Here is a 72,089-nt window from a genome sequence, read left to right as displayed (position 1 = left end):
CTTTCAAATAAGTAAGTTTCTCTGGCGCATCTTGTATAATATACACAAGGTTAAACCACACAATAAAAAACCCTTTATTTCATGCAACACTACTAGTTTCAACTCTTCAAGAGCCACTATAAGGTGTATATAAAATAAATGAAAACATTGAATTAATGCTAGTTTATGTCTATATCATCATATCATGAACATAAACTACTATTATTATATTACCATAAACTAGCATTATTTCAAATGGCTCTTGAAGTGTTGGAACTAGTAATGTTGCAATGAAATAAAGGGCACTTGATAGTTTTTCCTTGTGTTTTAAATAACAGTGAATATACAGAAAGTTTGGATACAGTATAGCTATGGGATTCTAAAGTTGTATCAATCATTTATTTAGAGCATAATTTGCAACGAATAGTCACCATGATCGCTGTGATTGTTTTTCCATGACTAGCATTCTCCTGTGACGTCACTAAATCATCAATATCCTTGTCTTTATCCTGGTCCATATACTTGTCTTCAACGCCAGTCAGCAATTTCTTCATTGTCACTTTCCTATTGATATTGGCGCAACCAACTGAAAAAATGAATTCTTGTTGAAATTGTTGCTTAACAAATACTGTAAGATCACAAATATCCATCAACAAACATTATATAAATTACAGTTTGTTTTTTTTTTTCAAAGACCTTACAACTTTCATGATTGATAAGAAATTATTCAAAAAAGATATAGAGCTGTATTTGGTGTTGTTACAAAGGCAGCTGCCTCCACTAGGCCCAACAGTGCTACAATAGCCATCCTTGTCCAATACAAAAATCACAGGATTAGTTTATCCGGATATGTTGCAACTTTTTTCGATAATAATGACTAACAAAGAAATGTCTACTCAATGCAAGATGGTACACTACAACACTGACTGACGTTCATGCACACTTGGATTCAGTGGAGGAAACCTTTTTCAATTTGACTATCACTAGCGATTGTACAATTCTGTACTATCAGACTATTCTACTAAACACTTGAGTTCTTTTCCTTTGAAACAACGCGAAACACAGCAATAAATCATTGAATATTTCTAATGAATTACCGAAGTTGTAAAGTCTTCTTGGAAGTTCCTAATTACTCACCTTTGGATGCGGTTTAATTATCATTGAATGCCTTGTTCATAAAATTCACACAAATTTGATACTGCATTGTTATAGTACTTTTTCAGAATTGGAGACTACTCCCATTATAATTGTTTCATAACTATTACTTGAAGATTATAATAATAAGGTTGAGACCACTCACCTCCAGCATCTGTTGCGACGAGCACTTCTCAGCGACGAACTCTGCTCAGCAACGAACGTTCTCAGCGACGAACACTTCTCAGCAACGAGCACTTCTCAGCGACGAACACTTCTCAGCAACGAGCACTTCTCAGCGACGAACACTTCTCAGCAACGAACGTTCTCAGCGACGAACACTTCTCAGCAACGAGCACTTCTCAGCGACGAACACTTCTCAGCAACGAGCACTTCTCAGCGACGAACTCTGCTCAGCAACGAACACTTCTCAGCAACGAACGTTTCTCAGCGACGAACACTGCTCAGCAACGAACGTTTCTCAGCGACGAACACTGCTCAGCAACGAACGTTTCTCAGCGACGAACACTGCTCAGCAACGAACGTTTCTCAGCGACGAACACTTCTCAGCAGTACCTCCTTCACTTCCATCTGAAATGATTCAGTCATTGAGTCACTGGTTCAACTTCAACCTATTAAATTACACCAAATATAACGTATTATTACACTGAATAGTTTCAATTTTGACCAATTTCATCTTGAATTAAAGCACTGAAACATTGATTGCAATTCAATTGACATGAAAGTCTCGAACTTTAAGGCCTGGTTGCACAAAAGCTGGTTAAATTTTAACCGTGATTAATTTCGAGAGAACCAATCAGAGAAGGCTTTTTTGATAAGACAGCTTCTCTGATTGGTTCTCGTGGAGTTGATCACGATTAAGATTTAACCGGCTATTGTGCAACTGGCACTAAATCTGTATGTTTAAGCTATCAATCAATCAATCAATCAATCATAGTCTTTATTCATTAAATAATGTACATGTACATATGAATAGTGTCAAAGATTTTACAACTCTAGGGCTAGGCTATCTCTAGACTACAAAGAAATTTATAATTTATTTAAAAATTAGCGTCAAACTCATATAACGAATACAACGATAAGTTCACCAGATATTCCTTCAAGTTCTTTCTAAATATTTGAGAATCTTCTAATACTCTTAACTAGTTGGTAGCTTCAGAAAATATTTCTCTCCTCTGTAAATTGTTTTTTCTCAAAGATATGTAATCTGTGTCTTTCTGTAATTCGACCGAAACGCGTATTATAATTGTGTGTATTATTCCTTAAGTTTGTACCAGCAATGTTCTTGAAGAAGATAATAACATCAAAAATGTATTGGCCATAAACTGTCAAGATTCCAAGTTGTGTGAACGCTACTTTTACTGAGTCAATTCTATCGAGGTTGAGCATGATTCTTATAGCTGTTTTCTGCTGTTTGAGGATTTTATCAAGATTATTCTTACTAGTACTGCCATAAATACATAGACCGTAAGCTAGATGCGCATGTATTACGGAGTGGTATATTGATTTCAGTGTCTGTATACTACATAAATTAGACATTCTACGCAAAGCATACAGACCTGGGGATATTTTTTTTATAACTTGGCAAACATGATTATCCCATGAAAGATTGCTATCTATTAACAAGCCTAGAAATTTTGTTCTCTCTTCTGACTCTAGAAGCTCGTTATTCACTGCTATGCTTGGGCATAATTCATTCCTACTTTGCCTAGTCATAAAAGGGACAACAATAGATTTACTTGAGTTCAATAATAGATTCCGGCTATTCAAATATTCATTAATCGAGGACAGGCCTATAGCAGATGAGAGCTCCACATCTTCCGTCGATTTTCCAGTAAAGATTATATTGGCATCATCCGCATATAGGCATACAGAGGCTTGCGGTGGAACCACATTGGGCATACCCCTGATATAGCACAGGAATAATAGCGGACCCAAAATTGACCCTTGGGGTACTCCATACTTTAAACTTTTCAGGTCAGAGCGACAGCTTCTCTTACATATATGGTTACTGTTCTCTTGAGTATGCTCTATTTCTACAAATTGCTGTCTACCAATTAAATAAGATGAGAACCAAGTAAGCTCCTTTCCATGTACTCCTAAATCCTCTAGCGAGACAGTACACTGTCAAATGCACGAGTCATGTCCAGAAATGTGCCAACAACTTTCTCTCCTTTATCTATACTATTAATTATTGTATTTATGAAATCCACTCCTGCTGTAATTGTTGATTTTTTTGAACGAAAGCCATGTTGTTCTGTGTCCAATAAATTATTTATTTCTAAGTACTCCATCAATTGAATATAAACCACTCGTTCAATAATTTTTGAAAATACTGACAATAATGCTATTGGCCTATAACAACCAGGATCTGTGATACTACCTTTTTTAAATATTGGAAAGACTCTAGCTATCTTCAGTTTGTTAGGAAAATGGCCTGATATTAGGGAGGAATTTACAATATGTGCTAGTGGTTTGATTATTGCTGGTAAAACTTTTTTGACAACTGTTATTGGAATGTCATCCGGACCAGAAGAGTGTTTGACCTATCAAAATACATAGTTTCTAATTATTGTATGAACATAAATATTGTACGGGATGATGTAAATTGTTGACAAACTTCACAGAGAATTTACTAAATCTGTAATCAGTATGACATAACTTGGAATCCCTTGCCTGGACCGTAAATAATTTGAAAACAAATCTGTTGGGCAAATAACCTAAATGAATAACATTTGGTTTTCAATTGCCTTTGAATTGATCAATTCAAAGACTATTGATCAATTATTCAAAGACTATTGATCAATTCAAAGACTATTGATCAATTATTCAAAGACTATTGATCAATTCAAAGACTATTGATCAATTCAAATACTATTGATCAATTCAAATACTATTGATCAATTCAAAGACTATTGATCAATTTATCTTTAAATTGCCAACTACTGCAGTAATTCTGTACATGATCATTGAGAATTGACAGCAAATATTCAATAATCAATCAGGTATTTTGATGGGGCTGATAGAATGTTTAGTTACAGGAAATCACTAACGCCTTTATTATATTTTTCAAGTATATAAAATTGGTTCCGTCGGTAATGCTATTATCAAGTTTAGCTTCAGAATGAATTGATAAAAACAAAAAAATTAATTGATGAAAATTAATTTGAAAACAAAAGGACACTAGATGATCGCATTATCGCCGAAACTAGTCGTGTTTAATATAGAATATAATAAAAGTACTAGTGATTTTCTGTAACTATTCAATAATCAATATTCAGTTACTTGGTGTGATTAGAATAAATTATAGGAATTATTGGCAAAGCAAAAACAGACCAAAATATTTTCATTCATCAATTTTAATATTTTTTTTTAAATAAGGTAATGTTTTCACTTTATTGATTTGGGTAGAATTTTCAATCCAAAGATATAATATTACCTGAACTTGAAATTTTAATATGAATTAAATACGGAATCAAATAGAAATATTTGACTCAATAGTTACCAAAGACCTGAGAATATTTGGATATCTAAACTTTCTTCCATAAGAGGGCATACACTTAATCTTAATCACAGCATACTGTATCAATTAACACACGAATGAACTGTTAAACTAAAAGGTTAACAACTGTTAAAAAAAGAACTGTTACTATTAAAATATGTCGAATTTACTCAGCTAATCAACCATTGTCCAACTTGGAGTTGATCAACTCCTTCTAGTTTAACAGTTAATAATATATTATGATAAAACATCTACTAAAAAATTAATCCATTCACTTGGATTAAACTGCCAAAACACAACGCAATATTCTAGGCATTGATCCACTAACTTTACATCATCACCATCTTCGTCACATAGAATATATTATAGATATTATAGATGCACCAGGGTCAGAAGTCATGTTATTGCAAACTGTACAGAAGTTTGAATTCAGCATCAAGTCAGCAAGGTAAGTATTTGCATTCAAATAATGATCGTACGATAATAATCAGCTCCAAGGTTTACAAGTATCAATGTACATGGAGGACTTTACATTCAGATCTTACCCAAATGTTGGCTTACACATGACCATTTGCAAGCCAGGCTGTTGTAGTGGTCTAAGGCGTTAATATACTACTACCTTCAGTCTACTAGCACTGTCTGGTCGTGAGTTCGAATCACGCTTGTAGGCAGGGACGTTTCATCAAACACCCACGACAAACAGAGCGTTTATGTGGGTATTATCCAAAAAAATAAACACCTCATTCTTTAAATCTGACGAGAGAAGATTATAATTAAAAAAGTAAATTCATCAGAATATTCAAAGACACTTTATAAAACTAGTAAAACACATTGTAATGATCAATAACATACCGATGAGAGGTCAATGATTTGCGTAATAACATTTCTTCTCAGGCTTGAGAATAATCCAGTGGGCAGTAATTAAGATGATTTTAATCGTTTGTGATTATTATCTCCTCCATGGGATTTGTTGACCATAGCATCAGAAGGCTCTTCTCTGACCCTTGAATATCAGACGATTTTTAGGTCCTCCAGCTTGGGTCATCCGAGTTTGGCAAAGTTTCTGAGCCATCATTTCAAACTCCAACAATGAGCAAGATGTAAGTAATTAGAACTGTATTCTTTGCCTGAAAACAAAATTATTCAAGTTAGGCTAGATGGTTTAAAAGCAATACTACTGAGGCTAGTCGCACATTGAGACGCGACGCAACGTGATAAAATTCTGCTAGATGAGTTAGGCTCAACTCAAGTCGAGAAGAGACTCGACTCTATTCGAGAGCATGTGTTTCCAAATGGTGACACTCAGACTAGTCGATTCTAGTGTCCGCGACGTCACCATTTGAAAACACATGCTCTCGACTAGAGTCGAGTCTCTTCTCTACCTGAGTCGCGTAAGTGTTAGTTGAGTCTTAAAATTATATTATAATGTTCACATTGAGACGAAGCTAGTACTTGTAAGATTTAAACATTATAATATGATAATGTCACGGCACGACAAGTCACGACGCGTCTCAATATGCGACTAGCCTTACCACCAAACAAATCAGTACACTCTTGTTATGATGTTAATTTAGTAAAAAATGAATGAATTGATAATGAAAATCTAGATTGAAAAGATTATCAAGTTGCATTTTACATTCTGAAACACACACACAGCAAATATTGATTTACATAACTGAACTCACAAGTTGAAGAAGAACTAGCAACTAGGCAACCCATTTCAATTTATGGAGAAAGATCATCGACATTCTACACATGGAAATAAATTGAAAGTTGCATTTGTTCAAATGCTAATATTAATGAATAATTATTATTGAACGAAAATCCAATTAAATGCTGTAAATAATAATAATATATTTATTACCATTTGGTTTACAATAAACATTGGTCATCGTCACAAGTATACAAAATAATTAACAATACAAAAGTCTACACAGCTAAAACACAATTACATCTAAAATTTACTTATTAAACAAGATTACAAACTAAGTATACACAGCCTAAACATACACAATAGTAACAGATTTACATAGACTGTGAAATTTTATAAAATTCAGGTACCTTGTAAAGTCCACCTCTTATTAGGCCTTTCCTAACTCTATCTTTATATTGGGTGGCATCTAGGTCTCTTACCAATGACGGAAGGGCATTATAAAATCTGAGAGATTGGGCCCTGAAGCTTCTCAATGATGCGCTGGAAGAGCACCATTCGACACCTATATTACTTGCCCTTCTTGTATTGTATGTATGCCTATCAGAGTTGAGGCTAAATTTATCCAGGTTCTTTTTGACATAACACAGACATTCCAGGACATACATAGAAGGAAGAGTCAGAATTCTATTCTCAATAAACAATGGTCTACAATGACTACGTGGCTCTTCATTGTTACACAAATCACCCCGAAGACTTCTGCTACTGCAAATATTGACAACAGGGTAAACAGCTAGATGGAAATTCAACCCCGGGTTGGGTTCGATTCCCTGGCTGACAAATGATTTTTGATTAGTAGCACTCATCAAATTTCCATCTAGACCGGGGATACCTACCCTGTTGTCAATAATATCTAATATCTACCCTGTTGTCAATATTTGCAGAAGCAGAAGTCTTCGGGGTGATTTACAGCATTTAATAGGATTTTCATTTAATAATATTATTACGACATTCAATAAAAATTCAACTTACACTTTCGAGGGAAGCTCGGTTCCCCCGTTATTTATCGATTGCATGTAATAAATTATCAACTCAATGCTACATGAACTATTTCTCTTATGCTTCCGCTGCTTTCAAATACAACAGCAAACAGAATATCAGAGGCATTTTGAGCGGGGGGGGCTTAATAATAAATGAAACAAATAGATAACCTTACATTGCTCCTCAACTCCTGAGCTATAGCTGGAGCGATGGTCGTTCTTCCCGGTCCCGGTGGGCCCACCATTAGAATTGCTCTACCCGGCATTTTCTTACACTATAACATGTTGACAACAATGCATGCTATCTGTCAAACACAAAACAAGTCACAACTTAAATTCAAATATCTTCATTGACAGACAATTACTTTACAATTTTAGTCAAGTCAAAATACAAAGCATTATAGTCAACATTAATTATCAACAATCACAAATAACATATCACAATACAATATCAACAATTCAAGTCTAAACTACAATTATTGAAAATTAATTCTAAACTTTAACTATTCTAAATTCAAAACAACTCAAACAAGCTTTTCAGTTGAGCAGAGCAAATCAAACATTTATCTTACAAATAATTATTATCAAACGAAAATCCCAATTAAATTATGTAAATCACCCCGAAGATTTCTGCTACTGCAAATATTGACAACAGGGTAAACTACTAGATAGAGATTCGATGAGCGCTACTATACAAAAATTATTTGTCAGTCCGGGAATCGAACCCAGTACCTCCTAACTGCCAGGTTGGCAAATAATTTTTGTATAGTAGCACTCATCGAATTTCCATCTAGCTGTTTATCCTGTTGCCAATATTTGCAGTAGCAGAAGTCTTCGGGGTGATTTACAGAATTTAATAGGGATTTTCGTTTAATAATAATTATTTATTAATTGACATTTGAACAAATGCAACTTCCAATTCATTTCCATCTATTTATCTAACAGTTTCATAGCCTAAGTAAGGTTAATATTGTTCAAGTTTACTTGAGTCAAGTTTTTTTTTATCATTTGAGTTGAATGGGCGATTTAGGAGAAAAAACATTTCAACTTTCCGCCATGCTAATCCTTCAGATAATCCTTCGAAATCGACAAGAATGTAGCCTAATAGGACATTGTTGAACGCGTTTTGATTTAGAGTGTTCATTTCAATTATTTATTTTTACAAAGCTTACCACGAGACCAAGAGTCTTAAGCGTAGTAACAAAAGGTAGAACCATAAGTAAAGATACCGTTAAAGTTTCATTTCTAGGTACCTATTGTTTTAATCAATTTATGCTTACGAGTACAGAAGGTGAGGCAAAACCACCGGCAAAAGGAAGATTCCTTGTGCGCCAGTGTGAGTCGTAAAATCAGCTTAATCAGGGTAATATTTAAACTTGAATTTAGCGTATGTAGTGTTCAAAAACATGTGATTTATATTGTATCTTTTCTGTATAGGGCTACTTGTAATATAAATAGAAATAAAAATAAAAATCGCAGAACCCTTTTTTGAATTATTTTATCACAACATGTTTCAACATTGATGCCATTTTCAAGTAATTTGTGTTTTCAATTATTTATGTAATTTATAATATGAAATTGATTATTATATAGCCTAAAAGTCAACAATTGGAACTATTTGTTTTTGGTAGAACGTACCTATATTGGCCTAGTCATCGCCTTGTGATAGGCCTTGTCATGGCCTATCATTCGCTATTTCACAGCCATATCATCTATGGCCTGCTCCTGTGGGGTCATGCACCAGCTGTCCACGATGTGCTGCTACTGCAAAAGAAGACTGAGGTTAGTGACATTTTCCAGCTTCAGGGATCACTGCAGGCCACTATTTAGGGATCTGGGGATACTCATGGTGTACAGTCTCAATGTGTTGTGCTCGCAGATGTATATCAAGAGGAATCTGGAGTAAGTACAAAAAAGGTGTGATATACACAGCCACAATACCAAACATGCCACTAGACTGGATGTGCCCTGGAGCCGATTGGTAGGAAACTACAATAGCTTTCGTTTAATAATAATTATTAATTAGCATTTGAACAAAGGCAACTCCCAATTCATTTCCATCTACAATAGCTTGAGTTGACAGGCAATAAGATTTTTCAACAGCCTTCCTAGACAAATTAAGGAAACACGGGACTCTTGATTCCATACCACAGTGAAAAATAAACTCTTGGAAAAGCCACTCAACTCACTGCAGGATTTTTACGATTTAAACCTCTTTTAAGAAGACAAGCACCTCCGCAGCTTGAATGACCATGTATTTTATTTTACTGTGATCAGAGAATTCCGACACTGCCTATCTGGAAACCCCAGTTCTTGGCAACGACCTCAAGTATTAAGTATAAAGCCGGTTATGTACTGTACCTAGTCCTTGGCAACGACCACAAGTATTAAGTACAAATAATAATTATTAAAGCCGGGTGTTAATTATTTTATTTATTAATTATTAAGTATAAAGCCGGAGGTTATGTACTGTACCAAGTTCAACTACTAACAGTTCTTCTCAAATCGAAAGTTCCGCAGCGCCATGTTAATTATGTTTCTTTAATAATTCACACAATATAATTTTTGAGAGTATTTATTAATATTAGAATAATTACATTTCTAATAATAATAACTTGATGAGGTAATACGGTACACATTTCCCAGTTCCATGACTTCCATCTCGGTTCCAACACAGTTACGTTGGCTAGCCAATGTTCCCATCCTACCAATGTGCTTTTAAAATCATCATCATGATTTATTTTGAGATGGGAATTAATTAAAATTATTAAATAACATACACTGATAGATTGATTCTTACCTCAGTCCTCAGTTGTTGCTTTTTCTTGACAAAATGACCAAACACGCCGGAGCCATTTGAATAACAATTCCATTTCAATCACAAGACCTAATCCTATTATATTGGATGATATTCTCTAAGTTTTGACAGTACATTTCATCTCTCCAATCGATTTTTTTTTCAATTGATCTAATTCATAACATTAAATAATCAAGAAACTGCAAAAATTTAATTTATAGAACCATGTTACATGCCGATGACCGACGAAACGAAACGTTAACGAACGAACAACAACAGGAGTTACCAACCTTACCTTACCATGACACTGATTACTCAAAGCTAAAACTCATTTGAACGGAGAGTTATTTTTATTAATTTGAATTTGCTTCAGGTTGTGATAGAAAAAAAATTAATAACTATGTAATAACATATATAAGATTCTACTTACAAAAAAACTAATTTTGGCATCACTTTGAGCTCTCAGCCATCACAGAAAAGTTATTTGATTACTTCTACGTCATAAAGTTTGATCGTTTTTGGTGTTCCTGAAAATATTTCTACAAATTGTGAGGTCCACGTTATAATGGTAGAGTTTGATTAGCAATGGTATTGCTATCCTTGTCTATCAATGTATCCTTGTCTATCCTGTTCAATGTAAGTGAGAATGACGTTATAAGGGCTGTGACCGCATTATCAAATTCCAAAAGTACTGATGTTTATGGTGTCTCCAATTCTTTTCTCAAAAAAGTAATTCATTCAATTGTTGAACCACTTACAACATTATTTAACCAATGTTTAAATGAAGGTCAATACCCAGATTGTCTAAAAATATCAAAAACAATTCCAGTACACAAAAAAGGTGATAAATTCTCAGTTGAGAACTTTAGACCTATCAGTAAAGTTCCTATATTTTCAAAACTTTTCGAGTGCATTTTGTTTCTTCAGCTGGCTGTCTATTTTGAGTCTAATAACTTGTTGTCTCATAGTCAATATGGATTTCGAAGAGGAAGATCAACAGCTATGGCTATTGAAGAAATTGTGAAGTGTATATTGTCATCTTTTGAGAATAAGGAATACATCCAGTTAACACTGTGTGATCTTACAAAGGCGTTTGACTGTGTATCATATTGTGTCTTGCTAGCCAAACTCAAGAGATATGGAATTAAGGATGAATCGCTGAAGCTGCTGGAATCTTATCTCAGAGGGAGACAACAGTATGTAAGCTGCAACAACAAAACATCCAGCACCAGAGCGGTTGAGTTTGGTGTACCCCAAGGACTGTCTTAGGACCATTTCTGGTCCTGTGCATGATAAATGACCTGTCTGCAAATGTTCCTTGTCGAACCGTACTCTACCAGATGACACAACTCTTGTCTCAAGCCATGAAGATCTTCACATGCTGCAGCAGATTGAGGCTGAAGCTTTCAGTATGGCGGCTGATTGGTTTGCTGCTGATGAATGCTGAAAAACTCAAAGGATTGTCTGTGGTCTTAGAGGTGGTATTAGAAATGATGCATCTGCAGTGAAGCTTCTTGGCATTTATTTGGACTCCAAATTAGATCGGCAGGTGCATGTGAGTAATGTCTGTACTAAGCTGTCTAGAGTGATTTATGCTCTAAGAAGATTAAGAAATACGATTTCATTGGATAAACTTAGAACTGTTTATTTGGCCTTGTTCCAATGTCATATAGAATATTGCTTAAAATTATGGGGACATGCTCCCTCAGTAAATGACATACTCTTGTGCCAAAAGCGAGCCATAAGAGCTATGCTAGGTAAGCCTCCCAGGGAAACATGTCGTCCTTTATTTGTTGAGTTGAAGCTGTTAACTGTGCATAGTCTTTATATTTTTTCAGCTTTAATAAATGTCAAGAGAAGTCTGTTACAACATAATGAAAGAGGTTCACTTTACAGGTTTAATGTTGGAACCAGTCATGATATTAATGTTCCTAGATGCAGACTTAGAAAGACTCAGGACCACTGGCTTTCTTGTGGTATAAAATTTTTCAACAAACTACCTCTTGATTTGCGAGATGCTCCATTAAATGTGTTCAAGATCAAATTGCATCAGTGGTTTGAAAGAAACCCATTTTATTCAATAAATGAATTTTTATCTGGAGGCTGTGATATTGATAATAATAATAATAATAATGAGTTTCTGTTCATGGCGTGGTCATAAGTATGGCCACAAGTGAACAAGTCAAGAACATAAAAAACTGTCATAAGACAGGTCAAGAACAAAAAATACACATCAAACACAAAAAGCAGCAAGCAGAAGAGGCAGCAAAACTAATGCAAGAAGTATCTACTTACTGTATCAGGATCACAATCATAGAACTCCCTCATAGAATAGAAGAGGCTCTCCTGAAGGAAAGCCCTCAGTCTCCTTTTCAAGACTGTCTCTGGCAGAGTCCTGGCTGAAACTGGCAGCTTGTTCAAAATTTTAGCTGGCTGGTAGATGAGGCTGCTCTGGGTCCTCCCCAATCTACAATATGACAGGTCCAGCCTCAGCCTGCCTCTGGTGCCATAATCATGCACATCACCCCTGGTAGGCAAAGTACGGACACTGTGGAATGCCTTTATAGCTGACCTGTAAATGTAAAAATTGAATACAGTGAGAATCTTTTCACTCATAAAAAGAGGCTTACAATGCACTAAAAATTCTGCCCCACAAAGAATCCGGATGGCGTCTTCTGCACCAGCAGTACATCTTTTACCTCAGAGGCACCACCCCACAAGGTGATGCCATAGGCCATCACACTCTGAAAGAAGGCAAAGTAACACATGCGGAAATGGGCCTCTGGTACACATCTTCTCAGGCTCCTGAGCAAAAACAGCACCCTGCTCAACCTGCCACAGACTACCTGAATGTGCCCGCCCCAGGAAAGCTTACGGTCCAGAGTGAAGCCAAGGAGCTTCACAGGAGGGAAATCATAATGTACTCCATTCCTGAGGCCAAACACAATTCTCTGGGTCTTCTCACTATTGAGAAGGAAGAGATCTGCCCGAAACCAGTCCGCAACAGCCCTCTCAGAAGCACACATCTTTCTGCCCAGGTCAGTCATGTCACCACTGATATCCAGCATTGAGGTGTCATCAGCATAACACACCACAGTCCTGTCTCTGAAAAGGGCAACATCATTAATCATGATGAGAAACAGGAGAGGCCCCAGTACAGAGCCCTGGGGGACCCCACAGCTCACTGATCTGACTTGAGACCTCACACCATTCGCTAGCACTATCTGCTCACATCCTTCCAGGTAGGAACGGAGAAGCATCTGAGGGCTGTCACCAATTCCATAGGAAGCGAGCTTGGCCAAAAGAGTAGCATGGTCCAGGGTGTCAAATGCCTTGCTAAGGTCACACAGTGTGAGCCCAGCAAGGCCTCCCTTCTCAAAACTTGCATGGACCTTGAGAACAATATGTTCAACAGCCTTCACTGTCGACTTCCCCACTCTGAAGCCAAACTGTGTACTTGCAAACAGATTATTCAACTCACAAAATTCATAGAGTTGCCCAGCTATCACCATTTCAAATATTTTGGACAAAATAGGCAAAATTGAAATGGGCCTATAATTATTGGGGTCACCCCTATCACCCTTCTTGAACACACACCTTTGTCAATTTAAGCTGGTCTGGAAATATAGATTGAGACTGACATATGTTTATACAATATGTGAGTGGGACAATTATAAGCTCAATTATACTTTTCAAGAAGCCACTAGACATAAAATAAAAGTCCTTGCTGGTTGAGGTCTTCATACTGCTTGAGATCCTGAGGATGTTCTCACAAGTCACTCCATGCCAAGCGAAGGCTGCCGCTGGTGGTCGCCTGATGTCTTCCAGCAGCTCCAGTGGTGTTTTTGATGCCTCTGGTGATGCCGCAATCTGCTCTCGAATCTGCTGGATGGAGTCCACCCAGTGATTGTTCAGCTCCTCCGATGATAGTGGAACACGTGCAGGAGCAGATGATCTTGTTTCACTCCGAATCACCTTCCATGCTGCCAAACACTTGTTTGGTGCCCCACTGATAATGCCAGCATTGTATGCAAGCTGTGCCCTTGCAACCTCATGACGGTAATAATCTCTCAGTCTCAAGTAAGCTGCCTTTGAGTCACCAGAACCATCTTGCCGAAATCTTCCATAAGCTATTAAAACCAGGTCCCTCAGATTTAGCAAGTCATGGCTAATCCAGGGTGATGAATGACTCTTCACAGTGTGTTTCAGAGTCCTTAGTGGGAATGCTTTGTTAAATTCAAACAGGAGATTGTTGAAGAAAGCTGAGAACACAAGCCGGGCATCGCGATGATGGAGCAGGAAGATCCAGTTCACATGAACAATAGCGCAGCAAAACCTCTCAAGAGCACTCCTCGAAATTACCCTGGTCACAGACTGTTCAAGTGGTAACTGTCCACTTTGCAGGAGCCCACCAGTGGAGGGGGGGGACCACTCTACATCTTATGGCCTCATGATCACTGAGTGAATAGTGTATGACATCAGACCAAACATCAACATTCAGCCTCATACTTGTTGCAACATTATCTAGGCAAGCTTCCAGTCTTGTAGGTTGATCAACTGTCAAATACAAATTTCGGGACTTCAACAGGTTAACAAAGATCTTAGTTTTGTTATCATCAACAAGTACATTAATGTTGAAATCTCCACCCAACACACATGCAAAGCCTGGGTGCAGGGATTCAAGGCGGTCAGCAAAGCCTCAAGCACCTGGAAGAAACTGTCCAATTCACTATTAGGAGGTCGATATACCACAATAATGAAAACCTGTTCATGTAGCAATGCAATGCATGCAAACTCATGCTTACCCTCTAAGCAAAAACTGTCAACATCTATAAAGCTAGCTTTTACTTTGTCATTAACAAAGATTGCCACACAACCATTACGGTGCTCTTTACGTGAAAATTCAGCCACAAGTTCAAAACCTTTTATTCTTATTTGTTGCAGATTATTTATATTTTATGCTGTGTTTCTGTGATTTAACCTGCCTGACTGTGATTGATTCTTGTTTAATCTCCGTTTGACTTGACTGTGATATAAATGTTATTATTTGGTATTGTTTTGATCATTATTAGATAGGTTGTTCTTTTTTCTGTTATAATTAATTTAATTATGATCTGGACTGACTCAGCAGTGAAACGGATAAGCTGTGATAAGATTTTTATATTGAATGGACTATTGACATGGCGGAACTTATATTTATATTGTGTTAACTATAAATTACTGTATGACGAAACTCTATGTTTGTAAAAGCTCTTGAGTTAATAAAATATTATTATTATCATTCAACAAAGCGAATAGCACTATCTCTTTCTCGCTTTACTCTGTTGCCAGATCGTCTTTTAACAATGTAGAATTATTAATTCATGAGCAAAATATTTCATCTTATTATGAAAATTCATCATGAAATTATTGAAAAATTTAATTTCTTCCTTAATGAAATATAATTGATTATTTTAAATGAGAAAAAACAGATAATATTACATTAATAAATGTGTATCAGCTACCGTCTATAGAATGTATTGACAAGACGTTATGGCAACGTTGTTCTCCTACCTCTCTCCACTGCAATTAACGTAGACCTTACTGTAGAATAATTATTATAGATCATTCCCACAGTCTGTCTCTTCATATCCACCCGAGGGAAGCATACGCTTTTCATGGAAAACCGCTTAAAAAAGGTTTTAATAAGGTCAGGATAGGTTGAGTTTCAGAGGTTCGATTCGAAAGGTTGGGTTAGAAATGAAATATTGATATTTCATTTTGTAGTGAATTTAATCCTAACAAGCAATCGAACAAAAATATTGTCAATTATTCACACTTTCTTGGTTAGCAACTGGTTATCAACTACTCTCAACTCAAGCAAATTAAAATAATAATTCACAATTTCGATTTATTCAGACATCATAGGCTGTTAATAAGTCTTTATAAAGAAATATTCTCTACTAATCTTGTTAACCTCCATGGAAATCAAGCAATATCATTGCCATGAGCATTGAAAAATGGGACTCCCTTCCTACCATCAAGGGATCGAATCACAGAGATCAAAATAATATCTGGAGTAACTATTGAGAGAGTAATGTTTCATCTAACTTGACGATAATGAGGTCCACACTATAATGACAGTATTTGATAAATTGGTGTTGCTACCCATGTTAATCACGCAGCAGAGAAAATAGTGCTATCCTTTTGTAGCTGTGCAAAGTTGCGGAATCGTTTTTCAATAATGTGCAATAATTATTATAATTAATTTAAAAAATATTTTATAAATGAAATATTGATATTTCATTTTGTAGTGAATTTAATCCTAACAAGCAATCGAACAAAAATATTGTCAATTATTCACACTTTCTTGGTTAGCAACTGGTTATCAACTACTCTCAACTCAAGCAAATTAAAATAATAATTCACAATTTCGATTTGTTCAGACATCATAGGCTGTTAATAAGTCTTTAAAAGAAATATTCTCTACTAATGAAAATATTTTATGAGAAAAGAATAGAATATGAGAAAATATTTTATCTCACATATTCATTCATCTTATTTATTTGAACAAAAAACAAGTTAGTCACTACAATATACATTATAACAATAATTTTTTTTTTAATGTTATCTAGTGCAGCAGGACATCTTTTGAAATTGTCCCAGTATACTGCACATGTCAGGTATGGTACTCGGCTGAAGTTCAGTCATGACTCTCTCGCGGGGGGTGGGGCATTAAGCATCCTTGTAAAATCAATTTGTGATACAAAAGCTGATGGTGACAAAATGTTGGCCGTCTGTCTCAGCAGTCCGTTCATCAATGTACAGGAGAGATGTCACTTTTGATACAAATGGCTTTATGACGGTTGAATAGGATATTAATATGCTACTATCATTATTTTCAATCATTGTTCTTATACATATAAAGGTTGTTTAGAATAGGCCTACTTACACCATTCATACTTAGAACTGAGGCGTTCCTTGGAATCATTACTTTATTTTATTATTATCCTTGTTCTCGTTATTTGGATTGAAAACTCCATAAAGCAAAAACCTAATACTGCAATATTTTCAAATCAAATTTGTGAATGTGAATATATTATAATGATGCATTAAAATATCTGTTCTCAAAAATATCCTTACTTTGTCACATTTTTAATATTTAATGCTTATTTGAATACATTATTGTGATGTACACATTTAGACATATCTGTATATTATATCTGAAAACTCTATTTCTACATTAAAATGAATAATCTACGGTACCTATTATTTTATAATTGAACCTCTAATCAGTGTTCATATAAAGAGTTTTATATCAAATCTAAATGTGTAAACTCGTGTACTCCAATTATACTCCTCCAACCAGTCTTCATAAAAGTATATAATGAAAGTGATAAAACTGTACATCTCTATCTCAAATTAATTTTGTATCATAATCCACCAATAATCAGTCTTCATAGGAAGTATAGTACCGATTCTGAAATAGTAAATTCTCAAAAATTTTCACTAAACTGGATTTATAATATCAATAGTAGGCTACATGGCTAATGGGCGAGTGAAGCGATCGTGTCATATGTACAATAAAGTTTTGATCCTCATGATTGTGGAGCAAGAAGAGTGAGCCTTATGTTCACTTGTGACCCTTTCTTTCTTATCCTAATTTTGTATCAAATAATCATCACAATCCAGATCCACCCACCACCGGAAGCTTGCCTGTGATGGTGCAGGGAGCAGAGCCACTGCCAGGACGCAGAGCGCGAGGCAGTAAATTCCTACATTCCCAGAAATCCAAATCGGAATCTATTTATAATATTGTGTGCATTCAAGTTATTAGGCGAATTTCTATTAATATGCAGAAATTTTCAATGATTAGTTGATTACTTAGTAACTTTCTGACAGATGTGGCTAGTATTGAGAAGTTGGTTGAAGATGAGGTTAGGTTAGGGCATGGCATAGAAAAATAGCAACCTCAATCTACAAAAAGATTTTACACTCTTTGGTAAGGGGTCAAGTTTTTTTGCTATCAAATGGCAATATGCTACCATAGTATTATTCAAAGTAATTATTTGATTATTTTAGAATTTTGCCATTGTATAGTGAGGTCCACGTTATTATGACAGTATTTGATCAAATTTGGTTTTGCTATCCTTGTCTATCATTCGACAAAGCAGGTGGTACTATCCTTTTCTAGGTCCACAACGATGCCAATTATGTTTTCGACAGTGTAGAAATATAATATTCATTAATGAAGAGAATCGGCATCGCTATTCTTCTATCTTTCACCCTTGCCATTATAACGTGGACCTCACTATAGTTGACAAAACACCCACTGGCGCGCTGTAGGTAGACACGCATTTGGATTTTTAGCATTTCGCCTACTTTCATTTCAATTTCATGTTCAATTGTTGACAGATAACAATTTTTAGGTTATGTCATTTTGGCATTGCCCGTCCCCGATTTCACTTTTCAATATTTTTTCATGGATTTGATGCTTATGTATGTAATTAGCTTCAATTCAATTCATAATTCTGAAAAAAATCATGTTAAAATAGCTGAAGCATCTTAATGATAAGTGTTCATTTGTTCATTAACAGTTCATAAACATTCAACAGAATGATGTGAACTTGAGTCAACAAGTGTTTTTGGAAATCGCAAATAAACTCATGAACTCACTGATTATTGTGAATATTTCTTGAATTCTCTGATCAGTAGAAGATCAAATATTGTAAGTAGGAAAACAACCAGTATTATTAGTAAATTGAAGATTATGTATTTGTATCTATTATGCTTGTTTATTGGAGAAGTCATATTAGAGGTTATTTATAGATATTGTATCATTCCGTACAATGCTCTGGAGATATTACCTTGTAATAATTTTGATTATTAGCTCATCAGATGTGGCCTCGAAGATTCTATTTGATGATTCATTCATGAAGACTATAATACCGCATAAAGCAGAATTATTTGTATTTCTCATTGCATAGCCTTCAACTTCTGCTGGCATTGAATCGAACTAAAAGTTTTCTTGTTCTCATTAATATTCCACTTATGATGATCATGAACTAATATTTGAAATTTTGTGAAAGATCTAGTGGCTTCTTTAAAAAAATTCAGTTTTCAGGTAAGCTGATAAAACGGTAATTATTTAGATTGGACACATCAGGTATTTTCACTTTTTTGAATTTATACCATTTTCCACTTTTTTTTTTAAAACAATTTAAAAAAATATTCTGTGACAACTGTCAATTCACTATTTAACACTCAAAAATCCAATGCAAAACTAATCTCACCAAACCCATCCCAAACAAACCTTACTATAGTGAGGTCCACGTTATAATGGCAGTGGATGAAGATAGAACAACCGCGTTGCCTGTTCTCTGTCTTTATTAATTATATTTCTACATTGTTAAAAACAGATTTGGAATCGTTGCGGAGCTAGAAAATGATAGTACTACCTGCTTTGTCGAATGATAGACAAGGATAGCAACATCAAATACTGTCATTATAACGTGGACCTCACTATAGTGCGAAACCTACTTGAATTTTCCTAATTTTTTATAATTTTGATCTAGGCAACCACATGATTGTCCAATCAGTTTAGTGATGGTATGAGAAAAAAAACATTTTGGAAAACGTAAACGAAACCATACATAACCTTGATGAGTAAAGAACGTTAATTTTAGAATTTATATTAATATAAGTTAAATGCAAAGAAAAATTGTTGTTCCAAGTTAAACAAAATATCATCACATAATCAAATCCATAATTTTTGTAAGGAATAGAGTAAGTATATATTCTCAGATACCTGATATGTCCGTTGTAAACTGGTACCGATAAAACTCTTTATTTAGTTTACTGATGAAATAATGTTCACTTACTTTCAAAACCATCTTCACCATATATGTACCATCTGAAAAATCATACTGCTCATCATTGTACTAATCATTGTTATTACAATATATTGAACTATCGGTAAGACTGTGTTTAACTCCCGTAGTCATAATATTATTACAGTATTTTTTCAATTGAATTAAACGTTTTATCGCCTTCTAATAAATTGAATTAATAAGATGTATCCAATTTTGATCTTTTTCAAAGAAAGAATTTGTAAGAAACTTGTAATCTTTAAATCAGTTTTTGAAATCTTTCCATTTTCTTTGTACTAACTAAAGTTATAAAATAATCAAATAAGAAGTTCCTTTCGATTGACGAGGGTCCTTTTTACCTGTGCTCTTGTTTATATCAATTTTACTCTCTAGAATCATTTTAGCTAGATAGGCCTATTTTATACTTTCAGCTTCATCCATTACGCACACTTCTTCAAATTTATGAAAATAAGTTGCATGTAAATTTTAAACATTTACAATTTATCGTTACCCTATATTATTATAGAAAAATTTGAATAGAAAATTTGTTGTTAAAATTGGGAAATATTCAAGTCAAGAGAGGACTTCAAATGTGGGAGTGCCTCAAGGATCAGTCCTGGGACCTTTGCTGTTTCTACTTTACACAAATGACTTACCTAGATATTTGATTCACTGTAAGATTTTTATGTTTGCAGATGATATTTTATTGATTTCCTCTCATAAATCGTTAGATGTGGCCGAAACCCGGTTACAACATGATACCAATACTCTAGCTAAATGGTCTCATAATAATTGTCTAAATATAAATGTTACCAAAACCAAGGTGCTACATATAACCTCATCCTACATGAAAAGAATTAGGGAACCCAAAATTAAGCACCATTGCTGTGAATGTTTCCAACTGCAGGAGCAAGATATTTTCATATGTACAAGAGATTGTCAGTTTATATCGAATTGTACAAATTATAAGTATTTAGGAGTAACAGTTGACAGTCATTTTCGTTGGGATATCCATATAAAAATGTTTGTAATAGACTCAAACAGGTATTGGCCAAAATGTATTATATTAAAGATTTAATACCTAATAAAGTGAAGAGGATGATGTATATAGCCTTGGGAGAATCTGTTATGAGATATGGATTGCAAGGGTGGGGATTTGCTAGCAATGTTTATCTTAGGAGAATATCTTCGGTACAGAGGAAGATTTTACGTTTGGTCAGAAATTCTCAGGGAGATATTTCATATGAGAACCTTTATAATAGATGCAAGGTTTTGAATATAAAAGGTATATTTCTGTTTACTTTGATTTTAAAAAATTACTTCTGCAAAAAATATTTAGTTATGAAAGTTAATCGATGTGATTTAAGGAATGAGAAGTATGTTGTACCATTTACTTCGAATAATTTAGCCAGAAACACCTTAATCTACATTGTACCAATAACTTTCAATGATTTACCCGATAATTGTGCTGAGTTTGTTAATATGCGCCTGTTGAAAAGAAATTTAAAGATTTGGTTGAATAATTACACTTTAGATGTAACATAAAGTAACTCATTATTAATGTATTGTATTGTTGTAATTCATTCTGTTCTATTTTTTGTATGTAAGTTCAGGTTGACTATATATTATAACACTCTTTAGATTTTTGAGAGCTGAGCCAACAATTAATTAATTAATATCATGATAATTTTAACTGTTAAGTAAATTCTGTAAGTAAATTTGACAGTGTAATAAACTGATAAGTGAATTTAACTGTTAAGTAGAAATCAATTTCACTGATATATGTATAATTATATTTGAATTTACATGTTTTGTATAATCAAGAAGCCTCTTTGAGGTTCGCTTAAGGTAGCTTATTTATTCAATAAACGTTTTTTCTATTCTATTCTATTATTTTTTTTCAGTATATGGATCGTGTCAATGCACGGGATAGCGATGTATACTCGAGTGCAACATCTCTTCATTTATTAACAAATTCTGATGGGATTCGTGCATCTCGCCGCACCATCTATCATAGTGCCGAGGATTTATCAGAAATCGATGAGAAGATGTCGGAAGAGGCTAACCTGTGCTCCGAAATGGCCAGCGGTAATCCCAAACAGATCACTAGGTTCAAAAGTGTGGAACCCAAGGTAATAATCATTCACTCCAGATAAGTTATTCTCTTGTAGTACAATATTATCTGTAAATTTCAGTTTATTTGGTTCGACAATCCATGAAGATCTATCATGTTCAAGATCGTTCATTCTATTTCAAAGCAAAGCGAGACACACGCCCTTGCCAACAGCCTACCTTAAAGACGATCCTGTAGAATTTAGACCGAAACAACTGATATGATAACGATATCTGGTTGATTAGCCGGGTTCAGTACTTCAACTCTGTTGAAGACTCAGTAGATCGAATTGTGCGGTGGGAACAGCTACACGACAGGAGAAAACCGGCGGCACAAAATGGAATCCCAAGTTCGTTACTTTGGTACTGTGCCAAGTGAGTCCCTTTTTTAACAAACACGACAAATATTTATGACTGGATACTAGAATCAGGTAGGATAAACCACAATTCAAAAATGATACATTTCATCTTTCACACTTCAAATTTAATAAAATAGCGGAGCTCATTAAACAAACATTCCGCATGGCAGTTCTATAAAATAAAGTCGAAAAATTAACTTTTTCATAATATAAATTTCAATCGATCCTCAGATTGTTGGATTTTAAAATCGATTGGTATTGTTTATTTATTTCATTTAATTACAAAAATACAAAAAAATGCTTTGATAAAAATGAAAGAAAAATGTATTGTTGAAGATACTCTTACTTGAATATTATTGAGTAAGAGTTCTTGAGTCTATTGGAGTAGATTGTAATTATTCAATATTAAAAAAAAGTAAGGATCACAACCAAAAACGAAATAATAAGAAGTAGATTGTTTCATCCGATTAAATCCTAGCCTAACTGAATATCATCTAATCATTAGTTTAATAATTTTAGGTGGTACCAATTTATTTTCTAAAATGGTAAAACCTTTTGTAACATTTGATTTTGAGTCTTTGTAAAATTTGATTCTGAGTCTTATTAAGCTGATATTTTCAATGGATATTAAGGTACCTATTCCAAAAAATGTGCGCAATCCAGTAGGCTAAATTTCTTGGAATATCCCAATAATTACTGTAATATCCCAATAACTATTGACTACATTTTTTTTGTGGTATCAATATGTTTTAAAATGTTGAGATCTTATTTAAAATTTGATTTGAAGTCCAATGGATCCGGTTTCAAGTTCTTATCATCCCTATACAAGAAATTTCGAGTTATGTTGAGTTTCAGAACATTTATACTTCATTAAGCTTGATAAAATGACCTCTTTAATCAAACTCGAACTATCAAAATAATCCAAATGTCGATAATGAATCACCAAAAACTAACTTCTGATGTTTTTGCTTTCTCTAATTTGCATCATCTCTTTAATAATTAGATACTAATTTCCTATTTTGATTAAAGCCCAAAAATGTTTTTATTTTTTATCTTTCTTTTTCTCTTTTCTCTTTTTTCAGTCCATTCTATTGCTTTAGTAAAATAGTGTGTTAGACTCCCTCCAGCGGTCCGTAAGTTGCATCGTACGTGCTGGATTGTATTTTTCTCAATAAGTAATATTAAATATGGTTTGTGATTCGTTACTATGCAGTTCTGTATATTTATAAACTTGTTTATTTGTTTTTTATATGCATGTATTTTACATTTTCTTGTATTAAGCTTATTGAGAATGAAACTTCATTCATTCATGTTTTATGAGTAGTTGTGAATGTGGTATTGTGGTATGTGTATTATCAATACTGAATACAACATCTAGTCTTTTTATTCGCCAACTACTGATAGTTCAAATTTGTAATTAAAGGTTATTTTTCTATTTTTAATGAAGAAAAACTGTTTTGAATCTCAACAAAGGAAAAACTGTGACAATGTTAGTATGAATCAGAGTACTCTTCCAAGTACAATATTAAATTTTTTAGATGTACTCAATTTTGTATAATAACTGATTTTTCTACAGCACTGACCTGAAAATCTTACTAAATTCAGTTAGACTACTTTGATTCTCATCCCCTCATTATCATTAATAGAATATGCACTATTATTTATTTTAGCTGCTAATCATGTAATCCATTGTTTGATTAATTTTGGATGAATATGTTTTACAGCCTGTATCAACAATGTTCCGGGACGGGAAAACAACTGTGGATTTCATCCTGGCATGGTGGGAACCAATTATAAAGCCCAACCTGAGTCAAGAAGCTAAAGCCGCCGCTTTGGCTCAATCAGCAGCAGCTAAACAGAAACGTGAAACGTTCGAACGCAATCTGAAAGAAGAAGGCCTTATTTTGGAATACGAGTTCAACAATCGTCTGAATTTTGTTAAAATTCATGCTCCCCGTGAAGTGCTGAAAAGATACTGTGAGATACTCAAGCTCAGAATGCCCATGAAAGATGTGAGTACGGAAAATTTCTTACCTTCTATGTTTTTAATAAATTCTAGAGTTCTAGAGTACAGTGTTTTTTAAATGAATGACACAATTTTATATTTATTTATCAAGGAGAATGGCTTGACATTAACAGATAACACACCATCCAAATATCAATGACTAACAAATGAGGTACTAGATCCCAGAAAATACTAAATTTCATAAATGTATTATTTTGCTAGATCCCAGAAAATACTAGTTTTCATAAATGTATTATTTTGCTAGATCCCAGAAAATACTAGTTTTTATAAATATATTATTTTGCTAGATCCCAGAAAATACTAGTTTTCATAAATGTATCATCTTTGCCATCTAGTGAATTTGCGATATAATATGTCTAATCAAGTTTACGGTGTATTCTGTATTTCAGCTACATCAATTTACATCTGTTCATCAATATCAAAATGTAAAGCAAAACATGAATGAAACCCAAATTGTGTCTTTGTTACTCATTTACTATGTCATAACTTACTGAGAAACAGAATTTCAACTGCTGTAGTTTAAGTGATAGTGAATACCTTACCACACACTTTGACATGAATTGGAAAGTTCCTAGGCCTAGATGTCAACTGTACACCCATTAAAAGGGCCGGTTTCCGAGCTCGGGATTTAGCTAAGTCCTAGACTTTAAACAGCTGGAGTCAGAAAATTGGTTTTCCAAAACGGGGCGTAGTCTCAGTCATTGTCATAGTCACGTTTGAATTAAATTTCGAAAAACTAGAAAATTGAACACAAAATAAAATAAAGAGAAAATAGGGTAAAGTTTCAACTTTTTTGAATTATTTAGGAATTTTTAATTTCGTCAAGGAAAAACGTTTCCAATTATAGAAATGAGAAAATAAAAACTACGACTACTGTCATAAAAGGTGCGACTACGCCCCTTTAAAACATGTATGCCCCGTTTTGGAAAGCCAATTTTCTGACTCCAGCTGTTTAAAGTCTAGAACTTAGCCAAATCCCGAGCTCGGAAACCGGCCCTAAATGATAAATTTTTTGTCATGCGTTTCTTAACTTGAGTATTTTGTGATTAATTTAGTAAGTGATTCGTTGATGTTTTACCCTTTTTTCATTATAAATAGGCTCAAACTATTGGAAATTGAATTATTCATTTAAGAACATTGTACCATAAAAATATAATATTTATGTACAGTATGATATGGGTGTGCCATAAAATAACTATCTGAATAATCCAAGGTTTACAAGTTTTATTGTAGATGTGAAAGTGAATATGAATTCAACAGCCTTCTGAATTTGGCTAAGCTTCAGGCAAAGATTCTATGAAAATCTCAATCCCAGGAAGTCAATTGAAATATGAAAATCTTGAGAAGAAACTGACTTTGATTGATTCCATACTTCTATTGTCACTTAACAGTATCTATGTTAAATTTTTGTCAAATCAGACAGATGTTTTAACAAAGCATTCTCATAATTATGGGACACTCCGTATGTGAGAAAGATCTTGTTGAAAATGAGCTACAAAAGAAGACAGTATGATCTACTTCACTGTTGATAATACGGTGAATCAAATTTATAATTTCGTGAAATGCAAACTCAAAATGTATCATACTATGGAAAGTGTATATTCTTGTGGATGGACTTGTAATTGCTTTATAGCATGATGGGTGGTTTCAAACAATTATACATATTTATTTGCAGATGGTGGGAAAATGTTATTACAGTATGAAATTTTGAAGAATTTAGATAGCATCAGTGCTTAATTTGTAAATTTTGAGGTGCCGGAACTCTGGCTGGCCCGACTACAGGGGGTTTGGAATACCCCCCAGGGAAAGGGGGTCCGGGGGACCACCCCGGAAAAATTCTCTAAATTTAGCCTTAAAACCCAGTTTCAAACGTGAAACAAATACAGATTTGATCAAATTAAATGGTAAAGGATAATACTTTAAATTGCCAGAACCTTAAGATGGGAGAGAAATGAGAATGAAAACTAGCTTAAAAGATAAACTGTAATATTTTTATTTATGTTTTGATATTATTACAAAACTTGTTGTTGACAAAACTGTCAAAATTCAAGACAGAAATTGGAAGTAGTAGAAGTAGGCCTAGTTTGTTTTTGGAAGTAACAGTTTTAAGAAAATATTTCCCACAGCACAATACTGTCTTCATTGTAAGTTTGCTCACTTCGACTTTTTGAATTTGTGTCGAGAGCAGAGTGACGTTCAGATTTGTATCTTGCCACATGAGATTCCAGGAGGCGGATGCGCAGAAGATCACAGACCGTGTTGTGATATTACAATTTTCTCCTTATAAAAATTGAATCTTTGATTCGATATTTCAAAATCGATAAAAGTCGATAATCAATATCAATGTCGCTATAAACGAGAAGTGTGCAGATGACACTGCATGTTTATGTAAAGTGGAGATCGAAGGGGCGTCATAATTAAGTTCATTGCTGAGAAGCCTCGTTCACACTCAGCACTAGACACTGAAATACTGTTTATTACAGAAAGTAGCTTTCTGAACATGAGAGGTTCCTCAAGAATGGATGGGTTCTCCCCGGACGGTCATATTTACTCATTCACATGCGTGTGGACGCGAGTTTTGATATTTTTAGCTGCAACTACGTTACGTTCCGGCACAAATTAAGCTCTGGATAGCATGTACAGAGTGAAAAACGGAAATTCTTCAAGTTGTGAAAAATAGAAACAAGAGGAGGTTTTCTATACTGTAAATAAAATCCTCGGACACTAGATACATTGAAAAATGTAAAATGTCAGTAGATCGCTGCAGTTATCAGACAAATTAATTATAAAGAGTAGAAGGAAATTTATGTGAACGCTTCCAACAATCTATTAATTAGAATGGTCATCACTTGAAGGATGTACATTTCCGATTGTTTCTCGTACATTAACAGTAATAATAATAATAATAATAATAATATCGAGTGACCTGGCTGGCTCAGGTCTGGTGTCAGAGTTTTCAGGTCGCAACTGATCAATTTCAGGGCCTCTGACATGACCTAACGACTGCTTTTTAGGCAACCGGGACCGACGGCTTAACGTGTCCATCCGAAACACGGGAGTGGCCCGAGATAAATATCTTGCCCGGGCCGGGATTTGTACCATTAACAGTGAAGAAACTGAATGAGCAGCATTGTTGTTTGTTTGTGTTTCAGTTTCCAGAAAAAGATGAACTGTTTGGTCCTCACATGGACCTCATGAACGAAGTCACATCATTCATTTCCAAAAATTTCCTGAGCTTTGTTTGCCTCGATGAAAACGTCTTTCCCAAGGAGAGGTTTCAACCTTCAGCCGAATACAGCCGGGATAGAAGCTACTTGTCAGTATAAAGGTTCATTCTCACTCTTCATTAACCAACTCATTAATACTAATAATAATTAATCTAAAAATAATCAATAACATTTTGAGGATCTATCGAATATACCAATTAGATAACTATAGTGAGGTTCACGATAATCATAATTGAGATTAAATATTTTGTTAATTAATTATATTTCTACATTGTTAAAAAATCGATCTGGTAATGTTGCGGAGGTAGAAAAGGATAGCACTTTCTGCTTTGTCGAATGATAGACAAGGATAGCAACATCAATGTTAATCAAATACTCCTATTATAAAATGGACCTCACTATAGATATTTAAAAATGCAATCCTGAAGTACCATATGAATTTAATCTAAATATCTCAATCAAACTTACCTCATTCAAATGCATTCAACCTACACGTTTATTGGTTAGTTCAAATGCATTCGAATTTATTACACGTTCATCGTTTCATGTTTAACTAAATTCATTTATAATTCATTTCAGCTTGATCACATCGTACCTAATATTCAAATTACTGATAATATCAAAATTACTTGATGATGATAATTTGATAGAATAAGAAAGTGATAATGATGCCATCGAAAGTTGAATTTTAAGCGAGGTGAATAATTTCAGAAGAACTGACAAGATTTTTGTAGAATTTGTAATTATCGAGTTGACTTTCAATCACCCATGCACGTATGCATTTTTTGTTTTGGTAATTTGTTTTACATTCCATGTAACATTCTCATATTTCGTTTACTGCAATCATAAATAATGTACACTTTTTGGATACGACATAAATAGCAGTTTAGACTGCTATGTCATATTTGAAGTATTAAAAAGTGTTCATTAACAAGCAGTTTGTAATATAAAGTAAAATTGAAGAGCATTAAATTAATGATTCAGAAGCTACTCAACTTCTTGCTCTTGATGTGCACAGCACAATAATTTATATAATAAAGAGTTGTGTGTAATTGGATCAATAAATTAATGAATTTGAAAATGAATACAAACATAAACTCTGTTGTATATCCATACTTTTTCACTGTTAAAATTAAACTTGAATTTTAAAAAACTTTTGAAGTGAAAATGCACTTACTTTTGTATAGTGACGATCGTTTCGACCTGTTGTTGGTCATCATCAGACTGTACGATCGTCACTATACAAAAGTAAGTGCATTTTCACTTCAAAAGTTTTTAAAAATTCAAGTTTACAAACATAAATTCCAGCCATGGACGTGTTTCAAACAAATCTATCATTTATTCTTGGCGCTTCGAGGTACATCGAAAAGTTATATAGTTTGAAGTGCAGAGGTCAAAAAATGATCGTGGAAAAAGTTTCTCAAATGTAATATGTATAGAATTTGATAAAGCAAGAAGGTGAATAGCTTTCAAATCAATTATTCACTTGTATGCTCCCACAGTCCATAGTATAAAAAGATTGTATTATTCCTGAGTAGTCATTTACAAAATATTTGTTGTCCAAGATGTTACAATAAAACTCAATTTCATTGGGTAAGATTTGTAGGGATTTTATTCCATTTAAAAATAGTTCAAGATGAGTTCTATAGAATTGATATTAATCAAACTGATAAATTCGCATGATACTGAAATTTACCATATTCGATAATACTGTGTAGTTATACACGGTGTCCCACGAAGAGGTCTACAAGTTTAATTTTATATTACATGCCCATTCATGTACCGAACTTTCTCAAATTATACACAGTTTACAAAGTAGGTTCTGAAAATATTCTGAAAAAATTTCAGCTTCCTAACCTTCGTAGAAACAAAATGGCGGCATATTGAAAAAATTTTACCAATTCGCTCCCTATGAAAACTACTTTCATGAATTATTATCTGATTTGTTTACTACGTTGCGGTAGACTTGCCTCATTTGATGGTACCAGAAATGGATCTAGCAAATCTTCCAACAAGATGGTGCTCCACCTCATTTCGCAAATCATGTCAAGCAATTAGTAAATGACAAACTTCATGGCCGTTGGATTAGTCGTGGAAGTGATTTTTTAGATTGGTCACCAGATTTAACTGTTGTGATTCTTTTTATGGGGTCACTTGAAGGGAAAAGTTCATACCCATAGCTTCAATAATGATGAGGAACTAAAACGATCAAAATAGAAGAGGAACTTTTTCGGATATCGCGGAGTTTCTCTGCAAGAGTTTACAAATCATTTCTTAAGCGCTGTTATCAGTGTGTTGCTGTGGATGGATTTCAATTTGAATAGTTTTGGACTTGAAGGTTTTTCATTGGGCTATGTTCTAGTTTTTTTTTATTCAAAAGTCATATTGCCCTAAAGTTCAACAATAAAAATATTTTATAAAACCAAAAACACCTTTTTAATGTTCATAAAGTATCGTTTTTCAATATGCCACCATTTTGTTTCTACGAAGGTTAGGGAGTTGAAATTTTCCCAGAATATTTTAAGAACCTACTTTGTAAAATGTGTAAAATTTAAAAAAGTTCGGTGCATGAATGGGCACGCAATATAAAATCAAACGCGTAAACCGCTTCGTGGGACACGGTGTATATTCTAATGAAGTATTTCTTAGTAAATTGAAATTAATCTAATCTTTAATATGCATGTAAGAATGCAAGCCTAGAAATCACACGCATGAATTGGCAATCGTTAGATATTAAAGAAATTAAATTTACTGTGTTTCCTCAGTAGTGCCTGCATTTAATGATGTCATTAAGTGAAAATGTCATATTCTATTCTATTGAATAGATTGTTAAGAATAGTATTGAATAGAATATAGTGCCTGTATTCATACTCCTCAAGGTTATTTGATACCGCCGTAGCATAGCTTGAAATATATATTTTGAAATACGTAGCTCCTAATGTTAATCTATGCTAAGGTTTGAAATGGACAGATTGATTAATATTAGGAGATAAGTAGACTACGTCAGTGGCGGCGATAAGGACCCCGCGGCGTGGGGGGCCCCGGCCGATGGGGGCCCCGTAGGGGCCCTTAACGACTGAGGAAAAATAACGAAGAGTTTTAATAAAAAATGTTTTATGTAAATCAAGAACCATAGAGTGTAGCAAAAGTAAAATTATTAAATAAGTTCTAAATATTATATCTATTTACACAGCTACTATCACTATATATTATATGAATAGATCAGTCTCCATCTAAAAATAGGTAATGAAATACAAATTGTCAGTATTTGGCTCCTTTCCTATTGTTATTGTTTCCGGTGAAACGAGTCATTCAACGGCCGAGAGAAGATAATGCAAACAAACAAAACATAGCATACAAACTAGGGATTTACAGTAACGATGGTGGCAATACTGATCAATTTCAATGGGCAATTAGTCAGTTTGAATCTAGCAGTCTAGCTTGCCTGTACCCCTCGCGAAATTTATAAAAATCGGTATAGTTTCATGTTTTATTTCATTTTATTTATTTACATCAATAGAAAAATTACAACAACAACATATAGAGGCTTACAGCTTTATGCCAAAACAAGCCTCATTGAAAATCAATTGTTTACACGAACTGAAACTAAATTAGTAAGAAAGAAAAAAACGAAAAATAACAATAAAAATAGTTTGGAAGAAAGATTATAAATAGGAAATAACACAAGACACAATAGAAAATAGAAAAAAGACTGAAGAAAAAAAGGCTAATTGAAAAAAGAGAATAGGTAGCAAGCCTATTTTAAGAAGAAGGATTTGAAGAATTTTAGCCTATGTTCTACTTAGGAGTCATCTAGGGATCAAGTAATACTGTGTCTGTATTATTACTTTTAATATAATTTATTTTTATTGGTTGAATAAAACATTTATTATTTATTTTTACTGTTAGTGAAATGGAGAACAGACGGAATTATTTAAGTGGTGCACAAAAGAGAAAACTTCAGAAAGAAAGAAAAAAAACTGAAGAAAAACATCGAAAATAACGATAGGTAAAAATGTAAAAAAGGTTAAAAAAATACTGTGTATAAAGGGGCCCCACAAAAATTCATTTGGGGGCCCCCAAATCCTTAGCGCCGCCACTGGGCTACTTCTTTCAAGCCACGCTACCGCAGTGTGAAATGGCATTTAAACATTGACATTACTAAAGTCATATCACTTCAAGTGCCAGCTTTGATGAGAAATGCTAAACTTTTTTTTAGTGAATCCCACTACGTTAAAACCTGACGAACTGTAAAATATTAGCATATTCTGTAATTTCTTAACCATCAAGGTCAGAAATCCAGGTCAGCAAGTATATTCATGTTGTGAATTTTCTGGCTCTAAATTTTGTCAAATTACGCAAAAATGTTCCAATTAATGGTGATTTGAGTGTGATATTTTTGTTTTTTATTCTGTTTTTAACCGTCAAAATTTAAAATACGGTATTCTTAGTCTTCGTTGTTTTTTAGTGAAAATGGACTAAATTTTAGAAACCTAAACCATAACCCTATTTTGGACTTATAAAATGTAATCTAAATTTGGGAGAGAAATAGTACAAGGATTATTCTTAGTTTTTCTCTCTCAATCAGTGCTACTTTGTAAAAATTATAAATAAAAAAATAAATATTCTAATTTATGTGAGGTATTAATTCCAGATGACCCCAAAGCTTCAGAACAAATATTTTAAGAGTGGCGCAGTGCAAAAACAAAATTAGAACTTTTGCAGTAATGTATTCACATGAAGTCAATGTTACTATCGATTTCCTCTATGGTTTCAATCCTAACCTGAACAATTGATAACTAATTAAACTTTATGGTTCACCTCGTTACAATGGTTTATCTTACTACTTGTGAGTCTGGATCTTCAGCCTGATGAAGATGGGGTTCAGCGCCCTGAAACGCTTCCAGACTTACAAGTAAGTTAAAAGTACTATTTTAAAATTAACGAAGTGAACCATGATGTTTAATTACTATCAGTGATCTTCATCCAGATTTTAATAGTGATTCAATTGGTTTATTGTGGTAGAGCTGGTGGTCAGCTAAAACGTCCAAACCTATAACAGGTTTATTGTTAACCGTTTATATCGTTGTTAAAATTCGTCATCACACTTCCAAACAGATGTGTTATAATCCACAAAACGTATTTCTGGTTTGTACTGAAAATTTTACTTGTTAGTTTGAAAACTAAAAGATTTTAAATTTCGATCAACTTAAAGTTTTATAGTTTCATTTGTAAGGGACGCTCTTTTTTCATCAACTATGTTTTTGTCATGGTAATACTTGATAGTTTCATTAAATAGCCTAATGATCAAGGCTGTTGTATATAAATGTATGAGAAAACTGTGCTTGAAGATGCAACTCACATTAAAGTACAATGCTCAATAGTTTGATAGCAATCTCCAGCTGAAAACGTTTCCAAAACTTGAAATTTTAAATGAAAATGCTATAAAGCCTCCCGAAATAAAACTGTGAATTCATAGCTCAGCTCTGCCTATTATACCTACGTTTTTCATTTTCCTGTCACATCTTTTACCTTGCTGTTATACCTTACCTGCCTATTAAATGAGAAACCATAGTTGGTATTTTCCCACTTTTTCCAGCACACCACATCATTTTAGCAATTTGTCTTGTTTCTATTGTGATATATTCATTGTAACTGTTATTGCATATTGTTTCTCTCATTATATTTTTGGTGTATTGTGAATGAAAATGAAAAAATAGAATTTTAAAATATTTTTCATTCGATTGTATTTTTGCAGATTTGACGATGACTGTGAAGACTTCTTCAGTGGTGCTGTTCGCACACTAGTAGTTGATTTCATATTGGAAAGGCAAAGATTCATTGATGATCCATCTTCAGTGGCAGCTATCGGCATTGAAAGACTGATCTCTGAGAATATTTACAGTGCAGCATATCCATTACACGATGTAAGTGAAAATTACAATTTTTAAACAAAATACACACAGTAGTACACACTGCAGTTATTGCAGATGGTTCCAAAAAAATGTATACACTCTTTGATAGTGAATGTAAGCTGAACAAAAAAAAGTCTTCGGGTCGCTGCTGGTTGCTCGCCACTGCTCCTATTCGTGCTCTTTCCAGACGACCGTGAACCGAAACGAACGCTCTCATTCACTCTCATTGTGAGCGCATAACGTGGGAACGTAACGCAGTTTCTTGAAGTGTCACCCGGCAAACCAATTTATAAGACGTTGTCACGTCAATAACGTACAGCTGAACAAATTGACGGCTTGAATTATACCGGGTGATTCAAAAAGTGCTTTACAACTTTGAAAATTCATATAAATCTTATTAAACAAGGTACAGAGCTGGTTTTGGTGTTGTTCTGAAGGAAAACATTTCAAGTTTTGACTCGCCTAATCCGCTAGAGTCTGGTCGCGTCGTACAAGCGCTAGCGGCAGTTACGTCAAAGATTCCCTTCACTGGACCCGAGCGTGCTAGCTGTGTGTTTTGGTTTGAAAAACGGCATGATGTACCTTGATTTGTTGCAAAAATTTTTGATACCACAGATCGATGAGGATGACCAAAAACAAAATGTTTCCTTTATGCAAGATGGCGCACCACCACACTATATGACTGATGTCCGGGATTTTCATAATGACCGCTTTCCAAATCAGTGGATTGGCTGTAATGCGCCAATTGCATGGCTCCCTCGTTTCCCAGACCTAACACCGCTGGATTTTTCTTGGGGATTTCATAAAATATATGATGTACGTATCTCCTTTATCACTCTACCTGAAGCTGGAGCAAGGATTTGCGCTGCTGTTGAGCAAGTTACACCTGAAATGCTAGTGCGAGTCTGGGGAGAAATCGACTATCGATGGGATGTCTGCAGGATAATCAACGCAAGTCACATAGAACATCTCTAGTTTAAGGTAAAAGAACTTGAAGTGTTTTCCTTTAAAACAACACCGAAACCAGCTGTGTACCTTGTTTAATAAGATTTATATGAATTTTCAACGTTGTAAAGTCCTTTTTAAGGACTATATTCAGGCGAGGGGAACCTTCCCGGAAGGGATTCCCCAGTCCCCACTAACAAAAGCCATACGAATTTACTTTTTTACTTTCCTTGCCCTATTACCATAGGTAAGGAAAGTATTGCTTTCCAAAAAAAAGGTACCCTAATTTCAAGTTTTCTATGCGTTTCAAGGTCCCCTGAGTCCAAAAACATGATTTTTGGGTATTGGTCTGTGTGTATATGTGTATGTGTGTGTATGTGTGTCTGTGAACACAATAACTCCATTCCTAATTAACCGATTGACTTGAAATTTTCAACTTAAGGTCCTTGTACCATGAGGATCCGACAATAAAAATTCAATTCAAGATGGCGGAAAAATGACGGATGATTACTAAAAAACCATGTTTTTCTCGAAACGGCTCTAACGATTTTCTTCAAATTTATACCATGGATAAGCCCTATGAACTGACATGAGTCTCATCTCTGGGAAAATTGCAGGAGCTCCGTCATATTCTTGAGAAAAATGACAGATAATTACTAAAAACCCATGTTTTTCACGATTTTCTCAAAAATGACGACCGATTTTTTTCAAATTCATACCCTTTATTTATAGCTATCTATCAGCTCTATAAACTGGCATGAGTCTTCTTCCTGGGAAACTAATAGGGGGTGCACCCCATCCTTGAGAAATGTACTTTGTAACCTCCTTCTCGTGCATGAGGTAGGTAGGTAGAGCAGTTTATAAAAAGAACACATGGTCGAGATATTTCATCTGTAGAAGAGCTGTTTTGACGACTTTTAAAAAATAATCGAATTTCACATTACACAAAGGAAAAAGTACTCTGAAAACAATTATTTAATACACATATTATACAGTAGTCGTGGTTTCAAATATGTTGCCGCCAATTGTCATTATGTTATTCCCTTAAATTATTCTCGTTTAAGAATGAGGCTTGAAGTTCAATGAGCAAGGAAAGTTGTGTGGGTGTACCACACCAGATTTTTAACGTACAGCTGTGATTCTTACTTGGTATTGCAGTTCGAAGTTCTGTCAAGAGGTAGTATAGCATGGGGATTTTTCTGTACATCGCGTTGAAATTGTTGAAACGCGTTTCAGACCTCTGTAAACCTGAGCCCTTTCAGACCGCCATAGCGTATCTTGAGCGACGTCTTTGGGCGATGTAACTGATTAATACTGAAACTACGAACAGTTCACAACAAAATATCTTTTTTTCATTCATTCATCACAGTTTAAGCTGTGGTCGAGTGTCATTGTTAAGCTCAAGCGCATGCGCTGTCCGAGATAAGGAGCGATGGCTACGTTGGAAACGGCAGCATTGGCGATGCTACGCTGGTTTAAAATGAACAGATTGTTCGAAAATGGGAAATACGTTATTCAAAAGACTTCGCTGAGTAAGACGGTCTAAAACGGTCTGTCAGTGCGCTACCAAGATATTTACTGTCAAAGAATGTAGGCCTATGTATTTTTTTGGAACCCCGTGTATATAAAATAGACTGTAGTCTTCTTGTAGTATCTGTAGTCTGTAATACACACCAGACACATTAGTACAATATTTTTCCTGAAGAATACATCAGGAATCAATATTTTTCAATTGGTCCAAGCGTTCACAATTGTAGAATCGATTATATACATGGATATGAGAAGTTAACATTATTCACATGTAAAATTTTAAAAAATTCTGTACTGTTTGTAGAATCGAATCAAATTGAACAAATCATTTTATTACAGATGGCTCTTGAGATCGTCAAGAGTAATACAATAGTAAAAATTCAACAACATTCCAAACATTGAATAGTTACAAAATCACAGACAGTTAATAAATATGAATAAAAATGGACTAGATTAAATTGTGATGGAATAATGAAAACACAAATTTAAATTGTCAACACTTTACAAAACAATACAATTGTTTTTTTTACCAAATGAATACTTTTTAAAAAGTGGTTGACAATTTAAATTTGTGTTATCATTATGGAAAAGTACCACAACATCACTCACAACACAACTGTAATGTGATGGAATAGTTTAAATCTATAGTTACATCTGGTAACACCTAATATTATTGCTGACGCTGTATTCCATTGTAATGCTCGATCATAGTACTTTTAGTCAGTCTACTGCCAAACTCCACCGAGAGCACTTCTCTCTTATTCGATATATATTTTATAATTATGTGTTTGAAAATAAAGTTTTTCTTTTTAAAAAGGTGTTTGGTTACCCCAGAACTATAACTTATAAGAAACTGTCTATACTTGAACCGTCAATAATAACTATTCATCATCCAGTGAATACATGAAATTAAATTCCTGTAATGCTGTTCTTCCAAGTATTGCATGGAGTTCCAATGAATACTGTCTCCGACATATTAGAGTATATAATTATATATAGAGAGTATAATAAACTGGTATTACAATATCAAACGAGAATGCCAAGTATTCATATAACACTGAACGACAGTTGTTGCACTGAAAAGATAGAATTATAGGATTTAATATTATTTTATAGGAATGAATATAATATATTAACTTGAGTCTTATTTATAGGAATGAATCATTAATGAGATTTCTCAATACTGTTATCGGATGGGCATGTTAAACTGTCGGTCCCGTCTGAAGTATTACAGTCCCATTGAAGCTTAAATGATATATTCAGACGAGTTTGGACATTACTGCAAGGGTCTCCCCGCCAACCAAAGCCATTTTAGTTTTATTTTATGCTTTTTCATTTACAGGGTGATAACAAAATACCAGGCTCTCTGAGGAATCTCTTATACCTTGAGTGGGCTCAAATGAGTAAATGGATCAAGCACCAGCCAATCGATCAAATTAAAGAGTACTTTGGTGTAAAATATGGATTATATTTTGCTTGGCTTGGATTCTACACGCATATGCTCATACCAGCATCAATTGTGGGACTCGTATGTTTCTTATATGGCATATTCACAGTGCACAACGATACACTCAGGTAGCTATGAATGGATTTCTGCCTTTTCTATAGTATATTGAATAATTAATCATCTTACTTCTTGTGTATTTTTATCTTGCCTTTCTATCCTTGCTTTTCTATCTTTTTATCCTGCCTTTTCTATAGTATATTGAATAATTAATAATCTTACTTCTTGTGTATTTTTATCTTGAAGAATTCTTCTATTCCACTCGTGTATCAATTTTTACCCAATTCATTAAAACTAAATATATAAGCTTTCATTATACTTCTCCTACTTATATTTTGAAACTATACATCTTTCGTCAGGAGTAACTGCTAGTTTTTTAAACTCAAATCAAAGTGAAAATATTATATTACCTATATAATATTGTCCCTGGCACCCAGCTGAGACGTAGAGAGTGGTGTGGCCTTGACCGGTTCAGGACGCAGGTAGGAAGGTGTGCTGAGCTGATGACAGCATGGGGATACACCTCTGATCCTCTGTGCCAATGTGGTCAAATTCAATCAATGAATCACCTGATATCTGAGTCCACAATACTCTTATCATGGAGGGCTGACTGAATTTTATGCTGCTGGAGGAGAGGCTTGTCACTGGCTCCAGAATTTACTTGAGTCTACTAGTATTTAACATATTAAATACTTAATCCTTATCATGGAGAGTTGACTGAAGTTCATGCTGCTGGAGAAGAGGCTTGTCAGTGGCTCCAATGACATCTTCGGAGCGCAGTTAATGCTACACTGACTCCTGCCTGTGCTTCAAAATTCTTCCTCGTGGTCGAAGGGAGTACCTCCTCCCCTCTCCCTCTTCCACATGCTCGGCCTGGCGCTGTTGGGTGAATGGAATTCCCGGAGAAGTGTCTGGCTTTTGAGATGTGTTTAGAATGATTTTCCAAAGAGAAGAGATATTTGTACTGTCATCCCTTTTGTTAAGGCTACCTTGTTTCTCTATTTCCAGAGCCTCTTGTACAATCCTAACCCGAAAATCTTGAATGTTGGCTATTTGTTTATAATTTTTTAAGTTTATTTTGTGCCCTGTGTTCTTTTCGTGGTTGTAAAGAGCTGAGGTGGATTGTTTGTTTTTTATGTTCAATTTGTGTTCCTCTATCCTGGTTGATATTCTTCTATTTGTTTGACCTACATACATCTTGTCATAATTCAGGCAGGGGATGCTGTAAACGCCTTGATTTTCTAGCTCTCAAAAGCTCTAGATTTTCTAGCTCTAGATTTCAAATCAAACCAGTCTACAAACCTTTCCAAACTATTTCAAAATTCCTAAAGAAACCTGTTCAGAGATTAGAGCTAGAAAATCAAGGCGTTTACTGCATCCCATGCCTGAATTGTGACAAGATGTATGTAGGTCGAACAAAGCCAGGATAGGTCAGCCAGTATAGAGGAACACAAACTGAGCATAAAAAACAAATAATCCACCTCAGCTCTTTACAACCACTGTTATATATATATATATATATATATATATATATATATATATATATATATATATATATTATATATACTATGATGACTTCCTGAATAGCTGTGATTGTATTAGATATACATGTTACATATGCTTTACTTCTAACATAAAGAGGGGAAACCGATTTCTGGTTGCACAGTTTGTAGCATGGACAGAGTGGTGGGGAGGAGTAAGCATGCTGCGCACAATTACATGCTGACACAAAAGTAGGCAGAATGCTGTTAGGTAGTGGCAGTGATTAGTGAAGGAAAGAGCATCGGGCCTCCCTGTCTTCCAGAGAAAGCTGTGTAAAAATTAATATCTCTCGGACTATAGTGTAGTTTGTTCTTATTCTTCAGCTTCAATCATTCGATTGGTAGGCAGTTTTCCATCGTTTTCTGTCCAGAGCTGTACTTTTCAGTTGGATGTAGCTCTGGATCCCTAGATATTTGGTAACTTGCTTGAGACATTGTAGCCGGGGTCTTCCACGAGCCCTTTGTCCAATTATTATACCTTTCCAGTATTCTTAACTTTAGTTAAGTTTAGTTAACTTCAGGTGTAGTTTAGTCCATGATCTTGGTAGTTATTTAACAGCATCTTATATTTTCTTGGAAAAAAAATAATAAACTTGTATTTTAAGTAACGATATTTGTAATACCACGAAACAAATAATAATTTGTCCATTATTAACTTCGGGTGTAGTTTGTTACACCTTTATAATTTTCCATGCAAGTCTATAGTATTTCTAGCAATGTTGACTGGAGATTGATGACGTAGTAACGAAAGTATTTTTCCTTTGCTTCAATAAACAAGTGGTAGCAACAACTTGAAACCTTTTATTCAATAAAAAATAGCAATCTTGATAAAGTTTCCATCAATATTTCAATGTTCAATCAACAGCTGTTGTTTTAGGAGTAAGTTTGAGTTTCTTTTCAAGTTTTAAAATTTTCAATTATTAATACAGTATTTTTCAGTTGATGAATGATGATTTAGTGGAGTATTCTTATTTAATTTGGTTTCCAACTTTTCTAAACTCTAAATTCCTAGTTATTTTGGACTCAAAATTGGACAAAAAATCATGAAGTGTAACCTATTTTTGGACAATTTCTTTTTTTATAACCTATTTTTGGTCAATTTCTATCTAAATTTGGGAAAGGAACAGTTTTGGGCTTTAAGCCTGTTGTTCCTTTCCCAATCATTCATAGTTGAGAATTATATTGTATCTATCAATGTATAAATAAATAAGCATTTATTTAAATAAATAAATTCAATGTAGCCTAATGTATTCAAAATGCGTTGTATTTTTTTAGTTCATGATCTTGGCATTAATCATCTTGGCTGTTATATTAACTGTATCTTATATTTTCTTGGATAAAATAATCAAAAACTTTCATTTTCAGTACCGATATTTGTAATACCACGAAACAAATAATAATGTGTCCATTGTGTGATGTGACTTGCGATTATTGGATATTGGCTGAAACATGTACTTATGCGAGGATAACATATTTATTCGATAATCCAGTTACCGTTGTTTTTGCAATATTCATGTCGTTTTGGGGTAAGTAAGATCTATTGTCACTTATAGTTGTTTGATCAATAGTTGTGATATTATTATCACCTTTCATCTATTCAAATTCAAATTTATTTCCACAAAAAGACAAACACTTCAACTATACATTACATTCTTTTCCTCATCCTTCCTCGTCTCCCTCTTCTACACATTTTCCTTGTTTTCCTTCTTGTTCATCTCCTCCCATATGTTCATACTCCCAGGTGAAAAACACCTGTAGTTGGTGATGATGGTTGAAGCTGGAAATTAGGTGTTTTTCACAATACAAGGAGCATTGTTGTCAGGTGTACCTGGAAATCTATATGAGATAGAGCGCTCTACCTGATCTCAGATTGTAGAGCACAAAAATACGCTCAGAGGGATTTTGAATTATACATCTACATGGTAACAATCGGAAGATATTGTTTATCAAAAACTAAAATTCATCAAAATTGAATTTTTCTTCAAATTTCACTCATTTTTGAAAAATCATAACTTAGATAGAAGATAGATAGTTCTCATTGAAGATAGATAGTTCCGAATGATCTAATTTTATTCAGAATTTCATAATCTAGAAAAAAGGCTAGAGCAAATTTTTCTGTCCGATTACAAGATTTGGCAGAAATAGCTGAAAACTGGAAAATGAGCCGAAAATACGAGGTTTTTGGGCCACTCTGTATCTAGCACAAGGAAATTTTGCATGAAGAAATTGGTTCTGGACTTGTCTTATGTACCCAAATAATATATTAAAAAATCAGAACTACAATATAAATTGCAAGCACACCATTCCATGTTCAACTTATTAACATACTTTGAGGGTTATGTTTCTCTGGAATGAACTATGAGGAAATGTCACCTCCATGGATGTCACCTCCATGGATAACCCATTCCATGGAGGTGACTAAATCTCCATGGAGGTGACTAAATCTCCATGGAGGTGACTTAGAATTCAATAAAATTATGTAGTTTTAACAAATTTATAATAATCAAAATTGTATGTTTACTTATTAACATACTTTGAGGGTTTTGTTTCTCTGGATACAAATTTCCACTCAATTTCAGATTGACCCTTATAAAAAAAATCGATATTTCTGAATGCTTGAATAAAATGCCAAGAATTGATTAATGTTAATGTTTTGAAGGGAGGGATTCAATTATCCAAAGGTTCAAAGTACCTCACACGTCAACCGAAGCTTATTGTGTGTCACAAGTATGTTAGTTAGGCAAACCAATTCTTGTGTCCTTTACAAGGTCCAGGAGTTTTTTCCCTATACTAACATCCCATTCCTCACCTGGTAGCTTGCAGCCAAACAAAGCCCTTCTTCTAGCCCCAAGCCTTTCGCAAGATGTTTCTGAAGTGGTCATGTCCAGTTATCAGGGCAATCACCTGCTTGACCTGACCTCTACCCAGACTCACCAGCCACCTGGTGAAGCGAGGGCTTGCGTCTGCCAGCAGTCTTTTGCCAAGTGCTTGACCAGGGTGACCCTGCCATTGCTGGTGGTGTAAGTCCCTGGACCATTTATTTATTGTGTGGAAGGCAGTTGTTTACTTATGCCACAGCCCGGCTTTGGACCAAAGAATGGCATACTGGAACCCCGCTTAGCAAGCTCATCTGCACGCTCATTACCTCCTATGCCTACATGGCCAGGTACCCAACCAAGATGCACAGAGTTGAGCGTTGCAAGCCTGCTGAGCGTTTTGTGGCACTCCCACACCAATTTGGACTTGATTTCATTGGAGTCAAGAGCCTTGAGGGCTGCCTGACAGTCTGACAGGATTACTATATGCTTATTGCAGTAGCGCCTGGCAATGCCTATGTTGGCACAAGCCATGATGCCCCAAATCTCTGCCAGAAAGATGGTGCAGTGTTGTCCCAGACTTGCATAGACTTGTGTTCTAGGTGAATCACTGTACTGTACCCCGTAGCCAGATTTCCCTTCAATGAGAGAACCGTCTGTGTACCAGACAAGGCTGCCTCTTTTGGGATAGGGCCCTTCCTCAGACTTCCACTCCTCTCTCTAGAGCATAATTTAACAGAGAAAGGTTTAGTAAAAACCAACTCCGTGCTCATGACATCTGACGTCATCTCAAGCACAGGACTGTGAGCAACAGCTTTGGCGATTGTGCAGTGGCCTGTTCCAGACAGGCCTTCTCTCCATTGGCCTGCAACTTTCAGTCGATAGGCTGATTTCCGTGCCTCTGCCATAATAAAAATGTTCAATGGCAGTAAGCCAAGAGCAACTTCAAGAGTTGCTGACGGGCTGCTCCTGAAAGCTGCAGTGACTAGAAGTGTGCCCATCCTTTGTAGACTTGTGAGTTTGGCTGTGGCTGTAAATGTCCATCAGACTAGTGATCCATAAGTTACCTGACGCCTTATTACTGCCTTGTACAGCCACAGAGCTATGTGAGGCTTTATCCCCCACATGGAGCTTGCAAATCTCCTGGACGTCATAAGCGCCCATTTTGCTTCATGTAGTGTATTGTTTAAATGATTTTTCCAAGTCAGCTTAGAGCCAATGGTCAGCCCTAGGTATTTGTCTACTTGATACTTCAAGTCGTGTTAATCCAAGTTTCAGCCTGGAGAGAGACTCCAGGTTCTTTTTCCTTGTGAATGGAATGACTACAGTCATTCTCATTTATAGTTGTTTGATCAATAATTGTGATATTATATATTACTATTATTCCTCTCCTCACCCTTCCTCATCTTCCTCCTCTACACATTTTCCTCGTTTTTTCTTCTTGTTCATCTCCTCCTTATTGTTCTTTCAACATCATCATCGTCTATCAATAAATTATTTGAAGCTCCCACATTCCTCAGTGTAAAACTTGAATAATGAATCTCAAATAATCATATCAATATGAAATCAACTATCAGTAGAATACTTGCTTTAATAAATAAATATTCATCATCAATATAGATAATAATATTATAAAAATCAGAGAAATAAATGAAGTCAAATATACAAAGATCAAATTTTTGCTATGCTTGAATAAAATGCCAAGAACTAAATTGGGTAACTGTTCATGTTCTGAAAAATGTGGTAGATCAAAATCATGAGTTTCAAAAGCTATTCATGTCTGCCGTGAACCTAGCTTTACCTTTGGTTGAGACAAAAATTAATGTTTATTAGAAATATCATTCACTATTCAAACATTCTTGAATCAAGTGCGTACGCTACAACCTTTATAACAAAGATTACTGCAAATCATGTAAAGATAATTCAATTTAAATAAATGTTATTCAGATTTGTGATCGTGAACGTTTCTATATCTGCATAGAACTCCACTTGTTGAAGATAAGACCAGATTAAACTGGATTCGCACACAGCAGTGACAGTGAAAATATAATTCCCACAAGTTCTAATGATAGTATTTATACTCACTCGGCCGGGCTGAGTGAGAATTGTCTGATTATAGCTCTTAGGAATTATATTTTCACTGTCACTGCTGTGTGCGAATCCAGCTTTAAGAGGTCACTATGAGTCTGAATAAAATTGATCTCTCAATAGACCTCGTCATTAAATGAAGTAGACTACATTATCAACGTGAAGCTTGAAGATGCTCACAATTTTATGAATGGTGGTGTGGTTTTTACTTTCCTTGCCCTACTACCATAGGTAAGGAAAGTATTGCTTTCCAAAAAAATTAAGGTACCCCAATTTCAAGTTTTCTATACGTTTCAAGGTCCCCTGAGTCCAAAAACATGATTTTTGGGTGTTGGTCTGTGTGTGTGTGTGTGTGTGTGTGTGTGTGTGTGTGTGTGTGTATGTGTGTATGTCTGTGAACACGATAACTCCATTCCTAATTAACCGATTGACTTGAAATTTTAAACTTAAGGTCCTTATACCATGAGGACCTGACAATAAGAAATTCAATAAAATTCAATTCAAGATGGCGGAAAAAATGGCGGATAATTACTAAAAAAACATGTTTTTCACGGTTTTCTCGAAAACGGCTCTAACGATTCTCTTCAAATTCATACCATGGATAGCTATTTATAAGCCCTATCAACTGACATGAGTCTCATTTCTAGGAAAATTGCAGGAGCTGCGTAATATTCTCGAGAAAAATGAAAGTAATTACTGAAAAACCATGTTTTTCACGATTTTCTCAAAAATTACTCGACTGATTTATTTCAAATTCATACTCTGTATAGTTATTTATCAGCTCCATCAACTGGCATGAGTCTCCTTTCTGGGAAACTAATGGGGGTTCACCCCATCCTTGAGAAATGGACTTTGTAACCTCCTTCTCGTGCATGAGGTAGGTAGGTAGAGCAGTCTATAAAAATAACACATAGTCGAGATATTTCATCTGTAGAACAGCTGTTTTGACGACTTTTAAATAATCATCGGATTTCACAATTTACACAAAGGAAAAAGTACTCTGAAAAAAAAATTATATACACACATATACAGTAGTCTGATCGTAGTTTCAAATAATTATGTTGCCGCCAATCGTCATTATGTTATTTCTCTAAATTATTATCGTTTAAGAATGAGGCTCCCAGTTCAATGAGCAAGGAAAGTTGTGTGAGTGTACCACACCAGATTTTTTATTTCAGTGTTAATAACTTTGAAGTAATCGATGTCTCTGCTTATACAGATGAAATTAACCATGTGTTTTTTTGCTGTCAGAAATAATAAATTGAAGATAATTGTCATAGATCACCAAAGGGTGATTTAGTTCTCTTTCTTAATGCTTTAAATAGACTAATTTATTATATTATCAGGATCATTATCTTATAACAGGAGGTGATTATAATGTGAACATAGATTCAACAGTTAATTCAAGTTTCATCACTTCTAACTTCAATTTCATCTCTACTCATAATCTCTTCCCTCCATTGGTCCATTCATTAAATTCAAAATTCAAAATTTATTTATTCAAGTAAGTCACAATACATTCTGGTCTATACACGAATCTACAATAAATTACAGTACAACAGCTAATTATGCAACAAATTTCGCATATTATGAAAACTTATTAATTACAATGAAGATTGAATGGAACATTAGAATATTGATAATATAGTATTGTAATGTAACTACATAAATCAGCGATTTTTCAACAATGTATAAATGATAACTTCAATGAATAAATATACACCCCACTATAAATTATATGTGTTGGGGTATAAGTAATTAGTTGCTTATTGCGTGTTATAATTACTATTTACAAACTTCATTCACTGATATAGGATTGAAGTTTTTTATAATAAAATTAGTAAAAATTTATAATACAAACAAAATTATGAAATTAGTAGATAAATATTAATATTGTACTAAGGATAATAATAAGAAATGTTATTTTAGAAAAATGAAAAACAGTAAAGAGAAGAATGAAGAATAAATAGTTTCAATATTTACAGTCTAACTAAATTTTCACAATTTTCCACCCCAATATCAACCAACCAGGAAAATAAACTTTTCTTGAACCTGTGTCTATTGAATTCTGCTATTGAAATATGTAGTTTATTTGCCCAAATGTAGTGTTCATCCTTGGTACTATTGAATGCGTGTTTCTCTGCCTTGTTTGAAATTATCATGAATAGAAACACTTGTATTATCATTCATTTACTAATAATCACCGATGCTTGTAGATAAATGCCATTGTAAATATATGAATAAATATTATCTCTTGATTTTAAAAGAACTGAGTTGGTGAACTTTCTCAAATCTTATAACCTGTATTTAAGTAACTTTGAGTGAACAAGGTTGAACCCTTGTTTAGACAATGTAGCAAATGACCTGTATCATGATTTGTTTGAGGTGTCCGTTGAGCCTGTTATGCTAGGAGACCACGTTGATCTATGCTTCAATATTAAGTCCAACTTTTGAACTTGGGTGTGGATAAAACAAGTAATAGCTTGAAAGCTGGCAAGTCCTACAGTTTTAGAACAATAGCTACGGAGGGAACCAATCATCCACGATCTCAACTCTATGGTAGGAGTTTTCTAGTAATCTCATACAAAGCTGGAAACAATTGTCAAACATTTTATTTTCCTTTAAAAGTTTCTTTTCCTTTGAAAAGTAGGAAGCCGAACATTGACAGAGTTAGTAAAATTAAACTATTGATTTCTTGCATCATTGAAGTTATTTTTTCTTTGGCAGCCACACTGTTCCTAGAGCTATGGAAACGGTACAGTGCATCGATAGCTCACCGCTGGGGTCTGACCGGATTCACATTGCAAGCGGAACATCCAAGACCTCAGTTTCTAACCAGGCTGTCTGGAGCGAAAAAATATCGAGTGAACGTGATTACCGGTGTTAAAGAGCCCTATGCTCCATTCTGGACCGTTAGAGTACCTGCAACATTGCTTAGCTTTTCTGTTGTTTTGCTTTTGGTAAGTTATAATATTCTGCATAAAATAATAATTATTATATTCATAGAAGATTCAAAAAACTTATGACAGTCACTGCGAGCTTCATACTGTACCAAATTGCTTGCGATTTTTACATAAACATAGATTGGCGACCATATAAAGTTGGGCTTGCGATTTTTACATAAACATAGATTGGCGACCATATAAAGTTGGGTCCAAAAATTGTGTGCACTCTTTAACATTGAATATGTTGGCAACACACTGGCAGCTGTAACAGTTTGCGTGCGGAATACTCATGCCACACTGCCTGTTGACGAGACATGGAACTGCAATACCAAGTTGTATGCATTTCAAGAATTTTCTTAAGTGAACAATATTGTACTCAATGATCTGTAATATTAACTGTGTAACGGAATTTGTTTTGTAAGTGATGTCATTGAATAAAATTTGATTTGAAGTAGGGCCCAATTCACACCGAACTGACGTCATGCATAGACGTGGCGCGGGCATGGCACGGACGTGTTGGAGGCGTGGCTTATGCAATGAACACCAGACGAACGTGACTGTGGCATTTCAATTCGATTCTATTCCATTCAACAGTTTCTTGTCGGTTCTCATAACAAACAAGTGGCGAGGAAGTGGCAAGTCCGTTCTTGTAAGCCACGAGATATAGCAAAGAGAAGTGGTGTGGGCAAGAAAGTGACCGCCCGCGTCACGTCCGACGTCCGTCCTGTGTGAATTGGGCTTTTACTTGGTATTAGTATTGTAGTTTCATGTCTCGTCAACAGGCAATGTGACATGAGTAGTCCGCATAAAAACTGTAACAGCTGCCAGTGGTTACCAAGATATTCACTGTCGAAGAATGTATACATTTTTTTATCCCTTTCTGTTGTGCAGGTTTTATTCATATATTTAAAAATATGCTGAGTGTGGTCATTTATTCATCAATACAAACACAAATCATAATATAGATATGATTGGTCGAGAGCAACAGGCGTTGCCCGATTAAATATTCCCCAGCCTTCAATCATCTGTTCAAGAATCAATTCCAAATGAAATGTCAGCAAATGGAAAAGCATTACTTCCCGAACTATCAAATATTGTGAAAATTCTTGGCGCTTTTCACTAGTGATAACCGGTTATAACAAAAATAACCGAATATTATAAAAAATATCAGGTGATATTGATATTTTTACATTAACTATATATAAAAAGACAGTTGACTTTTGCTAGAAAAACAGAAAAAGTAACAAGTCTGACTGAAATCTATCAATAAATATATAACTTGTGACTTTTATTAAGCGGGCCCCAGGATTTAGTTTTTATCACTGGATACTGATTTAGTATTTGTTTATCCTTGCTTACAGATCATTCTGGCCATTGCAACGGTATTTGGTGTGATCTTATACAGAATGTCCGTGAAGACGGTGCTGGCCTCATTGGAATGGGTTGGAGATAGTGATTGGACTACGACCCACACCCTTTTCCTAGTTCCTACTTCGGCTGCTATACTCAACTTGGTATTCATCATGGCATTGAACTACGTAAGAAGGTTTTCCTTTCCATCATCTAATTAATTTTTCATGCGATCTGTGGATTTTATTCTACACTTCAACTTATTTTCGATTACTCTGTAAATCAGCTCGTTCTAAAATCTGATAAATAAATCAATCATAATAGAGAATTAAATGAATGTAACTAGTTTTAGTGGCGGCTCGTCCATTAGAACTTTTGGGGCGCAGCCCTTCCATCACTAAATCCACCTCTGAAATTATTTTCAGTGTACAGATGGAAATAAATTGGAAGTTGCATTTGTTCAAATGCTAATTAATAAATAATTATTATTAAACGAAAATCCCAATTGAATGATGTAAATCACCCCGAAGACTTCTGCTACTGCAAATATTGACAACAGGGTAAACAGCTAGATGGACATTCGATGATCGCTTCTGTACAAAAACTATTTGTCAGCCCGGGAATCGAACCCAGTACCTCCTAATTGCCGGTCAGGAATGCTTACCCTTACACCAAACTGACAATCTCTGGATAGTTTGGTGTAAGGGTAAGTATTCCTGACCGGCAATTAGGAGCTGACAAATAATTTTTGAATAGTAGCGCTTATCGAATTTCCATCTAGCTGTTCACCCTGTTGTCAATATTTGCAGTAGCAGAAGTCTTCGGGGTGATTTACAGCATTCAATTAGGATTTTCGTTTAATAATTATTATGTTCTGTGTTTGAAAGGATAGAATTAAATTACTACCGTTTTGATATTATTGGTATATTGTAAATTTTGTGAATTTTATAGATGTTTGCGAACTTATGATCGGATCAGAATTCTGAGTTTTGAATAATGTTTGTTGCCACCATCTGAAAATATCACGATCATTTTTGAGCGTTGAAAATTATTGTGTTGTGTGGAAGAGGCAAATGGATGTCTACTTTTGTCTCCATTAATAAAAATGATTTATTTAATTATCATGGAGTGCTCCATGATCTAATGGATATAGTGCTTGTGTAGAAGGCTAGAGGTCCCAGGTTCAAACCTGGATATGAACAAAAGTTTTCAGCCAAGTCACTCTCATGTTATCGGATGGGCACGCTACATTGAGGGTTCCGGCTGATATAATACCCTGTGATTCAAAAAGAATACCACAACTTTGAAAATCTGTATTTAATCAAGGAAACATAATAGAAATTTGGGTTTTAAATCAAAATGAAGAGTATTTAAATAAGTTTTTTCCCACTAGAAAACAAGTTCACAAATGTTCAATGTGACCCCCTCCAGACACTCGAGTGATATCAATGCGATACTCGAACTCGTTGCACACCCTCAGTAGCATATCGCGCGTAACAGTTTGTATAGCTGCTGTTATTTCTTGTTTGAGCTCCTCAATGTTAGCTGGTAGAGCAGGTCGATACACTTTATCTTTAACGTACCCCCACAGAAAAAAAACGGAGGGGGTGAGCTCAGGGCTTCTTGGAGGCCAGTGATGAAGTGCTCTGTCTCGAGCTGCTTAGCAGCCGATCCATTGCCTCGGATAGTTTTCATTCAAATAGGTACGGACAGATGAGTGCCAATGGGACTAAATAAGGAACTAAAAAAACTTCAGAGCTTCCTCAAATCGATGACAGAAAGTGCTTTACTCTCCGTTTATTCTTTGCAGAGTTATCAATTTTCAAAGTTGTGGTATTCTTTTGGAATCACGGTGTATAACAGTCGTGAGGCCCATTGACGGCTTAATTTATATAATCAGGCGAGGAAGAACTTTCGTCAGGGTCTCTCTACCAATAAAAGCCATAATAATAGTATTATTAAAATGATTTATTATCAAATATAGCTATAATACATGAATAATAATTTAATGAATCATTGGTCATCATATGACCAATCATTTTCATGTCATAAAATTTTTCACATTCTAAATTAGCGTACATTATTATAACATCTACTGTTATAGCGTACATTATTATAACATCTACTGTTATTTTCATGTTACATTGCTGTTTCTCGGTTGTTTTTTCCTACTAATTAGTGCGAATTTTTCAGGTTTATGATAAGTTGGCTGTCTACTTAACAGAACTGGAATTGCTAAGGACTCAAACAGAATTCGATGACTCCCTGACTGTGAAAATCTACCTGTTTCAATTCGTCAACTACTATTCAAGCATAATGTACATTGCATTCTTGAAGGGGAAAATTTGTCGGATATCCGAAAAAATATAACAGGATTTTTGGATTCAGACAGGAAGAGGTACGGTAGATCAAATTGAATAACTCCATGTTCTTCTTACTAGTTGAAACCTAATGTACATGAATAACTACAAAACTTAAATGTCATAGTGAAACAGTTGTTGCATATTTGATATTTTTTGATATTTGATATTTTTTAAAGCTTCCCATGACCTCCTTTTAAAGAGGTATTAAGGATTTGTCGATTTGAATTCTAATGTCAATATAGTTCGTAAAAGAGTCACTCAATTGCAGGAGAAATACTCATTAAACTCGTTTACGGAATAAAAACAAAAATTTAAGTAGCTCTTTCTTCAACTCATTTGTAAATTTTCCAAATTCCAGATTTTTAAGATGGTCAGGCAATGCATTAAAAAGGTTGATACCTAAACTCTTAGCACCTCTAGCAAAAAGGGTTGTTCGATGATGTTCATCTCTAAGATGATGACGTCTCCTTGTTTCATAGAAATGAACCATAGATCCTCTATTCAAATCGTTCTCATTCTTCTTTATCAAGCAAATACATTCAAGAATGAAAAGGCTGGGGAGAGGAAGGATTTCAAGCTCTTTGAAGTAAGATCGGCAGCTTGTTCTCACTGTCTCACCTGCCATAACTCTAATGGCCCATTTTTGGACTCGGAATATTTGAATTGATTCTGTTGAGTTTCCCCAAAACGCGACTCCGTATGACAGAAGGGAATGAAACAGTGCATAGTAGACGCTTTTCAAATTCTTAATATTTAACAAAGGTTTTACGCTCCGAATCACAAAAACAGCAGAGTTTAGTTTCTTTCGCAGATGGTCTATGTGAGGCCTCCAGGACAGTCCGTCATCGATAACTACACCCAACACCTTGATATTTTCAACACATTCAATTTCTTGGTTTTTTATTCTTAAAGGTGCTCTCTCGGCTGACCTGAAGCTAATTTCTTTTGTTTTTCTATAGTTTAAAGATAACATGTTTAGGTTGTGAGTAAAAATTTCTCCTGGTAGTTATTAACAAAATTCAAAAGCATCAAACATATTTTTTGAAAGTATTTGTTTGCTGGTGGAATTCCTTAGCGTCGACTTTACGATTCTAGTCGCTCGACGGCTGTAGTCTATTACTGTACAGTTTATATATTATCTTTTTTCTTCAGGGCTACTTTTAATATAAATAAAAATATAAATCTCAGTACCCTTTTAAATTATTGTATTGAGATTTATAGTTTTTATATTATATCGATTTATAATATATAGCAGCTAATAGCAGCCGTGCAGGTAGAATCGTAGCTAAAGAATTGCACATTTAATTTGAAATTTATAGCTTCCAAATTTTTATCATCTCTAATGAGTCTTGATTCAGTTCCATTAGTTTAAAGATTTCATTTTTCAGTTGAATTTTCTTCAAAGAAATTTTAGCCTCAACTTACAGTTTTTCCCCAAGCAGAACAATAGTTTTCACACAGAACAATAGTTTCTTCCACTAGCTGCGGTGGGAACACGGAATTGCAAATGTCCAAAACTCAAATCAATGTACATGTCATTTCCAATTCCAGGTTCCCACAGCAGCTAGTGGAAGGTACTTATGTCTATGTGTGCACACTGCTTAACTATTGCTATTTTTCTCATTTTAAATAATTTGATGGTTATTAAAGTCTATTGGTTTGATGGCGATAAAAGGAATCTTGAAATTGTAAATCAAATCAAAAACAATTACAATAGAAATTAGAATTATAAAATTTAATACAATTAGAACAATGAAGTTTTAATTCAATTAAAACAATGCATTATTCGCATTGAATAATTTCTTAATAGGCATAGATTCTTTTGTTTTGATAATATGTTATTGTTTAATGCTTATTATTGGATGAAATCGTTTTGTTTTCAATTGTATTGTATCATTGTATATTTAAGTATATGTAAATGTAGAGAACTCGTTCCTACAAACAATAGACAATATACTTATACAAAACTTGAAGAAGGTTCCTCACAGGCTTTGCCCATGTGAGGAACCTTCTTCAAGTTTTGTATATGTATATTGTGTATTGGTTGTACTTCTAAGAAGAAGAATAAAGATAATTTCAATTTCAATTCAATGAATAAATATACACTCCACTATAAATTATATGTATTGGGGTAAAAGTTATTAGTTGCTTGTTGCATGTTAAATTACTATTTACAAAATTCATTCAGTGATATAGGATTAAAGGTTTTTAATTATTACAAATTTATAATACGTACAAAAATGAAATTAGTAGATAGATATTAATGTTCTATTAAGGATAATAATTAGAAAGTTAATTTAAAAAAAACTGAAAAACTAGTAAAGGAAAAGAATGAAGAATAAATGGTTTCAATATTTACAGTCTAACTAAATTTTCACAATTTTTAACTAACCAGGGAAATAATTTTTTCTTAAACTTGTGTCTATTGAATTCTTTCCTATTGTTACTTGGTATTGAATTGTAAATTTTTGGTCCCAAACATATGTATTTTCTCTCCCCAAATGTAGTGTTCATCCTTGCTACTATTAGATTCGTGTTTCTCTGCCGTGTTTGATGGTTATGATCTGCCAGTCTTATGTGTTTGTTGTTCTCCTCATTCGCGTGATGATAGCCTGGATGTAGAGTTGTCTTACACTCAGTACTTTACTGTCCTTGAAAAGAATGTTCGTGGGGAATCGATTCTCCTTAAAACCTATTATTAGGTAAGATGAAGGACTACTTATTGTCATGTTATATGACGTGCTTATGCATTTTGTAAAATATTCTGGCAAATAAAGGATCTTGAATCTACTTCATATTCATACTACTATCATACCATATAAATGTATTTTTCTCATAGTCATTCAATCTCAGCTGTTTTCCATTCATGAAATCAAGCCGGTAAACAGTTGTTTGCAGCAAAAATAAACATATGATTCTCATTACAGCATACTCTACTGTAATGAAACCATGGCCCATATGAATAAAACCAGAGCAAATGCTCTTGAGCAAGAGCATGGAGCATAAGGTTTTGCTCATGAGCAAAAGGTAGAAGCAAAAGCATTTGCTCATTTTTATATGAATAAGCTTTACCTTATACTCTTACCTCATGATCTTGAACTCTGGAGCAAATGCTCACGTATTTTAAATATTCTTTATCATCTGGTTCGCTTTTGTAGCTTTACTTTGTTTTTATAGCTCAAGGAAGCGCTAAATATGCAAACAGGGGGCACCGCTTGTGTTTGCGTCGTCTGCTCTGTTTTCTATTTATGAATATTTTTTGGTTAGTTGAGTTTAGAATTTTGAAATAATAGCGTTAAAAAATGTCATCTCTATAATAATCTTCAGCATATTCTTATAATATCAATAACTTTCTTATAATCGTCTACACTCTCATCTTCTTAAATGCCTATTTCCTATTTTGTGATGGCTATCTTTATATCAGGTAGCTATCTTTTGTATTTATTCTTTTGTAGGAATAATGATGATATATATCATGGTTGAATCTAAAAAGAGTTTTATAGTTCTCAACTATTGGTTGTGATCGTATCTGGTATAGTTTCCTCTTCCTCATACGAACTAGTTGAACTATTTTTCTATGAGCAAAAGGTGATAAGCTGCTCTAGACTAGACTCACCTTTTTTGAAGCATTTGCTTCAAAAGTCGAGCAAATGCTCTAGTTTATTCAAACAATTTTGAGTATAAGCTTTTACTTTTGAGCAAATGCTCAAACTATTTTTTTAATGAGCATGAGCAAAAGGTTTTGCTCACGTTTATTCATAGAAAATGAAGCAAATGCTCAACTTTATTCATATGGCCCATATGTTTTCTTTACAGTCGAGTATGTTTCCTAGTTACGAAATAATAGGAACAGCAAAACTGCTACAAAAAACCACCTTCAGCGATCCAGGTGAAGTTTTTCAACTTCCACAAAATTCCTGATTCGGAATTTGTAAACTAGGTTATGTTTATAGAATGCATGTAGTAACTTCAACACAAGCAGGTAATGTTTTCTATTTCTCAATTATTATTCTTCTTTAGATTATTATGACAAAAAATAGTGTACGTTACTTGGACGTGACGGCGGTCTTTTGCAATGCTCAAATGAAATTCTAGTCTCGGCTAACGCCTTGACTAGAAACATAATTCTCGCCTGCAAAAAGCCCCTTCCCGTCCATGTGACTATTTTGAGTTCTCATCTCGATATTTCTGTGATGATGTTTTCAATTTTGTTGTTCCAGTGCAACCCTGGCGGATGTCTTATGGAACTATGCATACAGTTAGGAATTATAATGGTTGGACAACAAACATTCAATACAATTCTAGAAATGGTGTTGCCGTGAGTATTTTCTTTTTAATTTTTGAAACTCAAATGTAAATTAGGGGTTTAGAAATGAGAAAGGGTCACATTACCTGTCCTTTGGGTATTGTTTCATAGATATTTTCAAAAAGGTTACATCTTTTAACTCTCTATTATCAACTACCATACTCCATTGGTCTCTGATTCCGCTTCATTACCCTCATTAGTGGCCCTTTGTCTGCACGGGTAGCGAGCACCAGCTCATCTCTTAATTTGCATCTTACCTCTGTCAGGCTACTAGTTACACACACATTGATTTTGCACGTACAAAAGTTCGTATGTCCTAATTTCAATAGTGGGTCAATGAAACGAATGTGTCTTTACACACTCATTGAACATAAAACTTTATCATACAGCGGTCGTCTGCTGTCTGCCTTGTCTCGACTATACACGACCGCCGTGTATTGGTCGTGAAAACAGTGGCGCATGTGACCAAAGCGGCCTCATTATACACAAAGAATCTGGTTCTAATGTCCGGCGTCCGCTTGGCTGTACTTGAGGGCCAACCTTAGACCAGTTATAGAATAGACACGCTGGGAAGTCTAGCCTCTGAAGCCAACATATACTGTCATATCGCCCATCGTGGCGTCAGCATCGGATAGAAAACTTTCAGATTGTGTCTATTTCAGATGAAAGTCAATTATCATTTATGAAAATGGTAAACTCCCGCTGCGTTCCTGTTGAAATAGACACAATCTGCTATGGAAAACAATGTAAACAAACTCTACAGAAAAGTTTTCTATCCGATGCTGATGTCACGATGGGGCGATATGACAGTAGATGTTGGCTTCATCGACTTTCAGTATGAATATACAATGGTGCGTGTCTATTCTATAACTGGTCTAAGGGGCCAACACGACCCCTGAGGGTTTTTACTGACAAGCAGCTGAAGCGAAAATGTAATTCCATGAATGTCATTTATCTCGATATAATTTTAATTATTTACACTAAATATATGGTCTTAGTTTAACTAAATTTGGAGTCTATTTCAAGTTATAATTTTTAATGTGTAACAAAGTGAATTCGTTACGGAGGATAGGGCTATAAATGACGGGGTATTATCACTAAACTGCTTAGAAGATCTAGTTGCCACTTGCATCCTAGATAGGCAGGTTGGGAGAGACTAACTTTCAACTAGCATTAATTGAACGAGTCAGCGAGTTCTCACTTATGACTTACTGAAGATGAAAGTCGTTTCCGTCTGTTTGTATGTTCTACAATAACTTTAGAACGAATTGATCAATCAGCTTCGAATTTTGAACACGTATTCTTCGAACCTTTTCACAGGTCAAGTTCGTTGGACAACAAAATTGACTCACTTCTTCGTCGTTTTTCAGGATATAAAAATAACACTGAAAGTGCATAAGAAAAAATGTGTTTTGATTTATTATTTAGTCAGCTGAAGAATCCATTGCATACAGTTACTACAGTGTTTCCATTCATCCATTCATAACATCAGCTGAGGCTATTTGGGAGCTATCACACAGACAGTCCTTCATGCGCTGACACATGATTTCAGCTGGATAATATAAAACATAATTTACAACTTTTACTAATCAACAAAGTGATACGGGTTGAGATATCAATTTGCGGTCTACGCCATTCATTTTCTCTTGAACCTCTGTATCGAACTCATGTATCACATGACCACCTTGTCGATTAAAAAAATGAATTTGAATTCATATGAGGGTCAAAGATGTTGAAGCGAGAGAGTAAATTTTCATTTCAAATAGTATCCCCGACGTAACCTACTGTCAAATTATTCTTATAAGAGAAATATTTAGCTGTTTCAATAATTTTCATTAACTCTATATAATTAGAAGTTGCAAGCTTCAAAGATTACAATACAACAGTTAGTTTTCGAGCGAGTTCTCCAACCCAAAATGTAGACATAATTAAAACTTTGAATTCTGGCTTACTTGGTAGTATGTGTCGTATGTAATATGACTTGCATACACATATCATTCTTCCATATTGTAGTTAAATAGACACCATGTTGTGTAATTCAATAAGGCACAGTAAGCCAAATCTACCATTCATTAAAATATGGTCAGGTGGATCTCTTCTCCTTGTCTAAATGGAGCTTCAAGAGAAAAATGTCATCATTCTTCAATTGAAGAGTAATATAGACCTGTTGTTCTTAATTTACTCTGGTTCACAATGGCCTTTTCTTTGTTCTCTCCATGGTCACCCTTTTTCCACTAACTAACTTATAATATTTTTTCCACTTCCCTTTTGATCCCTTTTTCTCTAGTTCTTTTATCACTTCTCTTAGAACCATATGTAATACATAGGTTATATGTTGTTATTTTATGTGGTTATGATTGATCTTATTGAATAATGAAAATTCAGTTTTATCATTTACCATTAACATTATTCTTTTCTTTCTCAAAGTAGCTATTATACTATTTTTCGTGTCTGTTTTTCACATGTACCATTTTAAACATTCTCTTTTATTACTTTTCTAGTATTTATATATATCTATTTTTTTTTTAATAATGTATTCCTGTATTCATGAGTGCGTTTGGGCTGTATGCCTGTTGCACTCCTAGATTTTTGTAAGAATAAATAAATAAATAAAATATTGTTCTGGACCTTGATTACGGCGGACCAATTAGCCGCTTGGAATACAGAATAGTTAAGTTCTTAAGGGATCTCATTTTTTTTTATCACCCAGCGGACCTCCGGATAACCGGTGCTCTACTGTATGTGCAAGCGCGCAAATGAGAAACAAACTATAGAAAGAGCGATAGGAACACTCACACTGAAAGCATGCACGTTCTGGTTGCGTTCAGTGTCAACAGCTACATGCAAGCCACAACGTTGTAGGTGGGCCGTCCACTAGAACCGTTTTCGTCCGAACTAGCATCGGCCGAAAACTACCGAACGCCACCAAAGAAAGGAATAGATGCTCGTCCATTGCAACAGGTTCATACGCCCGCTCCGGCCGATCAATTTTTCGATCCGAATTGAATGGAATTTTCCGGCTCTGGCCGAACTAACTAGTCGAACTGAGACAACAAAGTGTTCCCAACCTAAAATTGTATCACAGTCTTGTTTGTTTTTGTTTTTTGAAGTTGTTCTGTTTTATAAAGTTGTAACTATGGACAATGAAAAGTTGATAAGTTTGGTTCAAGAGCATGTTCCATTGTGGGACAAAAGATATCATCGTCGTGATGTTCAAAGGAATCTGTCAACAAAGATTGCTTAATAAATGACTAATTTAGTGGCTATTTGTTGAAGGTAAGATTATTGTAATGAATAACTAATTAAGTGGATATTTTAAGAAAACAAAGATATTGTCAAATTTCACTGAACATTTATTGAAAACTTTAAAACAGTACCATGGTTTCACGTTTACCAACGCATCATCAGCTGTACTAAGGAATGAGGATACAGAAACATTATTAACCTAATCTTAGTAGTCTAGAGCTCCTAAATAATTGGGTGGCAATAGTTATAAATTAAGTAATGAGTATTATACATAATATTAAAATATTCATTACTAAGATTAGGTTAAAAATGTTTCTGTATCCTCATTCCTCAGTACAGCTGATGATGCGTTGGTAAACGTGAAACCATGCTACTGTTTTAAAGTTTTTAATAATTTTTTAGTGAAATTTGACAATATCTTTGTTTTCTTATTATGGAGAGATTTCACAACATCACCATCAATTCTACTAATTTTATTAGTGGATATTTGTTTATTCAATTTTCAAAATCTCAAAATAATCATTGTTTATGAAAAATTTTGGTGGCTATGATAGTAGTTAATTCAATAATTGGCAACTAGACTGATGTAAACGGTTCCAATGGAGTCTCTATTTATAGAGACATGTCGGGAGTCTTTCAGTAGCCTAAGTATTCAAACTGTTCCATCATTGTATATTTTCAAATCAATATTACATGTTGAATTCATTCCAAGTTGACTCAGATATTCATGGTTATAACACTAGCAGAAAGATTAACATTTCAGCTGAGAGACATAGGCTGAGTGTATTTGAGGTAACACCTACTTATAGGGGACAAAGATTTTTTGCTATACTTCCAGCTGATTCGAGAGGTATTGTTGAGGGAAAACTATTCAAAACAAAACTATATTCTTTTCTTAGTAAGAAGGCTTTCTATGATGTTGACGAATTCTTGTTAAAGTGAGAAAAATTATCATTAATTTTCAAATTTCATAAATTGTTAAAAATGTTATTGGAGCTTTTTTTATTACTGATATTTTCTGTTATTCTGTTATTTATCTGTGACGTTTTTCAACTGTATTATATTGTTTTGCTATACTTTTGTTGAAAATAAAATATTATTATTATGATTCTCGGCTCATGCATAATCTGACGTGCACTTGCACATACACGCATGTGATATGATCATAAACTCACTAGCTTTAATCTATTATTTTTAAGTATATGTATGAATAATTCTTGGGTAATTGTGATTGCCCCACCATTAAATAAGTCACTAATACTAAGTACTTGGGAATCATAATTGATGAAAACCTTAAATGGGATGTTCATATTAAATACATATGTAGAAAAATTAGATAATTTTACCAAGTTAACAAAATTCTTAATAAGAACCACCTGAAAATGATGTATCATGCTCTAGTCAAGTCAATTCTGCAGTATGGCATAGTTGTTTGGGGAGGCTGTTTCAACTGTCATATTTCTGAATTATTTGTAGCACAAAAACTGATAATTAAAACTATATTAAGCAAACCCAGGTTCTATCCAACGGATATGGTTTTTAGTGATTTTGAGGTCATGACTACGTCAATTATACAAATAAACCGTAATTGAGTACTTACTAAAATATAGATCCGATTTTCCTCTCACATTAAACTCTACACTCAATTATTATAATCTAAGGGCCACTGCTAACAAATATGTAACCTACAACACTAATATTGAATGTATAAGGAGGCAGTTAATTTACATAGGTACTAAAATAATAAACCTTATTCCAAATCACTTTCTCATGGACAATAAGATCAGCGGAAATATTAAACTGGATATTAAAAACTGGACATACAGTAATTTCTTCTTCCATTTAGATATATGACTCGAGATTTCTGCTCCAGCATTGTTTTTTCATTAGTTTTTCATAGTGGGTGGAGATTTTAATGCCAAGCATAAGGATTGGGGTTCAAGACTCACGACTACCAAAGGAAAAGAACTCAGAGAGGCTATCCAGGAGCTGGGATGCGAATTCCATTCAACAATTCCATTCATACGTATTGGCCAACAGATTTGAATAAAACTCCAGATCTTCTAGATTTCTTCATAACAAAGAGAATATCCAGTAATTTCATCGACATTGAAGAGAGCTTTGACCTGGATTCTGATCATTCAGCTGTAATTCTCACACTTAGTGAACGAATAATAAAGAAAGAAGACAGACCAATGTTAGTCAACAGAACAACAGACTGGGAAGCTTTTAAAGTGGATTTGGAGAATGAAATCAACTTGAATATTCCACTTAGAACAACTGAGCAGCTAGATGAAGCCGCAGAAAATTCATGTGGCAAATCCAGAAATCAGCCTGGAAAAACACCAGACAATATACCAGGAAAACAAAAGGATGCAATTACCCTCTGGAGATTCGACAACTTGTTTTAGAAAAACGAAGGGCAAGAAGAAGATGGCAACAAACTCGTGATCCTGCTGACAAAAATATCTTGAATAACAAAACAACAATTGAGAAGAGAGATAAGGAAACTAACTGAGGAATCCATTAAAATTCCATTAAAACCTTCAAAATTTGAGAGCTGATGCCAATACAGATTATTCATTATGGAAAGCAACAAAAAGAATTAAGCGGCCAATATTACAATCCCCTCCAATTAGAAAACCAGAAGGTACTTGGGCAAGAAATAACAGAGAAAAGGCAGATTTATTTGCTAATCATCTAGAAGAAATCTTCCAGCCAAACAACATTCAATCTGAAATTGATCCTGAAGAAGATATAATAGATGATTTAGATACAGAGATTGATCCAGTTTCTATAAATGAGGTTCAAGAAGAAATAAAATATAATCTGAATACCAAAAAAGCACCTGGGTTTGATCTGATACAAGTAGCAGGAATCTGATACCAGCCTATCAATTTGGTTTCAGGCAGAAGCACTCAACCCTGGACCAAGTACATAGAATCACCAATGTAATAGAGAAGTCATTAGAGAAAAAATCGATATGTTCAGCAATCTTCCTTGATGTGGCACAGGCATTTGACAAAGTGTGGCATGAAGGACTGATCATTAAACTTCATAAAATTCTCCCCACTCAACTTGTAAAACTTTTAAAATCATACATCAACAACAGATTATTCAGAGTAAAACAAGGTGACGACATCTCCGAATTGAAGGAAATAAGGGCTGGAGTTCCACAGGGTAGTGTTCTTGGACCAGTTCTTTATGTGCTGTACACAAGCGATCTTCCTGAATTGGATGCAGTGACAATAGCTACTTTTGCTGATGATACTGCAATACTGGCAGAAGGGGAAACAGTACAAGAAGCAGCCTCAAAACTACAGAATGCTAGCAACAGATTCAGTGACTGGACCAAAAAATGGAGAATTCGATTGAATGAGATGGAGTCTATTCATATCAACTTCACAAACAAAATTATCAATGACCCGATTCGAATAAATCTGAATGGGGATGTAGTACCACACAGCAACACAGCAAAATACCTTGGAATGAATCTTGACGCCAAGTTGAAATGGAAAGAGCATATCAAGATGAAAAGGAGCGAGCTAGGACTCAAATACAGTAAAATCTATTGGCTGTTGGGCAGTCAATCACAACTCTCATTGGACAACAAGTTATTGATTTACAAACAAATTCTAAAACCTGTCTGGACGTATGGAATTCAGCTTTGGGGCTGCTCTAGAACTTCTAACATCAGTCAGATTCAAACATTCCAAAACAAAGTACTGCGGAACATGGTGAATGCGCCCTGGTACATAAGGAACAGCGATTTGCACCGAGATCTGCACATCCCCTATGTGACCTGTGAGATAAGACGATTGGCAGCCCATCATGAGTCACGTCTTCATCAACACGACACACGACAATACCAAAGTCATCCAACTACTAGACAACACTGAACTCACTAGGAGGTTGAAGAGAACAAAGCCCTTCGAGTTGGTGTAGTGCTAGTGGAGTGAAAAAAGTATATTGAATAAAAGTGTAGTGAAATAATTTAAAGTAGTTAAATTATAGATTGGAACTGTAGGCTTCACTGGAAGACTTTAGCAATCAAATCATTTAGGATAAGAAATAACAGAACAAAATTAATGGTTAGTCCTAGTGACTAGTTTTAATAGAAATAAAAAAAAAAGTTTTTTTTTCATTTTTCAGTGGACTTGCTTACCTTTATTTTGCGTACCTATTCCTCTGTTTTCTTCCTTCCCCCCATTTCTCCCTTCCCTTTTTTCCTCATCACTTCTCTCTTCTCTTCTTTGCCTGCCTATTACATGGGAAACCATAGTTGGCTAGGTATCTTCCTCTCTTTTTTTACTTTCTCTTCCAACACACCCAACCACAAATCCCATGGTTTTTTTATATTTGTAACATCTTATTGTATTTGTTTTGTAATTCTTTGTTATTTTGTTTTGTCTTGTTTTGTGTGTTTTAATAAATTTAAATTGAAATTATGTTTATTTATTTAATTTTTTAATGATATGTCATATTATAAAGAGTTTGTAATATGTCTTGAATATTCTAAATTAGCAACAAATTAATTGAAATTAAAATCTATGTATTAATACATCTATGAATTCTAACCATCTATTTATTTATGTTCTATTTTAGACTTGCCTACAAATGGTGGACCACACTGATGATTTCCACAGGATTGGAGACGAAAAACGAATCGGAAGACGCGATGGAATCGATGGCTCCACGCCAGTGGACCGAAGATTATAAATTGCTGGACTGGGGACCACGTGGTCTCTTTTACGAGTACTTGGAGGTGGTGATGCAGTACGGGTTCATCACCATATTTGTGGCTGCTTTTCCACTGGCTCCGCTGTTTGCTTTGCTTAACAACATTTTCGAGATGCGATTGGACGCGAAAAAGTTTCTCACCTTTTACCGACGGCCGGTACCTAAGCGAGCGCCCAATATTGGTGTATGGTTCAGGATACTCGACGTTCTTGGCAAGCTCGCTGTTATATCTAATGTAAGTATATATTCCAATTTATTTATTCACCTATTTATCTATCACATTGTGTACAAATACTTAACATGAGGAAAGGCACAACAGGCTCATGCCCAAAACTATTCCATTTCCAATTTATACTATACTGTCCAAATCAAAATGTTGGTTATGTCACTTTCACTTTTCAAAATACTCTTCAATACTCAGATAAACATGTAAATTTTGAATCAAATAGGTACTATTAGAGTCTAAAATAAAGAAATGTAGAACAGTAACTTGGTAATTATTCAAAAAGTCTAAATTTTGAATGAAACTAGAAATTTAAGCACACCCAACAATTCAGTTCATAATTGATTTAAATATTGCAAGTCAAAAATTTAGCACATGAACGAATTTAATTTATCGAGTAAACGAATTCATTCAATTCATTTCAATTGAAATGAATGAATTTGTTGAATAGCAATTGATATTGTGGAACTTCGCTTATATGTTTTTGTCTTTTAAAGCAAAACTAATAATGTTAGAATATTTTTTACTTCGAAGTGGTTTTTCATTAGTATTTTTTTTGTATTTTTGAGCTCTAGTTGCAATGTTTTGCAATAATGTATTATGTTTTGCGAAATAAATTAATTTTTGAATTGAAACTTCTCCATAGTTGAAAAAGTACAGTTTTAATTTTGTCACGTCCACATTATTTATTAAATCTGCATTTTCGTGTTCAAACCTACATATCTCCAGTACAGCTGAAGATGTGCTGGTTTCAATGCGAAACTGCAGTCCTGTCAACAAATTTAATACATGTGGATATGAAAAATGAAAACTGTGTTTCATCAATAAGTGGATTTGTTGCTCGAATAATACATTACTGAATAATCCCGCCAAGCCGAAATAGCCTTACAGTAGGTGTCTTTTAATAAATTAAAATAATGCCTCCTTGTTTCATACTTATTATAACTTGATATCAAATCAAAACAACTATTGTATTATGATCAATTTATTGACCATAGATACAATATAATATACTAGTGTAATATAATACACTCGAACCTCTCTATAACAAACCTCTACTTAACGAAATCCTCTACACAACGAATTTTTACCTGGTCCCATGACATTTTTGAGTTTTGGCTGCTTATTTACCACTATTTAACGAATTTCGGACCTCTCAACAACAAAGTTTTCTCTTGACTTCAGCATACAAAGTGTAGTGTGTATAGGAAGCAGACTGTCATTTTCAAGGAATTCTTTAGTTTCAACAGAAAGGTCAATAGACTAAAAATAATGGTAATTCAGGTAGGAAGAAGATAGGTTGGTAGACAGTCAATAGAGGGTGAAACACATGTCGGAAATTGAATTCAAAGAGCTTGTCATTATTGTAGACCAGGCAGGTGAACGACTGGACTTTCCCATTCTTGCTTTTGTCACACATTCACAATTCTTTGAACTGACTATGATGATGATGATGATGATGATGACTTTAATGAACCTGAGGAGAAGAATCCGTCAGATCAAGAAGTTCTAGAGGCTTTCAAAATTATCAGGCAAGGATTAAAACTGAAAAATAGTGTACCAGACATGACCGACTGTTTGAATAGATGTGAGTCGTTTATCGAACATGATGTTTTATTCAAATGCAAAATTCAACCGATATTACTCACTTTTTCAAATATAAAACAAAAAAAAATATAAAGGAAATTTGAGTTATTATAGTATTTATAGTTATTGACAAAATAACCGTATTTTGCGTTCCATCTAATAGTAGTGTAAAAAGTTGAAAAATATTGCTTCAGAGTATGTACTTCGATTAAGTTCTACTAATAGTACAAATCAAGCTTTCTGGAAATAAATTGGTGAGTTTACTTATTACATTCTACAAATATTAAAAAACATGTTTTTCAACAGCATGAATTTTCAAATTTGTACATTAATATTGGCCTAATAGGTACCCTACTTACGTTCGCGATATGTTTTATGTACCATATTCATTTATTTACCGCTGTGATACGATATTATAAGATCCAAAGGATCCTGGCAGTTTTCTTGACAGAACAACCTCTCAATAACGAATACCTCTCGGCAGCGAATTTTTTCTCGGGATAATCGACTTCGTTACACAGAGGTTCGACTGTATATACTGTACAGTAGTAACATAAAAGGTATTTGCAGATAGATGTGTTCGTATGTGTTTTAAAGTTTTAGAGTTGTAGGTCAACCTCTTAATACATTTTGAGATTAAAATTATTCTGTGGGGGTTCTGGTAGTCTTATGAACGGGATGTCTTTTGTCATGGAACATGAATATTATGGTGGAAGAAGTCGAAGCGTGTAGAGGTGGACATTTTGAGCATATTCTTTAATAATCTTTAATTACTAAGAAATCTATTAAGGAAAGAACTATAGAAAATTCACGTATGACGGACGCATCATCACGTCTGAGCTACTGGACCGATTAACATGAAATTTTGCTTATAAATTCTTAATTCACCGAGGATGGTTATAGGCCTATTTCAAACTTCAAGATTCCAGTCGGTTAAGTTCTCAGTTTGTCAAGTTACAAATCAAACCCTTGCGGAGCACGGGTTACCTGCTAGTCAGTGGAAAAATATTATATTCCTTCTGTGTATAACAACTATACATTTTTAATTACAACTGAATTCCCGTTTTATAAATTGCATTAGAAACTTGGTAACAGGACTAGAAAATCATCCTTTATTAATACAATTATTCGATATATTTGGTAATTCATTTACTTATGAAATCTTTGCACTAATGTTGTTTGTTTCTATTATTCTCCAGGCTTTCATAATAGCATTCTCATCGAACTTCATACCGAAATTGGTCTACCAAATGTCAGTAAGCGAGGACCATTCAGACAGAGGATTCTTGAACCATTCTTTGGCCTACTTTGACATTCGAGACTTCACTCCTCCGCTTAATTCGACCTACAAAGATATCGACCACTGTCGGTATGCTGAATACAGAGAACCGCCATCCAAAAACTATAAGAGGCCTCTCATCTACTGGAAGATTTTGGCAGCTAGACTTATATTTGTAGTTGTATTTCAGGTGAGAATATCCTCGTTTCCCATTTTCCAGATTGTTTAAAGACTTAGTTTAAGCGCCTGCTTTGGAGCGAATTTCATACGGGCGTCCGTTTTCTTAGGGTGGCCACTAACGACAGGACAAGTGTGTCGAACATGTGTGAACAAACATGCTCGACGGACAAGTTGAGTTATCGGTGAAAGGCTTCGATCCAAATTTTTTTGAGGTTAGGTCTTTGTATCTTTGATTTTTTCTCCTCGCTGCTCTATTTGAGGTTACCTTATTTTTGGATCATAATAATGTGTAATTTAACAGTGGTTTATTTATTGTAATTTGATTTTTTCTCCTCGCTGCTCTATTTGAGGTTACCTTATTTTTGGATCATAATTATGTGTAATTTAACAGTGGTTTATTTATTGTAATTGGATTTTCTCTCTTCGCTGCTCTATTTGAGGTTACCTTATTTTTGGATCATAATAATGTGTAATTTAACAGTGGTTTATTTATTGTAATTATTTTTTTCATGTTAGAAGCTGCTTTCAAACAGCTGTTTTTCGTTTTCTATATATTTATTTCATCTCATCCACTGACCTTCTACTAAAGGGGTATATGGATTTGTCAAGTTCATACAACAATAAAATGTGTGCTATCCTTGTGAAAGATAGCACTATGAGAATTACGGAGGACCGAGTTTATTAACTATTGAGCAATTACTGTAAATCATAGGTGAGAAAACTTACGGGAAGTTGAAGTGAGAACGTCACGTAATAGCCAATTATTGGCGAGATGACACGAACGATGTGTTGACATGAAGACGTCAGAGCGGAAACTGCCTCCTCGCACAAAACCAAGGTCAAGAAAAATGAAAGGAGAGGGGATGACTTGCGTTTCATAATTGAAGTAGTTTACACAATTACCAATAAATGGCATGTAATCCTTAACAATCCTCTTAAACCTCTTACTTGAGGTTTTTAATGCTCATTGAACTCCTCCACTAAATATGCACCAATAGACAGCAGATCCATTCTCAATTGAATTCTGAAATTTCTCCCTGATATTTTTTTTAAGTGGGATAGTGACAGGTTGTACATTCGAATATCTGAGCTGCGTATACCTCGTTCATACATACTACTCCGGTGCGCATCCTCTCTCAAGTTATTTCTGTATCTGGTCGAGTATCATAAAGCCTGTTTTATACATTGCAATCTAGTCTAAAAAAAATCAATGAACAATTTTTGTAATATAATAATGGGTTAAATCAATATTAATAAGATAGGTAGTTCTCACCGGGACTACTACTTCTAGCAACTAGCTTACAAATATTATTAACGAATAAGTAAATATATAGGTAAACAAAATTATCATCTATTATAGAAACACATTCACACTATAAACCCTGCTCTGCGTCTGACACTTTCATTCCACAATTCTAAGGGCTCGGTCTTCTTCAATCTGCGCAGAATATGTGTGTTGTCAAGTAGCTGAGCGACTTCTTCATTTTAAAGCTATGCAAAGGCTAAAAATAAACTTTCTACTGGTGATATTTTTCAAAGTTTTTCGATTTGTATATCATCAAGCTACCAAAATGAGAAAGTCTTGTCAGGATAACAAATTTTTTCCGATCATTAATTTTTGAGATATGAGCGCCTGATGTTTGAATTTACGTGACAGAACATTTTGAAATTCGGTGAGAGATGAACCCATGAGATCTAGAGGATGGATTCTTCATGGTATTGTTGATCTAGTAAAACAAAAATTCAACAATACTATGAAGAATCTATCCTCTAAATCGCATGGATTAATCTCTTACCGAATTTGAAATGTTCTGTCCCAAAAATTTAAACTTTAGACGCTCATATCTCAAAAAGTAATGATCGGAAATAAATGTTTTCCTGAGAAAACTTTTCATTTTGATAGCTTAATGATATACAAATCGAAAAACTTTGAAAAATATCACGAGTAGAAAGTTTATTTTTAGCCTTTGAACACCCTCAATGCCGTTGGATCCTGTCTGCATGCTTGCGTGAAAATCGTCCAATTTCTGATGAGACGAACTCCACCTCCAGATCTCTGTGGATGTCGGCATTCCGGATGAATCTTGGAGCAACAACAATGCTCTTCAAAACTTTGTTCTGGAACCTTTGAATCACATCCACATTACTCTTGCTGGTACAGCCCCACCGCTGTATTCCATATTATTATTATTATTTTTGTCATTTGTTACGTGAAGCCACAAATCTGAGCAGAGCTCAAGTGGCATGTAACATGTGTCATGAACATTTTTCTATGCAAAGTGTATGCATCTGTATCAACTCAAAGTATGAAGGCACCACAACATTCCTCCTTTGTATAGGGACACGCTTCCACAAGTACATTAGTAATTGAAGACAAGAAAAGCCTATGACTACCACATAACCGTATTATTTCAGGTAGACAATTGAAGAGCTTCAGTCCCGAATAATATGGTCCTTTTTCCAAAAGTGTCAGTCTGTGAGCGGGGTACTGATATACAGCTGAACTCTTTGCTCTTGTGCTATAGCCATGGCAAACTACATTTCCTTCAAATCTCTCTGAATTTCTGAAGACAAAATTTACAGTCTCAAGGAAGTGCAATGCTGGGACCGTGAGAAACCTGTATTTTCTAAAAATGGGCCTACATGAATTGGATGGCCGCAAGCCCTCCAAAACACGAACAGCTTTCTTTTGCATCTTAAATATTTTATATAAATTATTTTTACTATTCCCCCAAAAGAAGATGCTGTAGCGTATTAGGGCTAAAAATATCCATGATACACCTTCTGAGCTGTCCTTATCGTTCTTAGTGAATGTCTTTTTCGTTCGAAGACTTGTCCGTTCACACATGTTCGACATACTTGTCCTATCGTTAGTGGTCGGCCTTTTAGTATTGATATAGGAAGTTGAGCGTAGACGGACGGTCGATGAGGGACGTAAATAGTACAAGTTGTAAAGAAAAACATTCTATCAGAGTTGGTCGTTTACGGCGATTGGCGGACTTGAGAAAGGAAATGAGTTGGATTTTATTGACAACTACAGCCGTCCAATGAATTGAATAGAAGAAAACCATAAAGGGAAAAATTCTCAACTATGATTCTATAATTTGAATATTTCAATATGCATCTTCAGTAACAAACTCTTTTTTCTACATATTACAACCTTTATATTATATAAATTATACATTTATTGGTTATATTACAACCAAATTAGTTGGAATTATAAAGAAATATTTGGTACAAATTTATTAAAACCATAAAGAAAAGATAGCATAAGAAGATATCCCATGATATAGGGTGTTCATGTTCGACATTTCACTATCAACTCAAGCCGATAGCTCAAGTAGTTATTTTCTGTGAAGCTGGTAGTCTCTCAAACTGTGCCGTTCTTACACTCTCACTCGGCCTCAACAGAAATAATAGACAGTTTAATCGGCATGAGATAACAAAAATCGGCTTGAAATTTGCGACATAAACGACCTATATCATGAGATATCGTCTTATGCTATGTTTTCTGTATGGTATTACACAGTTATCCAGTGGTGAGAGTGTACTACCCAAATTCATGATCTACTGATGCTCTTTATTATATTTATCAATCAGAGCTTAGTGTACCTCTTGTGTCAATAAGTAGAATAATATTGCAATCTGTGTTTTTTTCAGAATATTGTATCACTGGTAATGTTGGCTGTTCAGTGGTTAATACCAGATGTACCCGCAAGGCTAGGGGACCAAATAAAGCATGAGGCTTTACTAACCAACGAGCTAATTATCAAACAAGAAGCGAAAATAGCTAGCAAACGAGCTGGGTGTAGTAACAGGCAAGGTATGTGTTCCTAGTTTTTTTATAAATTATGTGGAACTTATATCCTTGATGTCAACGTTTGCAGAGCATAATAATATTTCTTTATCTGCGACCATGTTATAATGTAAACATTACATCACAATCAATCTAATAACAGCTGTCGGAATGGATTTTCAAAACTGTATCGAAAAGTAAGCTTTTCACAACATTATGCAACGACTTTGAAGAGAAAGAAGTCAGTTGTTGGAGTATTAAGAAACATCCAATTGTCAAAGCCGTGCTGATTTCAAACTAGTCTTGTTGAATTTCATCATCCCTCCTTCTGATTCAAAGGAAGTTTCAATCAAGTAAATTGCCTTTATTTCAAATGATCCAGTATCATTGACTTTATTTAATCATATTTTAACCTACTAAGTTTTCTTGTACTCATTTTTCTTTATATTCGAAGAGTTAACTGAAACATGATCATCAGTGAATAAATTAACAATCACTGCACAATAAATTAAGAGTCGATTATACAATGGAAATTTGCTGCTTAAAGTAAGTTTCTGGTTATTTAAAAATATATTAAAATATTATTTGTGAATACGGCACATCAATACATTATTTTAGTATTTCAAATAAGAGTCCCAAATGTAGTATTTGTTACATCCGATGTATCAATCCAAACTCACTGAACTTTGAAATTAGGTGTGCATGTTTTGCTTATTCAATCACGTAACCATCCTTCATGATATCCATTTTTTTTGTTTTCCAGATTCAAATTTGTCTGACGATTCTTCATCGCTGAGGCATAGACATCAAAGTGATGTCCAGAGCAAAGAAGATATTGAATTGCAAGAAATTTCTGTGAAAAGAAATGAGATTGTCTAGGACAATTACAATAAAATGTGGCAAAATTACCTTGTCTAAGGTAGGTAACGACATTGAAATATGGTAAAATTGTGCAAAATGACATTGTCTAAGGTAATGACAGTAAAATATGGAAAATTGGATTTTTCATTTATTCAGTTTCCCAATATCCTCTAGAAAATGAAAATGAACAATTTCTTTTTTAATATTGTAAGGAAATGTGCTTTCACCAATTATGTAAGAAGGGAAAGAACTATGATAACAAAAGAGAACAGAATAACTAGAACTTTAATGAGTCTTTAACATATTTTACATTTGAACAAAACAAGATTAATTTTATTATAAAAAACATTATTGATTTGAAATTAATGGGGAAAGCTACTCGCTGCTGCTAAATTTACAATCTTTGTGGTTAATTAGCAAAGAAAAACTCAAAAAGGATAACACCTACCTTTTGAAGATGGCTTCCCCCTTTGGCATTCACTGGTTGAAACGCGACGTTAATTATTAGTTAAAAATCAAAATAACTGATCTAGTGAAATGGGTTCAGATCCCGTCTTATTCAATAAAACAATTCTCTTTAAACTGCCCGAACTGCGACAGGAAAACTGTATTATAAAACAAGAGCAAAATCTATCCTTTTCACCAGAACAGCCGGACTTTACTGTCAGTCCTAACGAACGAGCTCTGCCCCAAAAGCTAAATTTGGTTATTAATATAAACTCAGTCAATGCCAAACATGAAAGCCATTTCAAGTACATATTTTTATCTGTCGCACAAGCGGCACGTTTGTTATTAGAAACAAAAGAGAAGCTACGTTAATATTGACAACAAATGAAATAAACAATCTTTCTGTCGATGACAAAGATTGTTCAAAGACAAAAACACTGTTCATTGAACTTTTAATTAAAACACTCTAAAATTCTGATCAATATGAGATAAATATGTGATCCACATATATGTTCCATATGACCAGGTGACAATATCCTGTAATATTAAAGACATGATTTATTCTTCACGATATTCAGCACTTGATATCTGACAGTACATGACACATGATATTATAGAGAAAAGATATCATAAGTATATATTCTTGTGCTATGTATTCTAAATATTATTGTGTTATCTGTGTTGATATTTTGTCAACAAGATAGGATTCTTCACGATATTCAATGCTTTAA

The 72,089-nt window shown here is 34.5% G+C and overlaps 1 protein-coding gene across 1 annotated transcript; it reads left to right on the top strand.

Annotated features, from left to right (window-relative positions):
• The first annotated feature begins 18,505 nt into the window (after positions 1–18,505).
• LOC111051138 (anoctamin-5) lies at positions 18,506–71,042 on the top strand. The gene is given in 16 exon segments (XM_039442319.1): positions 18,506–18,831; positions 21,877–22,104; positions 24,168–24,455; positions 27,622–27,785; positions 33,455–33,623; positions 37,429–37,661; positions 40,497–40,657; positions 46,763–46,995; positions 48,342–48,518; positions 50,524–50,676; positions 50,678–50,728; positions 54,914–55,011; positions 62,851–63,220; positions 65,995–66,264; positions 69,915–70,077; positions 70,814–71,042. Coding segments are annotated over 15 exon segments (2,871 nt in total). The 5' UTR covers positions 18,506–18,831; positions 21,877–21,879; the 3' UTR covers positions 70,930–71,042.
• The last annotated feature ends 1,047 nt before the right edge of the window (positions 71,043–72,089 follow it).

This window comes from Nilaparvata lugens, chromosome X (genome assembly GCF_014356525.2).
Source record: "Nilaparvata lugens isolate BPH chromosome X, ASM1435652v1, whole genome shotgun sequence".
NCBI lineage: Eukaryota > Metazoa > Arthropoda > Insecta > Hemiptera > Delphacidae > Nilaparvata > Nilaparvata lugens.
Note: the sequence above shows the minus strand (reverse complement) of the source record. Positions and strands in the feature narration are given on the sequence as shown.